This window comes from Elaeis guineensis, chromosome 13 (assembly GCF_000442705.2).
Source record: "Elaeis guineensis isolate ETL-2024a chromosome 13, EG11, whole genome shotgun sequence".
Classification (NCBI taxonomy): domain Eukaryota; kingdom Viridiplantae; phylum Streptophyta; class Magnoliopsida; order Arecales; family Arecaceae; genus Elaeis; species Elaeis guineensis.
In genome coordinates this window covers 10648000-10720088 of record NC_026005.2, presented here as the reverse complement: position 1 = coordinate 10720088, position 72089 = coordinate 10648000, and the positions used below count along the sequence as shown (strand labels likewise).

At 40.0% G+C, this 72089-nt stretch overlaps 3 protein-coding genes across 4 annotated transcripts in view; all 3 read right to left on the bottom strand.

Annotated features, from left to right (window-relative positions):
• Positions 1-24314: 24314 nt before the first annotated feature.
• LOC105056748 (glucomannan 4-beta-mannosyltransferase 1) lies at positions 24315-32867 on the bottom strand. 2 transcript variants are annotated; one of them, XM_073248160.1, is made up of 10 exons: positions 32806-32867; positions 32344-32690; positions 32148-32246; positions 30860-31112; positions 27988-28098; positions 27316-27452; positions 26902-27015; positions 26437-26636; positions 24981-25175; positions 24315-24771 (listed from the first exon to the last, which is right to left on the bottom strand). In XM_073248160.1, exons 1-10 carry the CDS (start codon positions 32810-32812, stop codon positions 24606-24608), a joined length of 1629 nt encoding a protein of 542 aa, XP_073104261.1. In that variant the 5' UTR covers positions 32813-32867; the 3' UTR covers positions 24315-24605. The 2 variants fall into 2 exon arrangements, with proteins under 2 accessions (XP_073104261.1, XP_073104262.1); XM_073248161.1 differs by having other exon boundaries at positions 24318-24771; positions 32798-32816.
• Positions 32868-61427: 28560 nt separating this feature from the next.
• LOC105056607 (glucomannan 4-beta-mannosyltransferase 1) lies at positions 61428-66598 on the bottom strand. The gene is made up of 10 exons (XM_010938863.4): positions 66526-66598; positions 66082-66425; positions 65917-66015; positions 65496-65748; positions 64863-64973; positions 64244-64380; positions 63631-63744; positions 62679-62878; positions 62077-62271; positions 61428-61966 (listed from the first exon to the last, which is right to left on the bottom strand). The coding sequence occupies exons 1-10, from the start codon at positions 66530-66532 to the stop codon at positions 61801-61803; spliced, it is 1626 nt and encodes a 541-aa protein (XP_010937165.1). The 5' UTR covers positions 66533-66598; the 3' UTR covers positions 61428-61800.
• A 4373-nt stretch (positions 66599-70971) lies between these two features.
• Positions 70972-72089, bottom strand: part of LOC105056747 (probable glucomannan 4-beta-mannosyltransferase 9) — an 11426-nt gene continuing 10308 nt past the window's right edge. Inside the window, exons 7-8 of the mRNA XM_010939055.2 lie at positions 71465-71659; positions 70972-71166 (exon numbers count right to left, since the gene is read on the bottom strand). Of these exons, the coding sequence (XP_010937357.1) occupies positions 71007-71166; positions 71465-71659 (355 nt within the window). The 3' untranslated portion in view covers positions 70972-71006. The remainder of the gene's footprint in view (positions 71167-71464; positions 71660-72089) is intronic.

Here is a 72089-nt window from a genome sequence, read left to right as displayed (position 1 = left end):
TTTTGGGAGAAAGAATTTTGCTCAATGATAAGTTTTTAGAGTGATAAAACTGAGCTTTTGAAACCAGGATAGTTATTGGAAATTGAGCTCTAAGAATATTTGATAATAATTAAGAGAAGTTTAGGCAAATGGATCTAGAATTCCTAGATTTCTCCTAATTTCACAGAATCTATCCTCACTAAGGGCCTTTGTAAAGATATCGGCTAATTGATTTTCAGTGCAAATATATTCAAGAATTATATTTTTGTTTTGAACATGTTCTCTTATAAAATGATGTCTTATTTCAATATGTTTGGATCTTGAGTGTTGTATTAGATTTTTAGATAGATTTATGGCACTTGTATTGTCACATTTTATTGGAGTTTCATTAAGTTTGATTCCAAAATCTTCGAGTTGTTGCTTAATCCACAAGATTTGAGCACAACAACTTCCGGCTGCAATGTATTCGGCCTCAGCCGTAGACAGTGCCACCGAATTTTGTTTCTTGCTAAACCATGAGATTAGGTTAACTCCAAGAAATTGGCAAGTTCCACTTGTGCTTTTTCTATCTAATTTACATCCAGCAAAATCAACATCAGAATATCCTAACAAATTAATTTGTGAGTCCTTAGAGTACCATAACCCTATAGTTTGTGTACCATTTAAGTATCTAAGGATTCTTTTAACAGCATTCAAATGAGATTCCTTAGGATTAGATTGATATCTTGCACATAAGCAAACACTAAACATGATATCAGGCCTACTTGCAGTTAGATATAATAATGAGCCAATCATACCTCTGTAGTATTTTAAGTCTACGCTTTTACCTTCATCATCCTTGTCAAGCTTACTTGAGGGACTCATTGGTGTGCCAATAGGTTTGCAGTTCTCCATTCCAAATCTTTTGAGTAGTTCCTTGGTGTACTTGCTTTGGGTGATGGAGATTCCCTCTTTTGATTGTTTGATTTGGAGTCCGAGAAAGAAAGTGAGTTCTCCCATCATGCTCATCTCGAACTCTCCCTGCATAAGCTTAGCAAAGTCTTGACAAAGGGATTCATTAGTAGACCCAAAAATTATGTCATCAACATAAATTTGTATAATTAGCATATCATTTTGGTTTCTTCTAATAAATAGGGTTGTGTCTACATTGCCTCTTGAGAAACCATTATTTAGTAGAAATTTGCTTAGCCTTTCATACCATGCTCTAGGTGCTTGTTTTTAAAGACCCATTTTGTGCCAATTATTGAATAATCTTTAGGTCTTTTCACTAAGGTCCAAACATTATTTCCTTCAAATTGACTGAGTTCTTCTTGCATAGCATTAATCCAGTTATGATCATTTTCAGCTTCTTCAAAAGTTTTAGGTTCAAGTTGAGATACAAAAGTACAATGATTAAGTACATCTCTAAGTGAAGAACGTGTTTTTACCCCATGCATAGGATCACCGATAATTAATTCCTTAGGGTGGTTGTGAACATACCTCCATTCCTTGGGTAAGTCATTTGTACCTTGAGGTTGTTCTCGAATTTCTTCACCTTTCTCATTTTGTTCATCTTCTTGATCCTTGTCTTCTGGAGTTGCTGAATCTTTCAGAGTGATCTCCTTCATACCTTCTATTAGTGGATCTGCATCATCAACACCCTCATTCTTCCTTGAAGGAAGATCGTTAGATTCATCAAAGACAACATATATGGACTCCTCAACTACTAAGGTTCTTTTGTTGAACACTCTAAATGCTTTACTAGTGGAGGAGTAACCTAGAAAGATTGCTTCATCTGATTTTGCATCAAATTTACCAAGTTTTTCTTTTCCATTATTTAATACAAAACATCGGCAACCAAAAACATGAAAATATGCAATATTTGGTTTTCTTCCTTTCCAAAGTTCATAAGGGGTTTTCTTTAAAAATTGTCTAATTAAAGCACGATTTAAAATGTAACATGCTGTGTTAATAGATTCCACCCAAAAATATCTTGGAAGGTTGCTTTCACAAAGCATGGTACGGGCCATTTCTTCTAAGGTTCTGTTTTTCCTTTCTACTACCCCATTCTGTTGGAGTGTTCTAGGAGCAGAGAAGTTGTGGCCAATTCTATTTTCATCACAAAAATTTTCAAAGTCATGATTTTCAAATTCTGTTCCATGATCACTTCTAATATTTTGAATTGAAAACCCTTTTTCATTAGTGACTTTTCGATGAAATTTTGTGAAAATTTGAAAAGTTTCATTTTTGTGAGCTAAAAAGAAAACCCAAGTAAAACGAGAGTAATCATCAATTATTACAAATCCATATCGTTTTTCTCCTAGACTAGTGGTTCTAGTTGGTCCAAATAAATCCATATGTAAGAGCTCTAAAGGTCTAGAAGTTGAAATAGTATTTTTGGATTTAAATGATACTCTAGTTTGTTTACCTAATTGGCATGCATCACAAATTCTATCCTTTTCAAAATTCAATTTTGGCAAACCGAGAACTAAATCCTTTTTGATTAATTTTGAAAGAGAATGCATGCTAATATGTGCAAGTCTACGATGCCACAGCCAACTAGTCTCATTTATTTTAGCATTTAAGGAAACTAGGTATTGCATGTCTAATTTAGTTAAATCATTCAAGTCTACCATATAAACATTGCCATGCCTATGTCCTATAAATTTAATGCCATCGTTAATAGGACTTGTCACAATGCAAACAGATGATTCAAAACTTACTTTATACCCTTTATCACAGAATTGACTAATGCTAAGTAAGTTATGCTTTAAACCTTCAACTAGTAAAACATTCTCAATGTATTTGGAGGGAGTGATACCAATGTTACCTATCCCGATGATCTTTCCTTTGCCATTATCTCCAAAGGTGACCATCCCTCCATCCTTAGCATCAAGCGTGATGAATTGTGATTCATCACCAGTCATGTGTCTCGAGCATCCGCTGTCAAGATACCATTTTCTGTTTCCTTCTTGGGATGCTAGACACACCTGCAAGCACAGATCAAGTTTCTGTCTTAGGTACCCAAGCTTTCTTGGGTCCTTTCAGGTTAGTCAGAATGGTTCCTTTTGGAACCCATATTTTCTTTGTGTTTGCATATTTGTTAATAAGACATGTGTATGATTTATGTCCTATTCTTCCACATTTAAAACAAGTAATATTTGTAGGCTTTTTGCTTGAATAATTTGCATAAATATCCTTCAGAAATTTTTATTTCTTCAGGGGTTTATAACCAAGTCCAACCTTATCATATATAGCTTTCTGATTTTCAAGGATCATATTTAGTTTGTTTGAACTTAAGGTGAACTTATCTACTATAGACTTCAGCTTGTTCATTTCATCCTTTAAGTTTTGATTTTCTTGAATCAAGATGAATTTTTCAATTGAAAGATTTTCAGCTTGTTTCACTAAGGACTGATTTTCCAATTTCAGCTCTTTGTTTTTCTTCCCTAGTTTCTTTAATTCATCAATTGAATCATAGAATGCTTCTTGCAATTCTTCAAAAGTAAATTCACTAGTGGATTCAGAAGTTACCTCATTTTCATGTGCCATCAGGCACAGATTCGCTTGTTCTGTTGAGGTTTCTTCGTCGGAGCTTGAGTCATCACTCGCACTCCAGGTCGCCATCATTGCCTTCTTTTTGAATTTCTTTGGACCTTTCTTCAATTGAGGACAATCGGATCTGAAATGTCCTGGCTTCTTGCACTCGTAGCATATAGGGGTTTGATCTTTCTCCTTTTCTATGCTTTGATCCCCTTTTGTGAATTTCTTTCTCATCCCCTGTTTCCTTTTTCTTAGAAACTTCTTGAATTTCTGGGTGATGAGAGCCATCTCCTCATCCTGATCTTCATCTTCAGAGTCATTTGTTTCATAATCAGGTGAAGTTGTGGATTTGAGGGCAATGGTTCTTTTCTTTTTGATTTCATCCTCTTGATGTTGCATCATGCTAAGTTCATGAGTCATCAAGGATCCAAGAAGCTCTTCTAGAGGTAGAGTGTTCAAGTCCTTTGCTTTTTGGATTGCAGTCACCTTGGCTTCCCAAGTTCTTGGCAGTGACCTGAGAATCTTCCTTACAAGTTCACTGTTAGTATAAGATTTGCCAAGACTCTTTAAACCATTGATTATATCAGTAAAATGAGTAAACATAGTAGTTATGGACTCATCATGCTCTATTTTGAACAATTCATATTTATGTACAAGCATGTTTATTTTAGACTCTTTTACTTGATTTGTTCCCTCATGGGTGACTTCTAACCTATTCCATATTTCTTTAGCAGATGCACAAGTAGAAATGCGATTAAATTCACTAGCATCTAGTGCACAATAAAGAACATTCATAGCTTTGGCATTTAATTGTGCCAATTTCTTGTCAACCTCATCCCATTCTTTCTCGGGTTTGGTTGACTCCTCACCATCTATAATCTTGGTGGGTGTGTGAGGACCATTCACTATGATACTCCACATATCATAGTCGAGTGCTTGTATGAAAATCTTTATCCGAGCTTTCCAATAGGTGTAATTAGACCCATTGAAAAGTGGAGGTCGGTTTGTTGATTGCCCCTCGGCTAGAGAAGTTCCAACATGGGTTGCCATAGATCTTTGGCTCTTTGATTGTTAGATCAAAGAAGGGCTAGAGCACTGGCTCTGATACCACTTGTTGCCCAGCTATGCAACCCAAGAGGGGGGGTGAATTGGGTTTCTAAAAAATTTTAAGCACAACAGATAACTTATGAAGAACAAAACAATGGCTTTAAATCAATATTAATTACCTAAAGCAGTATTGCAAGGATATAATAAAGAAATAAGATAAAGCGATAAAGCACACCACAAACACAAGGATTTATAGTGGTTCGGTGCTAACCTTGCACCTACATCCACTCTCCAAGATCCCACTTGGAAATTTCAATCCACTATCCTTTGTATTCAACTCGAATACAAAACGTCGAAAACTCCGACACTAGCTATCCCAAGCTAGAATACAAGACGTCGGAAACTCCGACACTAGCTATCCCAAGCTAGATCACTTGTTTCCCGGATACAAGTAAACCCAAAACACTCCGATTTCAGGTTCGGATCAACCTTTCCTTGTTTTGGAAATCCTCCAAAAACAAGAGCAAAAACTCACAAAGAGTAAGAATATTTAGAGCACAGATTAATACAATAACAGCTCCTTAAATGAGCAAATATAACAATAAAAGCTTTACTCAAATGAAGAACCCCTTTTTTCAGAATTTCTCAAAGTGGATGAACGCTTGAACGCTTGAGAAAAGGTTGATTGTTGATTGAAGATCTCTTGAAAGCTTTGAACGATCTCTAGATCAAGGTTGAAACAATAGGCGTGAAGAATTCTCTCCTTGAAAGATCTTGCTTTTCTCTTTCACAATCTCTCTGGTATATTGTGGATCCTCTCTCTTTTTCTTATGGATTTTTCGTTGATCTCAGGCTTTTTCTTGCAAATTTTGGATCCTCTCTTCTGTTCTTCTCTTTTTCCTCTCTTTTTCTTCACATTTGATTTCACGTTTGATCCGCTATTTAATCTGCAATTTCTTTCATCATTTAAAGCATTTTGTAGCATTAGAAGCAAGAGAAAACAATTTAGGCAGATAAAGAGCCGTTAGAGGATTTTTAGGAAGCATAAATGGTAATTAAAACGGGCAAAAAAATAGTCGTTGCTGACATTTCCCGTCGCAGGGGTCGACTCATGCTTTAGGGGTCGACTCATGAGTCGACCTCTGTTGCAAAAACCAGAGAATGCTTTTCTGGAATTTCTTGGCTCAAATTAGCAGGGGTCGACTCATGAGTCGACTCATGCCTTGTGGGTCGACTCATGAGTCGACTCACAGGTCGTGCCAAGCCAGAAAACTAGCGTGCCAAGAAGAATTTTTGCGTGCCAATCAGCTCACAGTGCCATGAGTTGACTCATGAGTCGACTCATGCACTTCAAACCTTCATAACTTCAAAAATATAAGTCCAAACACAATGAAATTTTCATCAATAGATTTCAAATCATTTGTTCTACCAAATGGTACTATCAAATCAGGATTTTAGTGAAATTACAATTTTGCCCTTGAAGAGCATAAGGACTTTTTCATTTTAAAATATTGTATCCCTTCAATCTGCTTTGTAATCATCAAAATCAATCTAGGAGCAACACATTGGCTCTAACTAAGCCCTTCGATGCTTAAGTTAGGTCAAACTTTAAAATAATAATAAAAAAGAATAATAAATGATTAGATTGATATTATCATGTTCTAATAGGTGTTTGGTCAAGCTACAGATCCTTGGCCTAGTGTAGATGTGCTTGGTATGTGGTCGATCTAGAGATAGTTGACATGGTTCGGATCGATTGGTGAAGAGTGAGATGTGGCTTAGGGTAAAGGACATCAACCCACATGGAATCAAGAGGGTAATCACCCTCTTTTTGTGGGATCCGCTCATGTAGAGTTACTTCATGGAGAAAATAAGAAGCTATGGGGATCAAACTCCTTTACCATTGCATCTATTATGAACAAGATGGGACCAAGATCACTGTTGGATCTCACAGTAGCCCAAGCATGTCGGAAGCCCCAAAGCCGACAAAGACTAATCATCAAACACTCGATGGGAGTAGTATTTTCTCTCTCTTTCTTCTATGTTTCCTCCTAGATCCTTTAGATGGGTTTATAGGCTTTTTGTAGAGATATCAGAATAGATGAACGAGAGAGAGAGAGAGAGCATTAATTAGAAAGAGAGAGAGGGAGATAAGAGGCATTAGTTAAGAGAGAGAGGGAGAGCGTTAATTGAGAAAGTGCAAGGCCATTAATTAGACAAGTGGAAAGAGATCTAGTGGGGTGCAATTAACCTGTTTCAAGATCAAAAGTTTTGAATATTATTGAAAATAATTTTGATAGTGTCCATGCCCTATTTTTTATTTTTTAATGCTTGTATTTGATGTCAGCTAGGATTTTCTCCTCCTACTCATTGGTTATGGTTTGATATATTTCTCTTTCAAGTGGCTGAAGCTTGGACTTCCACTCTTCTCGCTTTTGAGTTGGCTTGTGTATCTCAATTTTATATTGAGATATTTTTTGAGTGATCGAAGCTTGGGCTTCCACTCTCCTCACTTTCGGTGTCTGGTTCCCCTCATCAAAAAAGATGGGTCATTTGGCTTGCTATGCTTTTAGCTTGACTTATTGCTAGTACGAGGAGTGGTTTGCAAGGTCTCTGGCTGGGTTATTTCCCTCCCTTGATTAGCCGATGTTGGCATCTATTTGACTCATATATGGTACAAAGAGCATTGGGATCCCTATTTGGGTTATTCTCCTCTCTTAGTTGGTCGAGTGCTCGATTTCGTGGCTAGTTCACCCCGAATTCACTACAACTTGATAGGTCTTAGGTGAATCTTTTTGTTGCTTTATATTGAGTGCCGACCCATCATAGGTAAACACAAGGAAAGATATGAGGAAAAGCTAGAGATTCAAGCCATCCTAGCATCATTCTATTACCGCCAAAATCCAGCCCAATTAGAACAGTTCAGAGGATGCTAGTCAATCCACAGTGATGGAAGACAATCTATCTTGGAGTTATGGATGTACACAAAAAAAAAGGACAAGCTTGCCGGATTGGCTCCAATGATGACTAAGTTAGGTCGGACTTTAGAATAACAGTCAAGAGAATAATAGATAATTGGAGTAGTATTATCTTGCTTGGTTAGTGTTAGCCAATCTAGAGATGGTTAGCCTGGTTTAGATGTGCTCGATATGTGATCGATTTAGAGAGGTCGGTTTGGTTCCGATCTAATCGGTGAAGAACGAGATGTGGCCTACGGTGAAGGATATCAACCTGCATGAAACTATGTGAGAAATCGTCCTCTTCTTGCAGGACCAACTAGCGTAAAGTTGCTTCATGAAGAAAAATAAAAAGCTGCGAGGATTAAATTTCTTTATTGCTATACCTATGACGATCAAGATTGGGATCAGGATCATTATCGGATCTCGTAATAGCCCAACATGTCGAAAGCCCAAAGCCAATGTGGACCAATTATCGGACATTTAGTCTTTTCTCTATCTTTCTTCAAATTCCCCCCCCCCCCCGACCCTTTAGATTGGTTTATAGGTTTTTTACAGAGAAATCACGATGAATGAATGACGGGGGAGGGGGGGCAGATGGGGAGCATTAATTAGAGAGATGGAGAGGAGACATTAATTAACTGAGAGAGAAAGAGGGTATTAATTGGACAAGTGCCGAGAAATCTAGTGGGATGCGCTCTTGTACAAGTCACCCTATATGGCTATTATTTAGATGTAACATCTGGATGGTCATTTTGATAGATAAAGACTTTCTAAATTTGCTGGATTTCTTATAACCGTCCATAATTTAAATTTATTTGAATCTTCTTGCACGTGTCCAGATTGTTACCTTATATATTTATACAATTACGTGTTTACTTATATTAAATTATGTATAAGTGTATAATTGAAACATATGAATGCTTGAAGCCTCAATTCAATAATTATAATCCAATAAAAATGTCTCAATTTGCTATCCCGTCTTATTAAAATTCTGATTCAACCTGATTTAATTTAATTAACATGGCACATCCCAACTCAACTCAACAAACCTAGCTTGACTAGGGTAACCCAACCAACCCTAGACTGGGTTGCGTTGGGTTAGGTGAGGAATTTAAAGGTTGGGTTGAGTTGGAGGCTGTCCTTAACCCGATCACTCTTAGCTAGTTTTAGCGGCTGCACCAAATATTTTGGCCTTCTTACCATCCACTATGACAAAACTGCTTGGTGTAGATGATCCACCCATTTTGATCTATTTATAGGATAGGATTATATCGCCTCCTTTTATCAAGTGCTCCATGTATAGCTTCTTAACCTTCTTGACAATTCCCACTTGTTGTGGCCAATTCCCTATTGCGCCCATCGTCGGAGAAGAGCACATGTAAAAGACATCCATACTGATCAAAATTATGTCTGGTGGAGACCTTCCAATGCTTAAGTCGATAGGGACCCTTCGATGCATAAATCCGATCGAGAGTGGTGAACAGCAAATAAGAATTTTGAATAGCAAAGTCTTAGCCTAGAATTATCTTACCAATACTGTTCATTTACCTTCCTTTTATAGGTGATTCAGATGTAACCGTCGAGCACGTGGTTTCACTTTTTATAGTACTAAAGAGCAATTATCTCAATTATCGGGCCATAATCATAGAGTTAATGGGTTGTTTATGCCCACTAATGGTCGTAATACATAGTTGATAACCATTTATAATGGTTAGACATGTGGGTTCCGCACATTCTGATATAATGTGATCATGAAAAGATAAGCCGACTATATATCGGTAGTTGTAGAGATTCGAATGAGCATCGATCGATAACTCTGATATGTCGATGATCATCAGTCGGATATTAATTGAATTATCGTGATTGTTCGTTGATGGCTGAAAATAGCCGACTGTCGATCGGTCAACTGATTATGGTCGGCATACTGTGTTTATGAAGCTGATCTAGAGTCAAAATTGGGGGTCAGTCAAATTGTCTCAATAATTGCCCCCCACTCCCAAATCCAAGGTGGCCTGACGTGCATATTATCATGTGGTCTGTCACGTTGGATGAAAGGAGTTATCACGTCATGTGCTGCTTTGAGCTTCGATTCGACTGCTGACATTAATGATTTTTGAAATACGAGAGGTCTCCAGCTGTTTTGTTATTTCGATATCTGTGAGATCATCATTGAGATGTCATTTTGAAAAGATAATTCGACATCCAGAGAATCCAGACAATTTGAGTAGATCTTGGCCACGTGTTCAAACATCATTGGCTCTGAGCTGTTCCCACAAATAATGGTGAGGTGACGTGATCTGAGAGCAGGTACATCGAATCTTCGATCAATGGTCGATCTTAATGTCATCATATGTCAACATCTGAAGAGATTTTGATTTAACTGATTTCATTCAAATCATTGAGAGGTCCTATATATGTAAAGTCACTTTCATCTGAACTTTACTTTTGTATTTATCGCTTTTCTTTGCAAGAGAAGGTTCTGCTGCTCCTGCATTAGGTGCTTCCGAGTTTCATTTCTTGCATCATCTTTTGGCTTCAGGTCGAGTTCTCCTTTCTCTCTTCTAGGATTTTTCTTCTTTTAGGGTTTTCTTTCTTCTTTAGTCCTCCATTTTCCATGATAAGTAAGAAAGCTTCATCTTCTCGGGATAGTCGGTCAGAAAATTCGACCGATGATTCTCCTTCGAATTCAAAAATGAAAGTTTCTTCCTTATCCGGATCCAATATTGAGCGGCTCCGAGAATAGTACCATATCTTGAAGTAGTATCAACTTTCTGCTCCTAATCCGGACGGTCGGATGAACTCTCCTCCTCCGGATCAAGTCATATTTTATATCGAGGACCTTCAGATCGATCGTCGATTCTCAATTCTGAAGTTCATCCAAAATCTTCTTGATTACTATGGTCTCTATTCTGCTCAGCTGGCTCCGAACTCCATCCGACTGATCATCAGTTTTGCTTTGTTATGTTGGCTTATCCCGACTGATCCTCGTCCTTCTCTCTTTCAATCTTTTTTTATCCTTCATTTTCATCCCAAGATCAAGGGTTGGTGGTTCTTCAACTTGAAAAAAGATATTTCTTTCATCTCCGATCTTCCATCGTCCATTCATGTATGGAAGAACCAATTTTTTTTCGCTTTTTCTTCTTCCTCCTAGGGCTTTCCTTCATGCTGGAATGATCCGAGAACTGGCCCCAACGAGAATAGTCGGGTGGATGTCACTGATCGGGAAGACTTTCTCCAACTAAAGGATATGAAAGTTCCATCGTAGTGAGAGCTGATGACCGAACAGGCTCTCTATGATGCCGAACTTAGTTTGAAAACTTCCTTAGGTATAACATGGTCAGTAATTTTACTTTTTTTTGTCTGTTTTTGAGTTTTATATTGATCTTTTTGTTTTGATTGCAGCTATGCGGATAAGGATACGAGTGTTGGTTGTTGACATTTGTTTATATGCTGCCAAAAAGAAGGTAGCGATCGATGCTGGATCTTTCCAACCATCGAGAGGGAGTCGGGTTGACACTCCATTGGTACCGACAAGGAAATTTGATATTCCATCGAAAACAGTCCCTGAGCTGGTCTTAGCCGACAATGCTTCTTCTGACTGAGGCACTGTCTGCTGAAGCTAGGATGGTGAGAGATGAAGGAGCTGTGGTAGAACCATCGATGGCTCCATCAGTGGGGGTTCAGATCGGAGCAGAAGTCACGGTCGAACTCGAGCAGTCAGCGACTGCACTAGCTGTTCCTCCAACGAAATGGTCTCGGGCACAGTCAAGCACTGACTTCCTAATGGTTTCAAGCATGCAACCGCCAACTGGAGATCTGGGGAAGGTGCCTGCAATCTCTGCTGATGATGGATCATCTGCGGGCCTTCCCACCTTCTTCGACATCCAAATTTTCACTGGTGAGTCAGCTCTGGCCAATCTACTATTGGCTAGATAACTTATCGAAGCTACACTTCTCCCGACTGATAGGGAGAATAGGAAGAATTGGATGGTATCCAAGATGTTTTCTTCCTTCTACTCGGTGATACTTGAGATAATTTTCCCACATTCCTTTTTTTATATATCTGACTTGACTTATCTTCTGTTTTCAGTGGGTGCACGATATGCATGCTCTAGAGAGTGGATATCGAAAGATCGCCGACTTTTATCGATCTTGGATGGACAAGGTGGCGGCCGCCAATGCTGAGAAGACTGCTGCCGTCGAACAACTTCAGGCGGCAATTGAACGAGAGATGAAGCTTCAAGAAGAAATTTTTTATCTGACGATCGACCTTCAGTCCTCTAGAGCCGAGCTTGAGTCGCCTCATTAAAACATTACATCTCTTGAATTTTGGATCAGGAGTAAGAAGCATTCCATCCATCGGCTCCGGAGAGAAAGGGATAGATGTATTGAGAAGCTGGAAGCAGAGCGCGAAAGACATCGGACCACCCTGGAGAGGCTGGCACTGGCCAATGCTGAGTCAGCCTCCGCAAGGGCTAAAGCTGAGTCGGCAAAGGACGCTCTGAGTCTGGCTATCGAGAACTTCATAAATTTAGGAGAATTCAAAGAAGAGATTCTCGAAGGTGGATTCACCTCTTACTATGTTGGATACGAGAACGGTCGAGATGCGATCGAAAAATTATATTCGAACTTGAACTTGAGCAGCATTGTTCCTCCTGGTTCGGAAGAAGAGGCTGCTGAAGAGGGCACCGTGCCAACTGAAGAAGATACGCCGACTGCACCAGGACCTGCTCCAACTATCGATGCTATGTCAGAGTAGGGAAATGAAGAAACCGACTGATGATTGGTGTAGCATTTTTCTCTTTTTTCTTTTTATAATTGGACAAATTTTGTAATTGGACCTTGGGTCCAATTTTGTAACCTTCTCTTTAATGAATGAAAAAGAAAATTTTTTAAGTATAAACTCTTCTCGATATTTTCCTCCTTGTACTTCAGTATTGTAGAATCTTTGTCGAACAACCAATTATCCATCAGTGAATCGGATGTTCAAAAATAATTGTAGTAGTGTTCGTCTGTTAGTCGAGTGTTGATCGACATACTTTACCTTTTAGATATTTGGATAGACGGTGATAAGCCGAATATCCTTCGATTGATCGTAGTCAAGTTAGTATGTCTAGATATTTGATAGATGATGGTAAACCGAATATCTTTTGACTGACCGTAGTCAAGTCGGTGTATTTTTGATTCGATCGGAGTTGAATCGACATAATATTCTGCTTAGTTAAAACTAAGTCAGCATAAGTGGTCGTTAGACTAGAGTCAATTTTTATAACAAAAAATTAAGATATAGTCAGTATGTCGATTTTTATAGTAAAAAATCAAAATATAGTCAGTGAAAATTTGATCGATTATTTATCGACTTGGTGTCATTTTGTAGATGTAGTTAATCGAAGCTTTCAAGATTCTAAATTTTAATATTTCACTCTGAATATTATACATGTGAATAACTTTATTGATAATACATCTTCAAATTATCGATATTGTAGGTCTGAAGAATAGTTGTTTCATCAAGAGTTTCTAGTCGATATGCATCCGGTCGAAATGTCTCAGTTATTCTATAGGTCCTTCTCAATTTGGAGATATTTTTTTCTGATCCAGAGACTTTAACATCTCTACTTTCTTTAGGACCAGATCTTCTGGACAGAAGAGCTTCGGCTTAATTTTTGCATTATAATACCAGACTACTCTTTATCGATATGCTGCCATCCAAACGTGAGCTTGTTGTCAGACTTTCAGAAGTAGGTCTAGATCAGCTCTTTGATATTCTGAATTGCTCAGCTCATTATACTGTTCAACTCTTACTGATGGTAATCCGATCTCAAGTGAAATCATTACTTTCGTTCCATAGGCCAGGTTGAACGGCAATTCTCCCATCGATATATGAAGAGTTGTCCGATATGCTCATAAGACCAAATACAGTTCTTCCATCCAGAGGCCTTTAGCTTCATTCAATCTAGTCTTGAGATCATGTAGGATTATTCGGTTTATTACTTCCACCTCTCTATTGGATTGTAGATGACCGATTGATGTGAGTTTGTGCGTAATGTGAAATTTCACATAGAACTCTTTAAAGTTCTGATTATTGAATTATCGACCATTGTCAGTGATGATGGTGTGTGGTAGATCGAATCTGCATATGATCAACTTCTGAATAAAATTTTTTATCTTACTTTCAGTGATTTATGCCAAAGGTTCAGCTTCCACCCATTTGGTGAAGTAATCAATGATAACCACTGTAAATTTTTTTTGATCAGATGTCGGAGGAAAAGGATCTAGTATGTCAATTCTTCATTGTGCGAAGGGTCATGGTGTAACAATTGATATCAGCTAACTGATCGGTTGATATTGTATATTTGTATATTTCTGACATGGTTCACATCTTCAGATAAGTTCAGCTGCATCTTTCTTTATGATGGATCAATAATATCCTTGTCGCAATACTTTATAAGCTAAAATTTTATCCCCCAAGTGATTTTCATAAATCTCTTCATAAACTTCTTAGAGTACATAGTCGACATCTGTTGGTCTCAAATATTTCAGTAAGAGAAGAGAAAACTATCTTTTATAAAGTTGGCCATTCATCAAAATATATTGCGAGACCATCTATTTGAGTCGTTTGGCTTTTGAAGGATCTGCAGGTAGAGTTCCATCAATCAAGTACTAGATGATCGGGTCCATCCAGCTTGATTCATCATTGACTTGTAGCACTTCTTCGACTTTATCAATGCTTGACTGTCCAAGGCATTCGATGAATGTCTAACTCAGTGAGTTAAATGAAGTGATTGTAAGTTGAAAAAGTACATTGGCTCGAGTATTATCTATTCCTGGAATGTGAGAGATCTCAAAATATTTTAGAATTGATATAAGATCTTTCATCTTCTACAGATACTTCATCATAACGGGATTTCGAACTTCAAACTCGCCCTTAACTTGTCTGGTAATCAACTATGAGTCAGTGAAGACATTCAGATTGTCAATGTCAAGCTCTTTGATAATCTTCAAGCCAGCTAGGAGAGCTTCATATTCGACTTGGTTATTTGAAACTTTGAAATTAAATCGAATGGCATATTCGATTACAATCTCTTCAGAATTGTTAAGGATGAGACCAGCTCCACTGTCCTATACGTTGGATGCTCCATCAATATATAACATCTACACCAATGTTAAGTCGAGCTTCAGAGTTTCAACTGACTTTATTTTGTCATTGGATTCATCCTCAGGATTATTGTCAAGTATAGCACACACGATGATGAAGTCGGTCAAAATTTGTGCCTTCATCGATGGACGTGAGCGATATTGAATATCAAACTCGCTGAGTTTTATCGCCCACTTTATCATTCGACCTGAAGTATTAGGTCGGTATAAAATTACCTTTAATGGCTAATCTTTCAAGATGACAATGGGATGTGCTTGGAAGTATAGACGAAGTCGCTGTGATGATATGATCAGAGTATAGATCATCTTTTTCACCTTTGAATATCTTATTTTGATATTATGAAGCACCTTGTTGGTGTAGTAAATAGGTCGTTGAATTCAATTTTTATCCTCTTGGACGAGTATCGAACTAACCGCCTCTGTTGAAGTTGCCAAATAGAGATACAAAATTTTTTCGATCTTTGATTTTGTAAGTAGCGGCGGAGATGTCAGATATCTTTTTAGATCTTCGAAGGATTGTCGACACTTGTCTGACCATGAGAAATCTTTTACTTGTCTCAAAATCTTGAACAAGGACAAACATCTTTCTACCGTCTTGAGATAAATTGGCTGAGTGCGGCGATCCTTCCATTAAGTTATTGTATCTCTTTTTTGGAGCTTGGATGCTTCATATTGATGATAGCTTTTATTTTCTCGAGATTGGCCTCAATTTCTCATTGCGACATAAGAAATTCAAAAAAAAATTTGAAAGTTACTCCAAATACACACTTGATCAGATTCAATTTCATCTGATGTCGTCGACGTGTACCGAAGGCTTCTTTCAAATTTTGAACATGATTAGTAAGGGCTTTTCACCAGCATATCATCTATGTAAACTTTCATATCTTGTCTGATTTGTGCCTTGAATATTTTGTTAACTAGCCGTTGATAAGTAGCTCCGGTATTTTTTAAACCGAACAGCATTACTTTGTAATAGTATATGTCTTTATTGGTTATGAAGGCCGTATGCTCCTCGTCTTCAGGCGCTATCCGAATCTGATATATCCTGCAAATGCATCCATGAAGCTTAAGAGTCAGTGTCTCGAAGTTGCATCAACTAATTGATCGATTTTCGATAAAAAAAATTATCCTTCAGACAGGTTTCATTTAGATTTGTATAGTCGATGCATATTCTCTATTTTTCATTTACTTTTCTCACCATCACTACATTGGCGAGCCAATCAGGATAATTAGCTTCTCTGATGAAGCCAGCTACGAGAAGCTTGTCGACTTCTTCGTCAATAACTTTCTGCCTTTTGGGAGTAAAAGATCTTTTCTTTTATCTCACTGATCTAACTTTTGGATCAATATTTAGCCGGTGGGTTATTATCTCTAAAGGAATGCCTGGCATATCAATAGCCGATCAAGCAAAAATATCGATGTTTGCTCTTAGTAGATTTATTAGTTGTTGCCGTTTTGGATCAGATAGCTACGATCTAATTTGGAGCATCTTCTTAGGATCTTCTTCTTTTAGCGGGATGGAAACCAGTTCTTCAGCTGGTTCACTCCTTTCTTCATTTTTTTTTGATCCAATTTATCGACGGATAAAGAGTCTTCAGATTTATTATTTTGTGTGGAGATGAGAAAGTAGTGTCAAGCAAGCTGTTGATCTTCACGTATTTTTTCATCTCTATTTTTTGTTAGAAATTGGATCAGTAAATGGTATGTTGAAACTACTACTCTCAAGGCATTAAGTCCAGATCGTCCAAGTATGGCATTATAAGTCAAGAAAACTCGGACAACCGTGAATATCAAGAGAACAGTACTTTATGATGGATCTATTCCTACAGTTAATGGGAGAGTAATTTCTCCCTCCACAGCAACTGCATTCCTAGTGAAACTGACTAATGGCGTTGAGGCTCTTCTGAATCGATTAATTGATAGTCGCATTTGGGAGAAAATCGAGTAAAAAAGAACATCCATTGAGTTTTCATTATCTACTATTTTTTTTTTACATCGTAATTTGCTGTCATCGTCGAGACAACGACAGCATCATCATGGAAACTTTGTATTCTCCGGATATTGTCTTCTGAAAAAGAAATTACATTATCAAGTCGTCGTTTCTTCCCCGACTCTTCTTCGGAAGTTGCCCCCCAATCTTTTCATCATTCAGAAATCATGTTGATGACTCTTATCATTGGTTGATTGTTGATCATTTCCTCAGCTTGGGGCTGAAGCTGTTGGTTGGTGAGAGGTTGAGTCGGGCAATCTCGTCGAAATTTTTTGAGATAGCCTCATCGAATCAGAACCTTTATTTCATCCCTGAGTTGGATGCACTATTCGGTATCATGTCCGTGATCACGATAAAACCGATAGTACTTTTTCCTATCACGGCTCCTCGATGGCGCTTTCATTGGCATGGGATGTCAAAGATACTCTTCTCCTTCGATCTCCATTAAGATATGTGCATGAAAAGCAGAAAGAGTAGTATAGGAATCATACCTGCCATAGCTGTTTGGCTTCGAATTTCGTCGTTGAGGTGAATCTTGCTTATTGGTAGTCGGCCTACTTGATTCGGTCGGAGCTTCACTTTTCTTCTATTTTTTTTTCTGATATTTTTTTTCTGTTTGACGCTGGTCAAAAGCACTCTCATCTGCACGAATATACTTGTATACATGCTCCAAAAATTCTGCATAGATCCAAGGGAGAGTTTTATATAGAGAATAAGTGAATCTGGATCCTCTCAGACTCCTCTTCATGATCGATATAGCCATATCTTCATTGACGTCCCTGATCTTAAGTGTGACTGCATTGAAACGAGCCATAAAATTTTTCAATGTCTCTGTCTCGCTTTGCTTAATAGAGAAGAGACTATCTGATGTCCGTGGTACCTTTCGACTAGTGCTGAAATGGACCACAAAAGAATGCTTAAGCTACTCAAAGAAGTTGATGCTCTCCGACTGAAGCTCAGAATAGCAAGCTCGAGCAGCTTTTCGAATAATTGCCGAAAAGCCGATACATAAGAGGATGTCAGTTGCCCCTTGAATCATCATGAGAGCTTTATAGCTCTCTAAATGGTCGATTGGATCGATGGAGCCATCGTATGGCTCCATCTGCGATATCTTGAATCGAGATAGAATCAGTTCATCCAGGATGTGCTGAGAAAAAGGTTGGGCAGTATGGAAGTCATAATCACTGAAAGATTTTCGACCTTCTACCTGAAGTTGGGTAAGCTGGTGGTCGATATCTTTGAACTTACATTCGTAGTTGTCGAACTATCATTGTCAGGATAATCCGGGGGTAGAATCATTCGAAGAATTTGAGGATAGAGAAGCAGAAGGTATATGCGGTTTTTTTTTCTTCTTGATACTATATACACAGGAAGGAGAGAAAGAATGTCGCGAAGAATGGGCGGCACGATGGGAGTGCTGAGAACGCGGTTGTCCATCTCGATAAGAGTATCGAGACGATCGCCACTCTGGAGATGAGGAAGGTGAACGCCATGGAGGACAGCGGTTGTACCTAGATGACACTAAATGAGCTATCGACTCCTTCACCGACAGCCGCTGCTGCTGAGTTTGTTGCTGCTAGAAGTTTTAGACCGCCTCCGTTAATACCTTCATTTGCTGCATTAATACAGTAATTTGTACGTCTGTGGTAACCACAGGACGTGAAAAGTTGGACTCTATCAATGGAGGTGGAGGAGGAACATCTTCTCGATGGAAAGACTGTCTCATCGATTTTATTGATTGTTGAGCTCTGATTTTTGCCATGGTTGCTTGTATTGCCCCCTACTTGGTGCGCCAATCTGTTGCGCCCATCATCAGAGATAAGCACCTGTAAAAAAAATCTACACTGATCGGAATTGTATCTGGCGAGGACCCTCCGATGTTTAAGTCAGCGAAAAATAGTGAACAACAGATAAGAATTTTGAATAGCAGAGTCTCAACCCAAAATTACCTTACCAATGCTATTCATTTACCTCCCTTTTATAGGTGATTCAGATGTAACCATCGAGCACGTAGTCTCATTTTTTATGGCACTAAAGGACAATCATCTCAATTATCGGGCCATAATCATAGAGTTCATCGATTGTTTATGTCCACTAATGATCATAACACGTAGTTGATAACCGTTTATAATGATTAGACATGTGTATTCCATATATTCCGGCATTATGTGATCGTGTGAAGATAAGCCGACTATATATCGGTAGTCATGAAGATCTGATGAGTATCGGTCGGTAACTCTGATATGCCGATGGTCATCGATCGGATATTAACTGAATTATCGTGGTTATCCGTTGATGGTTGAGAATAGCCGACTGTCGGTCAGTCAACTGATTGTGAGTCGGCATACTGTGTTTATGAAGTCGATCTAGAGTCGGAATCGGTGGTCGGTTGAATTATCCCAACACCACCAAAATAAGAGAATGAAGTTAGCCATAAACTACTTCTTTTGGCATTTGAATGACTGACTCAAATAGAAGAAAAGTAGTGACTGGCACTTTATTCAGTAGAATATATGCTTGGAAAATATGAAAAGAGACTTCTGATTGAAATCAATAATTATTTATGTGTCATAGAAGCTGGATTCCCTGCTGCAAGAACTGATCAAGGTCTCTCCAGCAGTGAATAATGGTAAGGCGATTGGTTCAACTTCTGATAGTTTGGGTTGTGCCAGCAAGTATAGGTGTCTCAGCAATTACCAAGTGAAGAAGTCTGATATTTTCCATTTCTCTTATTCTTGGATAGAAATATAGTAGTAATATTTTTCTTTGATAGCCCTCTTAGCTCTGAAATGCCATTAGAAACAGTAATGCTCTCTCCCCCTTAATGGATGTAAAATGTCACTCTGTTTTTGCCTTCTCAATTTGATTGAGTTGCTTAAATTTATTGGCCTATGCTCTGGCAGCAAACAAGAAGGAACCAAACTTGGATTTCACCTGTACCTACAGACAAAAGCCTGGTCCCACAACTTGGAGTATTCTTTGCGACCTTTTTTGGTGTTTCCTAGAGCTATCCTGAAGCTTTACACGAATTATCTCCTGGCCTTCCGTTGCAGGTCGAACAAGCCGCCACATCGCATTTAATAGGCTCTGGATCCTATCACATCAAAGATGGGAGCCGGGAGAAGCTGCATCTTTGACCGAGGAGCACCTGCGATAAAAGAAATAAAAACGAGACATCTCCATCACATGCCATTTGTCATCTTTTGGAGAGTTCTGTACCCTCCTTCTTCCTTCCTCTTTTTTTTTTTTGGTGAAAAGTTCTGGACCCTCCTTTAATATGTGGTGTAGTTTGCTAGGCTTTGGTGGGTAAGATGGGCAAATGCTGGCGGAACTTCGCGGTCTTCCAGTTTTCCACCAGCATCTCAAGGAAATAGCTAGCGTTGCTGGCTTTGTGATGCACCTGCTATAGGTTTCTTTTGGGCCATGGAAGGGACCCGGTTTTTAAAAGAAGGGTTTTGACTCGGGTTGTGTCATGGTGTTTTGGCCTTTTCACGGTGTTAAACCCCGGCTCAAATTGGGCCCAGAATCAGCCCATGGTTAAAATAAAAAAAAAAAAAAAAAAAAAACAAACAGGGGAGAAGACTCCCGAAGGGAGTCTTCTTCCTCCTCTCGCCGGCTCCCAATCGGAGTCGGAAACAAGCTTCCACCGATCCTATTTAAGGAGGAGAACTCTCCTCTCTCCTCTCATCAAGAAATCCCGGGGCAAAACGGTAGAAATCGCCGGAAAATTCACCGCGAAAGACCGTCCCTGTGTCGTCCAATTTCTCACCGGAAAAGCTTCACCGGCGTCGGAGGTAAGCCTCCTCCCCTTCCTCTCTTCTCCTCCTTCCTTTCCATACTAGTGTGTATGCTCGTCGGCGACCGGAGTCGCCGGATTTCTTTGAGAAAAAACAGAGTTTTCGATTTCGTTTTTCTTTGATTGCCGGCGTCGGTGGTCACCGCCAACCACCGGTTTGGCTCTCCTAGTGTCGTCGAGTCGCTCTCCTCCTGTCGACGGCCGTCCCACGTCGGCTGTACCACCGGTTGGAATTCCAACGAGGGGACCTCACGGTCCCCTGTTTCAGCCCAAAAGAAACCACGGGAAAAGAAGAAGAAGAAGAAGGAAAAGAAAAAGAAAAAGAAAAGAGGAAGAAGAAGAAGGAAAAGAAAAAGAAAAAGAAAAGAAGAAGAAGGAAAAGAAAAGAAAAAGAAAAAGAAAAGAAAAAGAGAAAGAGAAAAAGAAAAAAGAATAATGAGAGTTCTCTCTCTTTCCTCTCTCCTCTCTCTTCCTTCTCTCTACATTTTCTCTCCCTAGATTCTCTCTCTATTTTCTCTCTCTAGATCTTTCTCTCTTTTTTGTGGATTTTATCTCTCTAGAATCTTTCTACTCTCTCTCTGACTGCATCACAGACTCTAGGATAAACTTGAAATGAAAATAAGATGATCTGAGATTGCTTTGAAATTCGTGCAGTAGATCTGATCTCAGTCCGATCCTATTCGAAATTTGTAACATTTGATTCATATTGAGTCACCCTGATAGGACCTCTGATGATCTCGATCATGATTATCTCATCTGAAGGATACAAAGATTCTCTCTCCACTTTCTCTCTCTAGAATTTTCTCTCTCTTCATGGATTTTCTCTCTCTAAAAGTCTTGTGGATCAATGGACGATCTAGATACTTAGACAAATGTCAGTTTTGGGTAATCCTAGGAGAAATTCTAGATTTGTATTATTAGGATCAATTATCGGATAATTTTCTCCATATATATGATTTTTATATCGATCAGGGTCATGAAGAGATGATTATCTGCATATGATATCGAGTGAAATATTTTGATTAGAGACATTCATAAATCAAAGAAGAACATTGATTTCTGTACTTGGATCAGTCACCGGTAAAGGTAAGAATCCCTGTATATGATCACTATTATATATATGCTATTTTACTGTTGGTTTTGCATCATTGGTTTTGCATCGTCGGATTTGAGATCGATGAATTTATTATATCTGAGATAGTGTTATTTGATTTTGAGCATGAGTATGTTATGTCAATATATATGTATCAGAGATTGATGGCATGATTATATGGATATGACATATCTGAATTGATCATAATGCAAGACAGAATTGATTTGATAAAATCAACACATAATGATTAAATGAAAAGAAAGAGATATATGGTATGGACTAGTCTTGTCATGTGAAACAGCCGGCCAGGAGCTTATGCTTGGGACAGCCCGCTAGGAGCTTATGCCTGGGACAGCCCCCACTGGCTTACAGGTGGATCTGCCGGTCAGGAGCTCATGCCTGGGACAGCTCGCCAAGAGCTTATTCCTGGGACAGCCTCTCACGGACTTTCGTACGTGGGACAGTCGGCCAGGAGCTCATCCTGGGACAGCCTTGAAAGGCTTTTTAAGCGGATTCGATCCGGATGATGACTGAGGTATAGATTTGGATAGTCCAGAACCAGAAAGAAAATGTTAAAAATCATGTGATTATGAAAAGAGAAATGAATGATGAGGCATAAAATAATTGTTGAATAAAAGCGTTTTACCTGTTAACATATGATGATGCATCTATTTTAACAAGACAAAAAAATTATGGATATTTGCATTATTCTGGACATTGAACATGAGATTTTATATTATTTATCCTTATTTTCAGATTATATTATTATATCAGTGTGATATGAAAATTCTTACTGGGCTGTAAAGCTCACACCCCTTCATCTTTCTTTTTCTTCTCAGAGTTACAGGATGCTTATGATTGGCTATGGCTTAGATTTACGGGTGAGCAGAAGGATAAATAAGAGTGTCATAGTATCTGATCAGAGAATTGAAGAAATTTAATTTGTAATTATGCAAGGTTTTACGAATTATTGTTGAAATTAATTGTTATGGATGTTAAGGTTGTAACGATTTAATTTGGCTTTGCATATTCTTTAGGGCTTGCTCTAAAGAGTGTGCGGCCATCACAAATTCGACCCGGATGTTGGGTTCGAGGTGTGACAGTTTCGACTGTTGCTTGATGAGTTCAGCTTATGGGGTGGGTTGCTGATTCCAAGTCTACAAAAATAGCAAAGTTTTTGAAGTTTTCATTGTCTTTCTATCCGTCCATTACCTTTCCTATCACTGACCTCCCGTTCTCTCCTTCCCTGCCATTATAAGCAGCTTATGAATAATAGATAAAAAAATTACAAGCAATTATACAAACAAATCTTACTACATCCAAGATTCAGCAAATTAGGCTGGAAAAGAAACTGAATTGAATTGTAATCAGAGGGTCCATATTGTGGAGACCTATGACTTTAATATGAAATTAAGCATAGTAGAATGCAGGATTGAAATGAAACATTGCACCAATAAAGTAAATCCAAATTATCACCTGTACCACTAGTGTTAGCAACCTATCCATTTCCTTCCATCATCATCTCTTTGAAACCATCCACATGGAGAAAAGTTAAAAAAAAAAAAAAAAGAGAATGAGGTTTTGAATGAGAGAGAGACCATGCAAGGGGTGGAGAAAATTACAGAAAAAATAGAAAACTTTTAGAATTTTTGTTTACAAAATAAAATATTTATATGGACCCGCAAAATCTACCCATACTACACACATCCAGATTAAAATATCGGAGATGTACCACCTAGTCTAAAATCCAAAATCCCTAACAAAGAGAGATAATTACTAGGGCAAGCCCTAATTCATATTTCATTCGAGATCATTGAATGGGATCTATTTTAGAAAGATTAGATTAACTTAATCCATAAACATCGTTTGAATGTGAGAGTTTGCCAGGATCAATCTAGATATGTAGTGTTGTAGCTGGTACTACGGTTTTGTTCAGGTATTCTTACATATACTTAATGTGATTGACTGATTGAGTGGCCGGTAATTTACTTGGTGCTTCCACTACAGTTGCTACTCCTGGAATCCTCCTACCAAATGGTTGAATCGGTTTTCTACTGAATCATTAGTGGTTTTTTCGAGAAGTTCTCAAGGTGTTTCATGAAATGTGGTTGAATAGTTGAGTAGTTGGCACTTCGCTTAGTTGCTCCCATCATGATCACCATTACTCCGATACCCTCCTAAATGTTTCAATTGGTTTTCTGCTTGATCATTGGAATGTTTCTTTCTTTTCTGATTTCCTTTGCTAGTTTGTTGTTTGATTTTGATGACTCGATAAAGATTGCTAGCAGCCATTAGCTCGGTTGATGGACAACCCTTCCCCTCTTGGTGGAGTTCCAATGCCCACCCATTGGTGAGGCCTAGGATCCAATCCTATATTATTGCTGTATTACTTCAAAAAAGATAGTTCATTCCTTTTCCAATTGGAATATATTCTTGGTCTTATTCTTTATATAACTTTTTCTTTTTTACCTTCAATGATGCATTTCTATCATTCAAGCAGGGAAGAACATTAAATTCAATTGTTGTAGACCCCATGATATCAGCAGCTACAAAACCAGACAAGTGCAGGCTTACTCTTCCATGTGCAAGATTATCCATCTGAATTCCACAACCAGATCAAATCTTTTTCCTTTCCACACTCCCAAAAAGATACTGATTTGTTAAGATATTAATCAAAATGAGCAGAAGCAGGTAGAATTCTGATCCCTACGCATACACAAAACAAACACTGAGGTACCATCCACACTATCTTCAAAAACATGTTCACATAAAATCAGCATCTGCTTTCCTTTGCTAATGATGCTTGGATTGTCCAGCTTATTGCAGTGAAAAAAATAAGGGCATATGTTTCCTGTTACTTCTTTCTCCATACTCCATAATCTTTTAATTCTTCAGGACATTCAATATGGCAAAAATCAATGACTCTACTTTTCATAAAATTTGATGGATGTTATTATAAATAACTCATTAACAAAAATGATGGATGGATGAAGACAAAAAAAGAATTGTACTGGAGAATAAAAAGACCATGTTGACTGGATTATTAAATAATCCACATGGTTTTCATTTCTGACTGGGGATAATGGTGCCCACATAACCAAAGCCCATGATAAAAAATGTGATGGATTGAGGGAAGATGTAGATAAAAAAGTAATCTTGTCGGTAGATACAGTCATAGCATGCACATATCATGAGGAATACCGCAAGCCCAAGCTCCAGGAGGTGAAATCTGACAATGATAAAACAATAAAATCTTAATCAATTTTGGAATATGCATTGGGAGTAAGCAATTTTAATGGATCTTTTTCTTCTTAGAGTTTGTGGTAAATTTAAAAATTTTGATTGATCATTTTTCATCTTAGAGTTTGCGGTCGATTTGAATAAATTAAACAAACAACAACTTTTAGGATCATAAGAAGGGAGTATCACTAGGTTTACCTGTCCCAGAACTTGAATCGAATTTTTTGCGTGACACTAATGTTTGATTTTGTCTTCAACATATCTCCTAGTTTTTCTGTAACAATCCATTCATTAGCTCTCCCTGCTTCTAATAAGCCAATGAGGACAGCTTTACATCGGTGCAGGGACATGACATTCTCAAATAAGACCCAGAAGATAATTAGATGGAAAGAGCTGCAATAAAAGAAAGCAACATTACAAGAAAAAAATACAAAAAGCAAATCACGCATTTCTTTTTACAAATAATAGTGGAACCCCACCATTCTGAGTTGTGGTCGAAACACTTCCCCAGCACAGGCTCTGAGGAAAGGAGTACCAACCAACAGACCAACTTATGCCAGCCAAGCATGAGATATATTGTATGACATGGAAGTGTTGATGGCTCTAACTATAACAGATTTTAACTTCCTCTATCAAGTTTTGAATATTGGAGCATGAGCATCCATGAGATTAACTTTACATTCTCATGTAATTGAAGGAAAAAAAACCCATTTTGTAAATAAGGGTTTTCAGCATGCATTAGTCTAAGGCTGCAATCAGGGTGAGTAGACTTGGATCTGACCTGAAACCACATTGACTTTAACATCATTCAGATCAAATTTTAAGACCCATGAAACATGGATGGTTGGTTCCCAAATTAAGACCAACTCTCAATTGAGTCGCACATAGATCTCATGAAATGAGACCTGAGCTGAGCAGGGAGATCCAACCTGACAAAATTTAGTTTGAAAGATTTGATCCAGACAAAGTGAGTGATGAGTTGGAGCTGAATCTAAATATGTGATCTGCAACTAAGACAGCTTCAAATCTTCATTCTTGAGAGGGACGATCAACTACTCAAATATTGATCGAAACTTGAACCCTTGTAAAGATATGCCATTTTAGGAAGCACAACAATGGGAATGGGTAGTCAGTATTGGTAAAAGATTTATTCCCATGTTCTGATCTTTTCATTTTATGTACCTATTCTTGGAGAAACTCTCCCCACTATAGTTGAAAATGGATGGTTATCTATAAATATAAATAAAGAAAGCTTGATTTTTGTTCATCTTCTTGCGCTAAAAATTCAGAAAGGCTTGTCAGAAATCACCGGTTGTACTGTTGGTCCAACCAAGAAAGGCATGGGAATAGAGAGGCAGAAGTGAAAGACTGGCTACCTATAAAGATTCCTCACTGCGCTGCATGCTCTAGTTATGAATCAGATATACAACCCATAATGCTTGGTTACAATTCCGAATCCACTAAACCATGTTTCTTTTCATTTTTTATTTTTTTTGTGTTGCAACTCTGGACTAGGTCAAGTTGGACTTCTACCTTCTACCCAATTCAATCCACTTGCAGTCCTAACTGAAGGCCAGGAAAAACAAGAACAATGCTTCCTCATGCTGAAAATAAAATAAGGTTGAATACTGGAAAGCAGTTTGAAGTAGCAAACCTTGGAGTTCCAACTGAGTTGAGAAGAGTAATTGTTGTTGGGACATAGATCATTCCCCACTTTGGAATTTCAACTTCAGGGAAGAATACTGATAAAGGGATCACCACACAATAAAAGGAGAAAGTGACAAAATGCGATATAATCCTCCGGGCGAGGAAAAAGTTGTAGATCACATGTAGTTTTTTCCAGATAGATACTTTCTGCATCACACAAGGAAATTAAGCAGGTCAGCTTTGGCTTCTTTCTAACAACTATAATTTTAAAATGCCAATAGTCTATGATGCATGACATGCTAGATATTATTTGACATAAAAACTTTGGGTACTTGTGATATATAATGCATGCCCACCTTGTGGATGGAGGCCACACATGATACTCACAAAGCACATCATATTTTTCATTTGATCTAACATCTGTTTACCAAGGAAAGACTAACTAACATCTGTTTACTAAGGAAAGACTAACCTTGGCCTTAACAATATCACAAAACATTTTCCGAAATAGAACTGCTGGCCCACAGGCCCAACGATGTTGCTGATAACGATAAGCCTTGAAAGTGCTTGGCAATTCACTTTTAACCTAGAAAGCCAGAAATGAACTTGTAAGAACAATAACAGTTTAATGTACATTAGTAAAGACCAATCACATTAAATATATACAAGTAGGGTACTAATGAATAAAAGAACTAGAATCATGGAAAGATTAGAAGGTGGCAGCAGATGAAAGAACTAGAACAATATAGGTTTTTTCTTTAAATTAGGGAACAGATGATGCCCTCATTATAAGAAACTATAATAATTATACACTGCTTTAACCTGCTTAAATAAATTAATGTAACAACTATCAAGTGTTTCAAACATATTGCTTTGGAAGAAATACCTTAACATTACCAACATATACAAATTTCCAGCCTCCAAGGCCTGCTCTAACTGCTAAATCCATATCTTCTACAGTAGTTCGATCCTTCCAACCTCCTGCGTCATTAATAGCTCGAATTCTCCACACTCCAGCAGTCCCTTTATCAGAACAAGGTTGGATTCAAGAGTCAATTTGAGCAATTACAAATACATAAAAGATGAATACTACTGCTTGGGAGCTTATGTAGCTCCTTTCCAATGCCAGTCATTATTTAGATTCATGTGCATTGCATTGTTCAGAAAAGTAGTTAGTTAATATTTTTCGAATACAAAGTAGGTTTATTGAACTGTTCTTCCTCCTTTTAAGAGGTTTTCTGCCAGATTGTGTATGCTGTGCCTCGCTTCTTATGAAAAATGATGGATGATGGAATGAGAAAGTGCCCTCCATAAGAAATACTCTAGCTCCATATCAAATATAGCTTCAGCAGTTTATTAGAAAAATTATTTCCAAGTCAATTTTTATCATCTAATCTTTATGATGTATCTACAATGATTTGTTTTTAATCCTCTCACTGTAATGTGCAAACAAGTGTAACTTTTCATGTTGCTTTTAAGCACATGATTTCATTGGGAAGCCAGCAAAGTAAGTACACATATTTTCAGTATTAAAACTTCAAATTGAACGAGATTCTACCATTATAACCAAAAAATGCGCATGTTGAAGACCCAGATTCCTGCTCCACCTTGAAATGGTAATCCATTGACATCTCTTGAATTCTTGTCATCAAGCACTCATTGGCGTTCACTACAATACCACAAAAAGAATACTGTCATCTCCTTCTCAACCATATGCATATTTAAGAATTTCAAATAGAAAGATCTAGCTTTATAAAGTAAGACGCTCTCCAATATTTCCCTCCTAACAAAAAAAAAATCTCTCCAATATAGTATATTTTATAGATATGTTTTAATTTGCCCGTGAAAGAGAGAGCATATAAAAACCATAGTTTATTCTAGCTGGATAATTCCACAGTACAATGGTTAGTGTTAATATTGGTCACTAGTGGAGCTAGGAGTCTAACTTTTGTTGTTTTTTGATCAGAAACCACCTGGCATTTATTCAAACATAAGATATTTACAAGAGTTGCCAAGGGGAGAGATTAAGGAGGGATCTCACTGCCTAGACAACAAGGAAAATCAGGAAAACATTAAAAAAACAGAGATGGGTTTCATCCACAAGATGACAACTAACAACCAAAAGAACCAATAACAGAGGTGGGCTTCAGATCTTGTTTGGCACTTCTGAGAAAAGCCCTCAGTCTAACTTTTGTTGTAACTTAGTAGAGATGTTGATTCAATGGCATAAGATGCATCTAACAGCTGTGACAACATGACTTACCATTTTGTTTTACTTCTTTCAATAATGTGGCACATGATTCCATTGCTAGTTGTGACTTCATCATATGTCAGCAATGTTATATAGCCAAGATTTGGTTCATCAAACAGAGGGATTCATGTAGATACCACAAATAAATCATGGAATGCAATCCTAGAGGTTTCCAAATAAACATGCATAAGAATTAAGTATTTACAAGAAATACAAATTACAGTATATATATATATATATATATAAAAGTTTCCTAGTCGTGAAACCCATGTTTGATGTTGTTTAACCCAAACATATTAATCACAGAAGCAGATCAAAAGAAAAAAAAAAAAATGTACTTGCAATTATTTTTAAAAAAACTCATATTTTCCAGTAATACTGGAACCTAAGATCATCTCCATGTGGAAGATAACATCCTAATCTTATCTCCCTAAATACAGTATAAAAGAAAAATCCAAACCCTTTTGTTGGTCGAGGGAGCCCAATTAGTGTGTGTCCTCATCGACGAGAGGAATGCGAATTTTGGAGGCCTTCGCCATCCCAGCATGTGAAAGATCAAGATTTCGCGATCCAACTGGCACTTTTTCTCTGATTTTGTTTGGATCTCAATCTTAAGAGGTCATGTGCGATCCACAAGTAGAAAACCTTTTATTTTCTCCTCTCAATGTGCAAAATTTTTGCCCTTAGTTTGGTACAAAGAAAGAATGGATGGAGGAGGTAGGATCGATAAGGAAAAGGATGGATGAATTTTTCATCCATTCTTTCATATATTTGATGATATATGGAAAGATGGATAAAAATAATTTCATCTTTTATTTGGTATAGAAGTAACGAAAGAAAGGATGAATGATATTTATATAATATTTTTATTAGATTATTTTTTAATAAAAATATTATTATTATTAATTTATAATATCTATTTATTTTAAAAAAATAAAAAATATATAAATTTATAATCATTATAATCTATAATTATATAAAAATTATATAAATATTTAATTTAATTTAATAAATAATTTTATAAATTAAATATTAATTAATTATGTATTAATTATATAAATAACTAATTAATTAATAATTTAATTTAAATAGTTAATTTATATGATACAAATAGTTAATTAAAAATAGTAAATAAAAATAGAGAAATAGAAGATAATTCTAATTATTAAATTATAATTATCAAAATTATGCATTAAAATTAAAATAATTAGTAATAAAATTTAATAGTATATAATTAATAGTATATATATATAATTAATATAAATAAAAAAGTGAAGACATATTATAATTTTGTTAAAAAATTACTGAAAAATAATTTTGTCAATACAAAATCTCATCCATTGATCATCAATGCCCATCCATTCTTTCATCTTCTTAATTTGAGAGAATACAAATTAATGGATCAGAATGGATGGACAATCCCTCCTTTTTTATCTATCATTCTTGTAATTTTTTGAATCAAATAGTAGATAGACCATCCATCCTTCCAATTTCATCCATCTACCCTCTCATAACTCCAACTAAAAACAGGGTAACAAAGTTAATAAGAGTTTACATCAGCAATTTGGATTGGATTTCAGTGGCATTGGATTGGGTTATATGAAACAGTGAATTGACATCTTATCAAGATAGACATGTATCAGCTTGGAATGTCCATAGACCTAGGGATGTATGATGCTTGAATTATTCAATAGTTTTGATGGAATTAGTGGGCACATAGCATAAACTACTTAATGCTAAATACAAAGTGATATGATGTCCATTTTTTCTTTCTTGAGGCTGTATTATTACAAGTTTTTCATGCAATGTTTACACATGAAGGGTGCTGATCTTATCTACCATTTTAATTCAGTTAAATCAAGGACAAAAAAATTTTTGCTTCTACGATATTAATTTTCTTCACAAATTAACTATCACTAAGGCAATTCTTTTCCAATTAATACAGCTTCAGGTTAAATAACTAATCTTCTTGCGAAAATTAAACTAAAAAGAAAGCAATCATACACAATTTGCACCATGAACTACCAAAATTTTGTTCAACAGAATAACATGTTGCAAACTTTATCCAAAATTGTAACAATTTGTTTAGTTGAATAAAATTTCGGCAAGGGTCTTCTCCTCCATTGTACTCAAAAAAAGAAGATAAAACAGCGCATGAACTAAGCATATGCAAACTTACCAAACTGCCATCGAGCTTGCACAAGAGCAATATCAGGATTATGCTCAAGAAATGGAACAGTTCTCATGAGAAAGTCCGGTGAAGGTTGGAAGTCAGCATCAAACATGGCAATATACTCGCAAGTCTCCACGTAGCTATACTTCATTCCTACTTTTAAAGCGCCGGCTTTGTATCCGCTCCTGTTGTCCCTTGTCTCGTATTTTATATTCTTTCCTTTTTTGAACCATTTTTCACATTCCTTTTTCACCAAGTCCTGAAATTTTAGGCAACAGTAAATTAAAATGACATTAAATGTAACAAAGGTTCATTCTGGCTTCTTTAATCAAAAGATTGGGAGGATATCTTTGTCCTCTTCTCCATCAACTCTGCTTCTGTTGAGGAGGTGGATAACATGCGGGATAGGAAAAAAAAAATCTATTCAGTGTACCAAAAGTAGAAGACTTGATACCAAAAGGGCGTGATCCATTGATTGTGGGAGTTCTGAACAGGACTGGAAAGGCTTAGATATAGCTAAACCCAGTTCACTAAAGTTGATGGTCACAATAAAGTTAGGATGCTTTATGCTCCTCCAAGGCTGGTAAGAACTGCTATGTCTCTCACAAACAAATCAACTAGGACAGACACGAATAGAGAGAGACCCAGGAGGTGGGTCACCTCATCTCGGACTAGGTCAGCTTTAAAATCCATGTTAATTGTGGCATTGTTGGTAATGTTCGTTGAAATAATTTTAGCTTATATTAGAGCACTGCATGCACCATTGATCTCAAAATGTATCTAAAATGGACAAAAAAAAAAGAAAGATACTTGTGTTGTTTACTAGATGATTGCAGGAATTTTCTACAGGAGTTATTGCAGAGGTTTTGCAATCACTCTATGTGGCCCCATCATATTTATTATGGTAAAATCTCAGAATACCCACCAATAACAACTTGCCATGTCAGCATTATATTTAAGATGGCCTATGGGCAGGGTAGAACATTATTTCTTTTTTATTCTTATTTTTTAATTTTACAATGGTGGAGGGAATGGAGTCCTCCATCATGCGGAGTGGCTTCCATTGCATGCGAAACCAGGAATCACGGACCGAAACATATGGGACAAAGCGGACACAAAGACAGATGGACAAAATTTGGTACTGCGTTCCAGCTTTATAACTAGCTGGACTCATCGAGCTGTGAGCTCTTCGTTAAAAAATGTTACAAGTAAATATTCTAGTGTATCACTTCTTAGTCTTTTAACATAGATATAGACTATAGACAGTAAGAGTTTACTTTCTTGGCCATCATACCTTGACCACTGGATCAGTTGAATCATCCAGCACTTGTATTATGATTCGATCATCCGGCCATATCAGATTGCAGGCAGCTCCTATGGACAACTTGTACACCTGCCATTAAACCATAGCTCTCTCAATAATTTTAGATCCAACTCTGTGTGTGTGAGAGAGAGAGAGAGAGAGAGAGATGATGAGCTTAATTTGGCACCTCTTTCTCATTGTACATGGGAATTTGGACGAGGACCATGGGATAGGCTAAGGTGGCAACCTCTTCATCTTGAGCAATGGGGTCACACTTGTACATCCTCTCCGGTCTCCGGCGAAACACCTTCGCGTATAGGCTAACCAAGCCCATGAAGACCTTCTCGACGAGCATCATCATCGACATGATCAAGCAGGCAATCACGGCGGCCTTCACGATCGGCACGACGGCAAATGCCCTGAATTGCCTCCATGCCACAGTAATTTGTTCCAACAAGAAGGTGGTGGTGATCGACGAGAAGAGGAGCTCGAAGACCCGGGCAATGGAAAGACTAAGGCTGTGGAAGCTCTTGGCTAAAATTGGATGAAACAGATGGTAGATCAGTGAAGAAAGAAAACTAAAGATTGTTCACTTCAAAGCACACAATGCAGTAGAGGAGAGGTTTATAGAGACGTCTTACGAGTGTACCTTCCATCACCTCGGCCTTCTCTTCTCACACCGTTGTGCACAGCTTGGCAGGGAAATCTAGCATTTTTATACCGAGGAGATGGGGGTTTCCATCATGCATGTGATAGATCTAGCCTGCACGTTCTGGCCACTCATGTGTGGTGTGTACCGACCACGTCATAAGCTACTAACGTTTAGTCAGATCAAAGTGTATTTTACGTCAAAACAAGCCACGTGGTTTCTAGATCGATCTTCTTCTTAATGTCAGTCTGGTCTCATGCATATGCCATTAGCCGGTGTTGGAAGGTAGGTTGTGTTTCCTAATTAGATATCCTAATTAGGGATGATTAAGATGGCTATGGACTGTAATATATTTTTCTAATTAGATACTCTAATAAGGGATAGTTAAGATGGCCATGAGCTGTGAGATTTTTTTGTAAAAGATAAAATTATTATATATAATGGGGACTACTCCACTCTTGTTGGGGGATATCCGCCGACCGACCGACCGACGGTCGGAAGGACCGACCGACTGACGGCCCGACCGACCGACCGACGGCCGGAAGGACCGACCAACTGACGGTCCGACTGACTTCTGCTCCAACCGACCGATTGACGGTCGGGGCGACCGACTGACGCCACTGCCGGCCATTCAACGGTCCATCGCCGACTGGGGATATGTCGGGCGTATCCATCCCGACCGACTGAACCCAGAGGTCTGATGGCCGACTCACGTGAAACTCGCCGACCGACAGAGGAACCCGACGCCACTCTACTGGCCACCGACCTAGGGTCGGCCGACTCCTCCGATCGCCGTACAGCCGCCAGACTTTGTCAGCTCTGACAGCGACATGCGGCATGGCTACCTAGGGGCATTGTCCCGTTGAGGGCATTGTCAACCCTGGTGATTTGACAGCCGCACGGCGACGTGACATTTTCACGGCGACTCTGACCGCCCACAGTGAGTTGACAGTTCCTCACTTGTCCGCGCCATTAATGACGGCGCCATACCGCGCTCCACTATATAAACCGGGGAAGGCAACAGTGCGATGGATCCGCTCCGTCTCTCCTGAAAACACAGGCTCGCTCCTCTCCCTCTCTCTCGCTCGAGCTCTCTGTCTACATTTCACTGTTGCCCAGTCACCTCTCTGACTTGACCGTCGGAGGGTCCCCGCCGGAGCCGCCTCCGGTCAGTGGACTTCTCGTTTTTGCAGGTGCACGCTTTCCGACGGTCGGACGACGAGGCGATTGGCCGCAACAGATTGGCGCACCAGGTAGGGGGCAGCATGACAAAGACAAGAGCTCAACGATCGAGAATCACTGGGTCGGCAAGGCGCTCTTCCCGTCAGGAAGAGGCCTCCCCGCCACCACCGACGGCGGAGCCCAGTTCTCCGCGCCCCGCAGTGACCACGGAGGCGCAGATTGCGGCCATCGTACGGCAGATGACCGTACTGACCGACGCAGTCAAAAGCCTCCAGCAGCAACCGGCGGCCCGACCTATGCCCTCCAGGAGCAGCCGCCGATGACCGTGCCGATCCCTGTCGCCTCCATGCGAGCGCCCCCAACAGCGCTCCCACGGAGAGGAGGAGGGACGACCATGGCGCGACGACCGACGGTCCCAGCGGCCCTCTCCCTCCCCGTTGGAACGGGCAAGGAAGGAGAAGCGGCCGCGCACGCCGTCGGCCTCCCTCTCAGAATCCTCCGGAGACTCCACTCCTTGGGTCTCTCAGCATCGACGAGCGGACGACTACGAGCGACGGTTCGAGGAAATCGACCGCCGACTCGCCCAGTTGCAGATGGACGGCCAGAAGTCTTCGAACGACGTCGACTTCCAGACCGCCCAACCTCTCTCCCGACTGGTCCTCGACGAGCCAATTTCCAGTCGGTTCAAAATGCCGAACGTGGAGCCATACGACGGCTCCACCGACCCAGTCGACCACCTCGAGAGCTATAAAGCTCTCATGACGATCCAAGGGGCAACCGACGCTCTTTTTTGCATCGGCTTCCCCGCCACACTCCGCAAGGCTGCCAGGGCTTGGTACTCCGATCTCCGATCGGGTAGTATCCATTTCTTCGGGCAGCTCGAGCACTCGTTCGTGGCCCATTTCAGCACCAGCCGAAAGCCGCCGCAAACGTCGGACAGCCTTTTCTCCCTCAAGCAGGGGGAAAACGAGACGCTCCGACACTTCGTGGCACGATTCAATGTGGCCACGCTCGAGGTTCGGGACCTCAACGAAGACATGGCTGTCTCAGCCATGAAGCGGGGCTTGAGAGCGTCCCGATTCACTTATTCTCTGGACAAGACCCTCCCCCGAACTTATGCCGAACTACTGGAGCGCGCATACAAGTATATGCGCGCGGACGAAGGAGCGTCCGACCGACGCTTGACCGAGTCCAGAGGCCCGAAGGAGAAGCGGAGGAAGGGTCGGGAGCCCGACGAACCTAGCAGGCCCCCGACCAATAGTCGGGTCTCTCCACACCGACGGATCCAAAAATCGCCCCGGCAGCAGACTCCAAGGCCGGCACGCCCCAGGTATGATTCCTACACTCCTCTCTCCGCTCCCCGTGCGCAGATCCTGATGGAGATCGAGGGAGAGGAATACCTGCGACGGCCTCCGCCTCTGAAGGCAAAAGGCCTCGACCATCGGAAGTACTGCCGGTTCCATCGAAGCCACGGCCACGACACCGAGCGGTGCATCCAGTTGAAGGATGAGATTGAAGCTCTCATCCGCCGGGGGTACCTCGGCAAATTTCGGAAGGGTCCACCGACCCGACCAGTTGCCGATCGATGCCCCCAGCTGACTGAAGAGCCGACGACCAACCAGCCGACGGCTGGAGTCATCAACATGATCTCCAAGCGGTTGGGTCTGGGGATATCTGCGGGGGGGGAGCCGACGAAAAAGCCGCGCCCGGACGACGTAATCACCTTTACGAAAGACGACGTTCGGGGCATCCAAACTCCCCACGACGATGCTGTTGTTGTGTCGGCGACAATAGCGAATTATGATGTAAAACGAATTTTGTTGATAATGGAAGTTCGACAAATGTTTTGTTTTACTCGACCTTCTCCCGCATGCGACTGTCAACTGACCGACTCAAGAAGGTCTCTATGCCCTTGATCGGCTTTGCCAGAGACGCCGTCACGACAGAAGGAGAAATTACCCTGCCCGTGACGGTCGGCACCGAACCACGGCAAAGCACGGTCTCCCTCACTTTCACGGTTGTCCGAGTTCCTTCGGCCTACAACGCCATACTTGGACGGCCCGGATTGAACGCCCTTAAGGCGATCGTCTCAACGTACCATCTCCTTGTTCGGTTTCCGACCAAAAATGGAATCGGAGAGATGCGCGGAGATCAACAGCTCGCCCGACGATGCTTCCAAATCTCCGCTCAAAGCGACGAGTCGAGGGGATCTCTGACAATCGACAAGCTGGACCAACGGGAGGAGGAAGAACGAGGTTCGCCGGCTGAGCAGCTCGAGGCGATCCCGATAGGAGAAAATCCCGACAGGAAAGTTTGGGTCGGGTCTCAATTGCCCGACACCGAACGACGCCGACTGACGGAGCTGCTGGCGGCCAATGCCGACATATTTGCTTGGTCGGCAGCAGATATGTCGGGCATCCCTCCAGAAACAATAACTCACCGACTCAACATCGATCCGACGATGAGGCCGGTGAGGCAGAAGAAAAGGTCCTTCGCCCCAGAGAGGCGGAGGGCCATCGACGAAGAAGTGGACAAGCTACTCGAAGCAGGCTTCATCCGAGAATCCACGTATCCCGATTGGCTCGCCAATGTTGTCATGGTCAAAAAAGTCAACGGAAAGTGGAGGATCTGCATCGACTACACCGACCTAAATCGAGCCTGCCCAAAGGATAGCTTCCCACTTCCGAAGATCGACCAGCTGGTGGATGCGACGTCCGAATTTCGACTGCTCAGCTTCATGGACGCCTTCGCCGGATACAACCAGATCCGGATGGCGCCCGAAGACGAGGAGCACACTGCCTTCGTGACCCCGAAGGGCCTCTACTGCTACAGGGTGATGCCCTTCGGATTGAAGAACGCCGGCGCCACCTACCAGCGACTCGTCAATAAGGTCTTCAAAGACCAAATCGGGCGCAACATGGAAGTGTATGTGGACGACATGCTGGTGAAAAGCACGCAGATCCCGGACCACGTTCAGGATCTCGAGGAGACCTTTCGCACCCTTCGACGACACCGAATGAAGCTCAACCCGACCAAGTGTGCTTTCGGGGTGACCTCAGGGAAGTTCCTCGGATTCCTCATTTCTCAGAGAGGGATCGAGGCCAACCCTGAGAAAATAAAGGCAATCCTCGACATGCGCCATCCGAACACCAAGAAGGAGGTCCAACAGCTGAACGGAAAAATCGTCGCTCTTAGCCGATTCATTTCCCGATCAGCTGAAAGGTGCCTCCCGTTCTTCAAGACCCTGCGTCAGGCGAACGGTTTCTCTTGGTCGGATGAGTGCCAGCGGGCCTTCGAAGACCTGAAAGAGTACTTGGCTTCCCCACCGTTGCTCGTAAAGCCGCAGGTCGGGGAGACCTTGTATCTCTACTTGGCCACATCTTCCGAGGCGATCAGTTCGGTGCTCGTTCGGGAAAACGAGTGCCGAACTCATCAGCCCATCTACTACACCAGCAAGGTGCTCCACGGGGCCGAAGCAAGGTACTCGGAGATGGAAAAGATGATTTTCGCCCTGACCGTCTCCGCGCAACGACTTCGACCATACTTCCAGGCCCATGCCATAGTGGTGCTCTCCAACCAGCCCCTGAGGGCAATTCTGCACCGACCGGACATGTCCGGACGACTGGCCAAGTGGACGATGAAGCTTAGCGAGTTCGACATTCAGTACCGACCGAGGCCTGCCCTGAAGGCTCAGGTCTTGGCCGACTTCATCGCCGAGTGCCCGACAACCGATCAAGGGTCGGGAGCTGAAGACCCAGGACGAGATGCGGTCTCTGAGCCAGACCCGATCTCCACCTGGGTACTCCACATCGACGGAGCCTCGAACGCTCACGGAAGCGGGGTCGGGCTCCTGCTCACGAATTCGGATGGGGTGGTCACCGAATACGCCCTCCGGTTCGACTTCAAGGCCTCCAACAATCAAGCCGAATACGAGGCACTCCTCGCTGGCTTGAGGATGGCGAAGGAGCTGGGCATCGACAGCCTCCGGGCATTCTCCGACTCTCAGCTGATCGTGGGGCAGGTCAAAGGCGAATTCGAGGCGCGAGATCCGACCATGATCAAGTACCTTCAGAAAGTGAAGGACCTCGTGACGCGCCTCGAGTATTTCAAAATTTCCCACATCCCAAGGTCGGAGAACGCCCGCGCCGACGCGCTCTCCAGATTGGCAACGTCGGCCTACGACTCTTTGGGTCGGACGTTCGTGGAGAACCTCCAGCGGTCGAGCATCGATCGGGTCGAAGGAGTGTAGCAGCTAACGTCAGAACCAAGTTGGATGGACCCGATCGTCCGGTACCTGACCGATGGGATCAGTCCTGAAGATCCCACGGAGGCCAAGCGACTCCGATGGTCGGCCTCGCAATATGTCATCATGGACGGCCGACTCTACAAAAGGTCGTTTTTCCTCCCTTTGCTCAGGTGCTTGGGGCCGACCGACGCCGACTACGCTCTCCGAGAGGTTCACGAAAGAATTTGCGGAAACCACTTGGGGGGCAAGTCCCTAGCCTTCAAGGTCCTGCGACAAGGCTACTATTGGCCGACCATGAAGAAGGATGCGGCAGAGTTGGTCCGGAGGTGCGAGCCATGCCAAAAGTATGCCAATATTCAACACCAACCGGCCAGCCAAATTGTTCCTATTGTCGCTCCGTGGCCCTTCGCCCAGTGGGGAGTCGACATTCTCGGTCCATTCCCCCCAGCGTCGGGCCAGAGGAAGTTCATCGTTGTCGCCATCGACTACTTCACGAAGTGGGTCGAGGCTGAGCCTTTGGCGCAGATCACCGAGCGGAAGATGGAAGACTTTATCCAAAAATCCATCATCTTCAGGTTCGGATTGCCGCACACCATCATCACCGACAACGAACGGCAATTCGACAACCAAGACTTCAGGAACTTCTGCGCCAGGTTCCACATCAGGCACCGACTGACTTCAGTCGGGCACCCACAGTCCAACGGCGAGGTCGAGGTGACCAACCGAACCTTGCTCCATGGACTCAAGACCCGACTGAATGAAGCCAAAGGTCTCTGGCTCCGTTCTGTGGGCTTACCGAACGACCCCCCGCGTCCCGACCGGAGAGTCGCCGTTCAGCTTGGCCTACGGGACGGAGGCTATGATCCCGCTCGAGATTGGCCTGCCATCTCCAAGGGTCGAGCGGTATCAGGAGCCGGACAACTTCGAGGGTCGGAGGGCCGATCTGGACCTCCTCCCCGAACTACGAGACGAGGCTCAAATCCGAATGGCTTCATACCGACAGAGGGTCGCCCGGTATTACAACGCCAAGGTCAGACCGAAGGTTTTCAGGCCTGGCGACCTGGTCTTGAGGAAGGCAGAAGTGTCGAAGCCCTTGGATCAGGGGAAGTTGGCTCCAAACTGGGAAGGACCCTACAAGGTTGCAGACACCTACGGGCCGAGAGCCTATCGGCTGGAGACCCTTGAGGGGAAACCCATTCCCCGAACTTGGAACGCCGACAACCTGAAGCTGTATTGCCAGTGAATTTTGTAATTCAGTAGTCGGAGTACAAATTCAGTTTGAAATCTCGGAGTCTTAACTCTTCGACTAACGACCGGCGCTCGCCAAAGCCCCAACGTATTGACGTGGACCTAGCATCCACCTAAAACTGACGCATCTACAAGAACGGGAGTTGACACTCCTTCGACAGTCGACGAGACATCGGACCCTTACCAGGACCGATGCATCTACGATGACGGGAGCTGGCGCTCCTTCTACGGTCGAACTTTTGGGCCAGACCATCGGCTAACATGCCGATCGGGCCCCGACCAAAGGTAGGCGAAAAGCCTGCGCGACTTGCGTCGCGACTTCCGACCAGGCTACGGCCGGTCGAGAGATATTCGGCTTACCACCGTCTATCGCACGATGCGACCTTAGTCGCATCCACGACTTGCTGACTGACCTACGACCGGCTGAACGACATTCGGCTTGCTACCGTATGTCGGAAGACACAGAACCCGACGCAAGAGCATGGGGACCCGACTTACTATAGTTCCCCCGACACTGCGCCGGACGACGACCGACTAAATGCATCTATGGAAGCCCGACTACCGAACCTTTACCAGGTTCGGCCGGCTCCCGACTCAACCGATGCACCCGACTGACGACTTTGACCATCGGAAGCCGACCTAAAGTCGGAACGCACTCTACTTTCGGGGCTGCACAAGTTGCTGAAGTCCTACCGACTTACGTGAGTTGGTGACTTACCTAAGTTAGCAACTCACAGACACATTTGACATTGCAAACAAAAGGAGAAAGTAAGAAAGTTTCATTCATTACTGAAAAGAAAGTTTACAAGAAAAGGCCGAAGCCCGATTACAAATACTTCAGAAAAACAAAAACAGAGATAATCGGCAGGGCCCGATCATCTGTCCTAGTCGATCTCTTCGACCGACGGAGGATCGGGGATGATCGGCGTACCGGCCATAAGCGGCGCTAGGTCGGCGGCTGAAGGAGGGGCTTCGGTCGGCGAGGTAATATCGGTCGGCACCTGCTCCAGGACGGCTTCCTCCACCACTACAACGCCTCCCGACGGCTGGTCGGCCATCTCCTCGGTTCCTTCCCCTTCGGCTCCTTCCTCCTCGACTAGCGGCGGGACGATGCGGCTGACATCCAGCTCCGGGTACAAGGCATGGATGGCTTCCCGACCGTCCTCGAACCCGACCTGGTATGAGGCGAAGCCCGACTCGAGCATCTCCTCCCGGTATTGGTCGGAGGCCCGAAAGTCCTTCACCGCCCGATCGGCCGACTCTTTCGTCGACCTTGCCTCGTCCTCTGCACAGGCGAGCACCTCCCTCGCCGACTCCGCCTCAACCTTCGCCATTTCGGCGTCGATCTGGGCGATTGATAGCTCCTCTTCGGCTTCGGCGAGCTTCTCCAGGCTGACCCGAAGTTGCTCGTGTTCCCCTTGGAGTTCGGTGGTGGCACCGTCTCGTTCGCGCCGAAGACGACGCACGGCCCGACCCTTTTGTCTGGCCTCCTTCTTGGCCGACCGAAGTTCGGACCCAAGCCGGGAGACCTCGTCAACTAACTTGGCCTCCCGATCGGCCGATTGCTGAAGTTGGTCGGCCAACATCGCCCTCTCAGCTTCGGCCGCCGCCGACCTCTCCTTGTAAGCTGCCCGGACGTCGCCGAACCTTCGGTACCCAGCCTCCAGTTCGGACATCGTGAAGATCAGCTGCCGATTGAAAAGGCTTCGTTAGAATCGCATAACAAGGAAAATTTTCTAAGGGAAAGAAGAAGTGATGCGAAGCTTACCTCAACCATGGTCGGGTAGAACCGCGACAGCATCTCGGTCACCTACCGAGATCGCAGCGACTCTACGTCGGCTGGGAGGAGGATCCCCTGACACAACCTCCTCGCAAGGTTGTGGTCGGCCAACGCCGACGCTCCTTCGGGGTAGTACGCGCTGGGAGGCGCGGATCGGCTCCCCGACCTTGTCTCGTCTGCGGGCTCCATTGGGGCTTTCCCCCGATCAGCTGCCCCGACCGACGGGACCGGTAGCGAGGGGACGCTGGAGTTCGACCCAGCGCCCCCCGTTGCGCCAACGGACGCCGCCGGACGATGTTCGGTTTCCCGAACGTCATCCGGCTCCACCCGCACCGGCGAAGCCGCCGATGTTCCCTCGGCCGCCTCCTCAGTCGGCCTCTCCTCCATGTGGACCGTCGGAGCCGCGAGGGCTATTACCGGCTCCGACTGGTCGGTCACCGATGCCTCGACGGTCGGCGCAGTTGGAGCAGGTTTCTTCGGGGGGCGCGAAGGACCGGCCCCCGATGCTGGCCTCTTCCTTGTGGCGAACCGGCGGATCTCGACGTCTGTCGGCCACATCCTTGGTGGTGTCCCTGCAATACCGACAGAAATGTTAAAGACCGGACCAAGAGCCGAATGAAAAAGAAAGACCGGGGGATCGGGCGATACCTATTCGGGGGACCAGACTCAAGCCGGCATCATAGAGAGCTTGTTCGGTAACAAGCTCCCTCTGCTTCGGAACCGACATGTCTTTCAGTCGGTGGAAGTCCTCCCGGTCGTCCGCCTCCACCCGGCTGTTGTCGTTGGCTTCGGTCCGGGGCACACCCCAGCGGGAAGGAAAGCCCCAGGGAGATGAGGAGGAAACAAAAAAGAATTGGTTCTTCCACCCATGAATGGATGATGGAAGACCGGTGATGAAGGCAAGACCCTTCCGGGGGTTGAAGAGCCACCACCCTCGGGCTTTAGGGTGGGGTCGGAGCAAAGAATGCCCGAAAGAGTGAAACGCGAGGGTTGGTCGGCAAGAGCTGACACAACAGCGCGAAGGAAATGATTAAACGGACAGAGTTCGGCGCCAGTTGCGCCAGACAAAGTCCGTAATAATCTAATAAATTTCGGACAAACTCCGGAATTGGAAGCCGAAGACCCGCGCGAAGGTCTTCAACATATAGCGCCAGATCGCCAGGCGGAGGGCTGTTGACCCGACCGCCGGCCCCTGGAGTGGAGAGCCGAAACTGCTCCGGGATGCGATATTGCTCCCGAAGCCGATCGACATTCGGCCCCGAAAGCGAGGAGGCCTCATCTTCCGGAGCCGATCGAGAGTCGTCGGTCGGGTTCCCCGACCGAGCTCCCTGAGTCAGTTTCCTGGTCATTGCACCAGAACCGAATGAAGAAGAAGAAGAAAGAGAAGAAGAGGAAGAAGAAGAAGATGGGACCACGAACCAGATGGATCCCTCCGGAAACAAGAGAGCTCTGCCCGCGGCGACTGAGAAATCGCCCGGACAGAGTTTCCCCAGCAAAATGGCAAATGTGGGTCATGGGTCCGGAAGGTCCTATATATATAGGGCCGACCGACGGCCGAGATGCTTCCGCACCGACCGAAGGCCCTCAGATGCACGACGCGTGGCGCTCGCCGGTTGGCGGAGTATTCGGCGTGCCCCGTCCCGGGACGGCCGCACCGCCCACACTAAATGCCGGAGGGGGCGCCGGCCAACAACCTCGACACGCGGCGCGCGGGGCGCGGTTCCGCATTTATGCGCCCGCGCCGATTCGCGTTCCCGATGGGACGCCCGACAGCGGCCCACATTTCCGCGATCGGCGCCGAATATCCGGCCGTCTGACGCCGTATCGTCCGGCGCCCGATCTTCTGACACCGACGCAACATCTGACGACGACAAAATGCGACGTCTGACACCTGACGCCAACGTGACTTCTGACACCGACTAGACGTCCGGATCGCTTGGCATTTATGAGGCGTCTGACATCGGATCAGCCGGCGGTACGGTCGGATCTACGCATGCGACAAATCCACTCCCAGTCGTCCGGGATTGCTGCCCGAATAAAAGCATCGGCCAGCTCACCATCCGACTCGGGAGTGGAGGGGGGCAACTGTTGGGGGATATCCGCCGACCGACCGACCGACGGCCGAAAGGACCGACCGACTGACGGCCCGACCGACCGACCGACGGCCGGAAGGACCGACCAACTGACGGCCCGACTGACTTCTGCCCCAATCGACCGATTGACGGTCGGGGCGACCGACTGACGCCACTGCCGGCCATTCAACGGTCCATCGCCGACTGGGGATATGTCGGGCGTATCCATCCCGACCGACTGAACCCAGAGGTCTGATGGCCGACTCACGTGAAACTCGCTGACCGACAGAGGAACCCGACGCCACTCTGCTGGCCACCGACCTCGGGTCGGCCGACTCCTCCGATCGCCGTACAGCCGCCAGACCTTGTCAGCTCTGACAGCGACATGCGGCACGGCTACCTAGGGGCATTGTCCCGTTGAGGGCATTGTCAACCCTGGTGATTTGACAGCCGCCCACAGTTCACGGCGACTCTGACCGCCCACAGTGAGTTGACAGTTCCTCACTTGTCCGCGCCATTAATGACGGCGCCATACCGCGCTCCACTATATAAACCGGGGAAGGCAACAGTGCGATGGATCCGCTCCGTCTCTCCTGAAAACACAGGCTCGCTCCTCTCCCTCTCTCTCGCTCGAGCTCTCTGTCTACATTTCACTGTTGCCCAGTCACCTCTCTGACTTGACCGTCGGAGGGTCCCCGTCGGAACCGCCTCCGGTCAGTGGACTTCTCGTTTTTGCAGGTGCACGCTTCCCGACGGTCGGACGACGAGGCGATTGGCCGCAACAACTCTATACAATATATGAAAAGTAAAAATTCTTCTTCTCTCTACATCTAACATGGTACCAGAGCTCCCAGGTTCTGATCCATGAATCTTTCTTTCGATTTTTAATTTTTTTTCTTCTCTCCCCATCTTTCTTATCTTTCCCCCATCTTTCTCCTACCCTGGTACCACCCCACCACCCCGTCCTCATCTTCCCGACACCACCCCACCAGCCCATCGTCCCGGCACCACAATGCCCCCATCTTCCCGACACCACCCCGGCACCCGCCCGTTCCCATCCGCCCACCTGCCCGTTCCCGGCACCAGTCCGTTCCATCCGCCCGTTCCAGGCACCACACTGGCACCCGAGCATCATCCGCCCCTTCGATCCGGCACCCGAGCATCATCCGGCACCTGTTCCCCTACGCTGCCTCCGCCGTCGCCGCCATCTCCGTGTACCTGTCTCCCCTCTGTGCACCCGTCTCACCTCCGGCACCGCAGTACACCCATCTCCTCTCCGTTCACACCACCGCCACCTCCACCTCCGTGCACGCCACCACCGCCGCCCCAAGCCCTTCCTTCCTGGCACCAACCCATTCCCCGTCGCCGCCACTCCTACAGGCATCGTGCACCCGTCTCACCTCCAGCACCGCAATACACCCGTCTCCCCTCCGTTCATGTCGTCGCCACCTCTGTGCACGACACCGCCGCCGCCCCGAGCCTTTCCTTCCCGACACCACCCCGTTCCCCATCCACGACCCATGGAACTAGTCCATGAAAGAGGGAAGGTCAACTCTTTCCTCTTGCATTGATTCTTTTTTTTCAAAAAAATAAAATAAATAAATAATAAAAAAAATAAAAACAAAAAAAAAAGCAGAGTAAAAAAAAAAAAAGATGATTATTATTCAGTGATCTTTTTTTTTTTTAGCTCTTTTGAAGATGTCAGGCGGTTTTACTAAGGAGGAGTTAGAAAAGGCAATAAGTGAGGTGGTGACTCGTGCCTCTACCTCTCGATTTGAGATGGATAATCCTTCTCTTCATATCAGTTCTACTCGATTGGACGGACCCCTCACTTATCTTTTATGGATCAAAAATGTGTGGCTGTTCATCAAAGCCCGCGGTTTGGAGGGTTTTCTTACCGGGGTTAAACCACAGCCACCAATAGGAGACACTGCTTTTGTATAGTGGGAGTCGGAGAACTTATTTGTGATGGCCTGGCTAATCAACTCCATGATGCCCTCAATTGCTCAGGGTATGTCATTCTTTGAAACCGCTCAAAAAATTTGAGAGGCTGCTGCTCGAACTTATTCCAAGTAGGGCAACACAACTCAAGCTTTTGAGCTCTAATGTAAGATGTGTGCACTCAAGCAGGACGAACTTTCTATCACCGCTTATATGGCAGAACTTCAACGTTTATGATCAGAGCTGGATTTTTATTGCCTCTTTAAGGCCAGTTGTGCCAATGATGCTGTTGAGTTCAAAAAATTTACAGATGAGGAGCGAATCTTTGATTTTCTTGTCGGCCTCAACGAAGAATTTGATCCAATTATAGTTTAAATTTTAGGTCAAAGTTTTGATCTGCCTTCTCTTAATCAAGTCTTTTCACTAATTCTAAGTGAGAAAACTCGTCGACGTGTGATGATTGCCTCCTCTACTGATACAGTCCGTTCTGTGATGGTCGTTCAGCCACAATCGCAGCCATGCAGTAATGGTGATCGAGATACTTGAATATGCTCCTATTGCAACAAATCAAAGCACATCCGTGATACATGCTAGCAGTTACATGGTCATCCTTTATCTGGCCAGGGATGTGGTAGAGGAGGTCGGCGAGGAGGTGGGCGCTCTGGAGGAACAATCGACTATGGTCAAGTAAATTTTTTTGAGATCCACGATGCTACTTCATCTGTTTTAACTCCTCTGCCTATTATGGTTTCGTCTGCTTCTACTACTATAATGACTGATGCTAGAGGTTCTTTGTCTATGGAAGAACTATAGACCCTACGTCACATTCTGAGCAAGAAAAACACTTCTTCTAGCGCTACCTCTTCATCTGCTAAGGGTTTGCTTAGTAATTCTTCTAGTCTTTCTTCTATTTTTCATTTTCATTTTACATAAACTAGTTCTTATACTTTCAATAGTAATAGTACACTTACTACCTTAGATACTTCTCAATATTGGATCCTAGACTCAAGAGCTACTAGTCACATGACATGTGATAAGTGGTATATTTTTATATTTATTAAAGATATTTTTGATAATTTATGGTGCTAACATCTTCTTAAAAATTTTAAAATTTGATTACTGTCGTAGGCGGTCAAGAATAAAAACTAACTCAAATTATATAGATAAGGTGAGTAGGGATCGTTTCCATGGAGATCTTGGGTGATTATCTTTTTCTTTTAAGAAGAAATAAAAGAGAATTGATTGTAGAAGGATTAAAAATAAATAGAATAGCAAGAATTAAATTAAAAATATAAATTAATTTATGAAAAAAATAATTCAAAAAAATAATTCAAAAATTTCGAATCCACCATGTAAATTAGATTTATTTTTTTTAATATTGTAATATTAATTCTTGTGATTAAAGTATTAGCATTGCTTATCTCTAAGGGGTATAGACTGTATCAGTAGATCACAACTCGTCCTGTTGGAGCATAAACTATCTAAATTTAATTACAAGATCTAAAATTTAATCTCACATACTACGATCTATCTCTCCGAAGCACGTACCGTATCCAGGGATCATGGCACGTCAATAAAGGGTATAGGCTGTGTAGACTGGATCAATACCTCAAAAGAAAATAAAAAGATATGAAATAAAAGTATAATTTTATTACATAAAAATTAAATATAAAAAAATAAAATAAAAATCTATTTACAGGCTTTATCGTATTCCTAAATTGAAAGAATTTAGCCACGCATCAAGCTCTTTAACTCCATAATCTCTCAATATTTGATCCCTAAAGCTCTTTAATTTTTTTCTCTATTTTTTCTTGTTTTTTTTCTGATTTTTTCTCCTCCTAAAGCTTATTCCTGAACCTCTTATTTATAGATAATTTTTTTATAATTTTTTGGTAGGAAAAAGAGTCCTAAAATCTTTAGAAATCGTATAAAAATTCTTAAAATTTTTTTTGGCCATCGGATCAGGCTTGGACCGTTCAGATTTGATAAAAAATCAACATTTTAAACCTTATCAAAGTCGAATCAAATCGTAGCCATCCGATCTGGGTTCGAAATGGTTCTGGGCTGTTGGATCGCACCAAATATCTCCTTAACATAGTCGGAAGCATCCTCAGCCATCCGATCATGTGATGGATCGCTTCTAGACCGTCGGATCATGCAAAACCTCCTCTTATAAACCGATAGCAAATGTGGACCATCGGATCTGGGTCGGGATAGATGTCACCCGCTGGATCGTGTCCAGAATCCTTCTCTCGCTGTGAGCCACATCTGTGGATCACGAAACTATTCCTATGGACCGTGCCTTGGCTCCATGGACTGAGCGGTCGGTCCACCGTGCATCAGAGGCTATTTTTAATTTTTTTTAGAGTATTTTGACTTCATTTTTGCTTCAATTTTCATCTAAAAAATTGAAAAAATATGTATTAATTTTTTTAAAATTTTATATTATTTTGATGCTTAAATTGCTCAATTAAATTAACATCTTATTTTTCATAAATATATCTAATTATATATATATATATTTTAAATTATTTATTTTTGTAAGAAAGTTAAATTTATTCATAAAATTAGATTTTTAAGAAGATGTTAGCACCATAAATTATCAAAAATATTTTTAATAAATATAAAAATATACCACTTATCGCACTTCCCAACTTGAACTTTGCTCGTCCTCGAATAAAGAAAAAATTTAGAATTAAGTATCATTTAACGTAAAATTTTGAATTTCACCAAATAATTTTCAAAAAAAATTACTGATGTCCAGTAAAGTGTGAGTGAGGTATGTCATTAGAATATTAATACTAATCAATATGGGAGTTAACCTAAGAATATTAAATATTTAATTTTTTTTTAATTATTTCTACCTTTATCTCTAAATCATTAACCTCATATGGACATGTATATTGTTACTTCCATCCTTTATTTATTATTATTATTTTTTTTTTACGTTGTATCACTATTGAGTGTCTTAACCTCTTAAGCTTTCTGTTTGACCTATGTAGTGAGTTTTCAACCAATGATTCCCAAATCAGATGGCTTTAGAGCACTAGGTATAGAATACTCCTCGAATTTACTTGTTCGAATCAAACAGGCTATGAGTTAAAACTAGCTTTACAACAAACCTTCTTTGCCCTTTATATCTTTTGACGCGAAACTCAATGCTTGTTTAGACAAAGAGGCCCAGTTACTCAGCATGAAGTATTTGAAAATTTTTTTTTAATATTAAATATATAAAAAAATGTATAGTTACCCTACACAAGTCCATAGGAAGTAAACTCTTCTTTGATGCTAGTAAAAAAATTTAGAAATGCTCAAAAAAAATTGTTTAAGTTCTAACTTAACAACTTATTAAGTTTTCTTAATACTTGATCCCTCGATATCTCACAAATTCTCTGGTCTGTACATCAATTTTCTTTTAAAAATGCTTGGTTTAACTCAATTCTTAAGTGTAATCAGGTGCTTAAATACTAAATACTAACTTACTTGAGGACTTAAGAAATTCAAAAATTTTTATTATTCTCTCTCCAACTTAATCGACATTGTCCTCAATGGAGTAAGAAAAATGAAGGGTGCATAAAAGGAGAAAGAAAAAGGAGAGATATCACCAGATCCAGAAGTTTTTTCAAAATTAGTTCTCCCTCCAACTTAACCAATATTATGCTCAAATCTCTTCAAAAGATATGAAGCAAGATTTGATTAACCTAAACATACTGCAAAAGAAAGTAAAAGTAAAAGCTGGAACTGAGTTACCTCCTAAAAAGTGCTAAATTTATTGTCTTCAGCCAGACCAAATTATTGACAGGTGCTTCCACATAGAGTGATCCTTTATTCTTAAAAAAATAAAGATCAGTTAAAATAAAATAAAAAATTTGGATTGCCTCCTAAAAAGTGCTAAGTTTAACGTCTTCAGCCAGACATTAAAAGAATGTCTATCCTATTCCTGTCCGAATCTTAACATGAGTCTGTAATTCTCTACATGATTCAAGCTCTTCCTCAAGATATTTTTTACTTGAGACCATTATATGGCTCATTCTCCTGATAACTAACAATTCTTTCTTTATAATTAGATCTAGGTATAACTTAAGTACTAATCGAGGTTTTAAGAGATCCAGATCTATACACTCGATGCGCTGAGGAAGTATTTCTGGATCTCCTATGATTGTCTCTTTCTTTTTAAGCAGAGGTTCAATCTGTGTTATGAGGGGTTCAACAATTAATTTTGGGTTTAGCTAAGTGTAATGATCACTAGGTGTGGATACCTCATTATTATCAACTTTGGATATCTCCTTCAGTTCCTCAGACCTGAATGTTCTCAACTGATTGAACTAGTCTTTAAGTTCTAGACCATTCTGAACTCTAGAGTCATGCTCTAGTTGGCTTGATAATTTATCTTCTTCTAGTTTACTAACCGCTATAGTTGATTGACCCAATTATTTAATTAATTGGTCAGTAGTTTGCATGAAATTATTGAGGATATTTTTAATGTTTGAGGTTGATTGCGCTAAGATATCTAGACTCTTTTCTAATGTGTTAACTCCTTCATCAGGATCTAAACCTGGTTGATCATTCAGTGTTTGGTTGGGCCATAGATAGGGTTGATAAAAATTATGGGCTCCTAATATTGTATCTTGTGACCATATAAAATTGGGATGACTTTCAGATCCTGGGTTATAGATTAGTGCATAAGGTTCATTTATGTAGCTTTTATTGAATGCACTCTCCTGTATGAGCTCAGTTTGGGTTGGGTTCATCAAATAAGGATACTCCTCTACAACATGATCTGGTGCATCACATCCAATGCACATGGGTGCTAGCACTTGATTAAATTGGATATATCTTTTGAATTCTAAGGCTTCAATTTTATTGATCAAAATTGCAACTCTAGTATCTTCAAACTTCCTTGAATAAATGTATGCATTTTTAATTTCAGTGAATGTATGATGCATGTTAATCATTTGAGAATCAATTATAAAATTATTAGTCGAGGATCTAATTCTAGATGGTTGGACAGAGCTAATCAAATAACATAGGTCCAGTAGAGTTCTAGGTTGTCTATTGGAATCTATTTCTTCCTCAGTAACCTTATAAGCTTGTCGATTTTAGATTGTGTCTGGCAATTTTTATTTTATCCTAGTAATTTTTTTAATTTTTTAATTTTTTTTAATATTAATATATGAGAAAAAAAGAGGAGAAGAAGAAGAGTTCTAGAGATGAGATTCCTAAGAAATCTTAAATCTAAAGATGTTAGAGAAGAGTATTTTAATTAGGGTTAAAATTTGTAGGTTAGTAATCACATTATGCAATCAATCCTAGCTAGGGATAACCCTAGATCTAGACAGCTCCTAACTACCAAGATCATTTTTGAGCACTCTAGGTAAAAAATTAGCCACTCAACTGGTTAGGTAAGTGTAAGGTTGGTGGGGGTCCCCTCGTTGCTTTTCTTAGATACCAACTGAGTTGGCTAGATAAGCGAATGAAATCAATTAAATAACCACCTTCCTTCAGGACATAGTCTCTGAACTACTTTTCTAGACACCAGTCAAACTGACTAGCTCTAATTTGATCCAACTCTTTGGATCCCTTGTCCTATTGAGCTCGAAAGTCCTCAGAGACTAACGTCTAATTGATTTTAAGTTAAGATTTAGGTCAATACAATATGCAGGATGGTGGTTTGTGATCAGATTTGATAGTTAGTCAAGAGTAAATTGATTTATTTTACTTTTTAAATTTTGTAATTAAATATCTAATTCCTTAAGTAGATTATGAGGTGTCAATATAGAGATTTTTTTTTTTAAGAAAGTAAGTTTGACTAAGGAACTAAGCAAGTTAGAAAGAAACTAAGAAAAAAAAATTTTAAAAATAATCATACCTAGATCTCCAGCAACAGTATCAAAATTTGATCGCTATCGTAGGCAGTCAAAAATAAAAACAAACTCAAACTATATAGATAGGGTGAGTAAGGACCGTTTTCACGGAGATCTAGGGGGATTATCTAAAAAGAAATAAAATAGCAAGAATTAAATTAAAAGTGTGAATTAATTTATGAAAGAAAATAATTCAGAGAAATAACTTAAAAATTTTGAATCCATCATGCAAATTAGATTTTATTTTTTTTATATTATAATATTAATTCTTGTGATTAAAGTATTAGCATAGCTTATCTCTAAGGGATACGGACTGTATCAGTAGATCACAGCTCATCTTGTTGGAGTATAAACTATCTAAATTCAATTATAAGATCTAAGGTTTAATCTCATATACTACGATCTAGCTCTCCAAAGTACGTACCATATCCAGAGATCACGATACGTCAATAAAGGGTATAAGCCATGTAGGCTGGATCAATACCTAAAAAAAAATAAAAAGATATGAAATAAAAGTATAATTTTATTGTATTAAAATTAAATATAAAAAAATAAAAATAAAAATCTATTTACAGGCTTCATCGTATTTCTGAATTGAAAGAATTTAGCCACGCATCAAGCTCTCTAACTCCATAATCTCCCAATATTTGATCCCTAAAGCTCTTTGATTTTTTTCTCTATTTTTTTTGCTTTTTCTCTGATTTTTTTTTTCTCTCAAAGCTTGTTCCTGGACCTCCTATTTATAGATAAATTTTTTATAGTTTTTTGATAGAAAAGGAGTCCTAACCCTTAGAAATCATATAAAAATTTTTAAAAATTTTTCTGACCGTTGAATCAGGCTTGGATCACCTAGATTTGATCAAAAATTAATATTTTAAACCTTATCAAAGTTTGATCAAACCATAGCCATCCAATCTAGGTTTGAAATGGTTCTGGGCTGTCGGATTGCACCAAATATCTCCTTAACACAATCAGAAGCATCCTCAGCCATTCGATCGTGTGATGAATCGCTTTTGGATCATCAAATCGTGCAAAACCTCCTCTTATAAACCGACAGCAAATGTGGACCATCAGATCTGGGTCGGGATGGATGTTAGCCGTTGGATCGTATCCAGAATCTTTCTTTCACTATGAGCCGCGCCTGTGGACCGCAAAATTATTCTCGTGGACCGCATCTAGGCTTTATGGACCAAGCGACCGATCCACCATGCACCGGAGGCTATTTTAAGGATTTTTAGGGTATTTTGGCTTTGTTTTTGCTTCAATTTTTGTCTGAAAAATTGAAAAAAATATGCATTAAATTTTTTAAAAATTTTATATTATTTTGATGCTTAAATTATTTAATTAAATTAATATATTATTTTTCATAAATATATCCAATTTTATATTTTTTTCTAAAATTATTTATTTTTATAAAAAAATCTAATTTATTCATAAAATTAGATTTTTAAAAAGATGTTAGCACCATAAATTATCAAAAATATTTTTAATAAATATAAAAATATATCACTTATCAATAAGATAATTCAAGTCTTTCGTGTCATATTCACCTTGCTCTGGTCAAGATAAAGTATGTATAGCTGATGGATCCTTCTCCACCGTGTCAGAAAAAAGATCTGTCAATTGTACATCAACCATGATATTGTCCTCAATTTTACATGTTTCTAGTTTTTTCACTAATCTCTTCTCTATAAGCTCCATTACAGCTGCTTTAAATTGCAAAGTAACATTTTTTCCTACCTATTATGTTCTTCAAGAGCTGACAACAGGAGAGATGATTGGATATGGTAGAATGCATGATGGATTTTATTATCTGACTGAAAGAGGATAGAAAGGTAATCTAAAAACTGGCTTGGTTGTATCTTCTTCTGAGAATGCTGTGCATGAACTCCAGTTACAACATTATAGGCTTGGGCATCTATCTTTCTCTATGTTAGCAAGAGTCTTTCCTAGTTTATATAATATTTATGACAAGCATAAATTAGTTTGTGATGCATATGAGTTTGCTAAATACACATGAACTATTTATCCTATTTCTGGCACTCAAAGTATTAAGATCTTTGATATTATTCACTCTGATGTATGAGGACCGTGTAGCATTATTTTTCTTTTTGGATATCGGTACTTTGTTACATTTATTGACTGTCATAGTAGAGTGACCTGGGTTTATTTACTAAAGATGAAGGATGAGGTTCTCAGGTGTTTTAAAAAGTTTCACAAGTTTGTAAATACTCAGTTTAATACCACAATCAAAACTCTAAGATCTGACAATGGCATTGAGTACATGAATAAAAAATTATGTGAGTATTTAGCTGCTTATGGGATTGCCCATCAGACTACATGTGTTGATACGTCTGCTCAGAATGGTGTAGCTGAACATAAAAATCGATACTTATTGGAAGTAGCTCGATTTTTGTCCTTCACTATGAGAGTTCCTAAGTACCTTTGGGGTGAGGCGGTTCTTACTACAACTTATCTTATTAACCAGATGTCTCTTCGAGCTTTATAATATCGCACGTCACTTGAGTGCCTACAAGAAGTATCTTCTTTTATTATACCTCCTCGGGTATTTGGGTGTGTGTGCTTTGTTCGAGATCATCGATCTATGATTGGTAAACTTGATCCTTGGACTCTCAAATGTATTTTTGTTTGGCTATTCTACTACTCAAAAAGAATATAAATACTATTACCCTTTCAAGCGTTATATATTGGTCAGTATGGATGTGACATTTCGAGAGTCTAAGGCATTCTTTAGCGGTGATCCCATGGATGTGCCCACCAATCAACCTACTATGGTATCTGACTTTCTCTTCTCTCCCGATGTTTCGTCTGATTTCAGCAATCGTGAGGGGGAGTCTGAGCAGGAGTCTGGAGAGCAGGAGCAATCAGACAGTAATTCTACAGATAGTAGTTTTAATCGACAGAAGGAGCAGCAGTCTTCTTCACTTGTTACAGAGCTTATTATAGAGCCTGGTATGTATTCTTCTATTACCCAACAGTCTCCTTCAGAGTTGGCTTTGGTATCTTCCTCCTCCAATAATAATGATGGTAACATTTTTTTAACTGATTTACATCTTTCTATTTTTCATAGAAAAGCTTCTCGTCCATATATTATTTCTTTTCGTTATCGTCATGATATTACTGATTTTGTTTCCTATGAGTCTTTTTCACCTTCATATAGATCTTTTATTGCATCTCTGACTTCTATCTCTCTTTCCTCGCACTGAAAGGATGCTATAACAGATCCAAAATGGAAGGAGGCAATGCTTGAGGAGATGAAGGCTTTGGTCAAGAACAATACATGGGAGCTTGTTTCATTACCTGCTGGAAAACAAACTGTTGGCTGCAAATGAGTTTTTATAGTGAAACAAACTTCAGAGGGGACTGTTGATTGCTACAAAACGTGATTGGTAGCAAAAGGTTATACTCAGATATATAGAATAGACTATGATAAAACTTTTACTCTAGTTGCAAAGATTAACTCTGTGAGGATCCTTATTTCTTGTGTTGCTAACTTTGGTTGGCGTCTTTTTCAATTAGATGTTAAGAATGCCTTTTTACATGGAGATCAGGAGGAGATGTACATAAAAATTCCTCCAGATTTCTCTAGTGCTGCAATTGCTGAAAAGGTGTGTCAGCTATGTCGCTCACTTTATGGCTTGAAACAATCACCTCGAACTTGATTTGATAGGTTTTGATGTGTAGTACTAGAAAAGGGTTATTAGCAAAGTAATGCTGATCATACTATATTTTTTCAACATAACAGTGGGAAGGTTGCAATTTTAATAGTGTACGTTGATGATATAATTCTGACGGGTGTAGATCTTCTAGATATTAATCGTCTAAAGACTCGTTTAGCTCAGTCATTTGAAGTCAAAGATTTTAATCTTTTGAGATACTTTCTTGGGATTGAAGTTGCTAGATCATCTCATGATATTTTTCTTTCTCAGCAAAAGTATGTGCTTGACTTATTAACAGAAATAGGTATGCTGGGTTATAGACCTACGGCTACTCTCATTAAGTAGAACCATCGTCTTATGGCAGATGGTGGTACTCCAATTCATCGGGAGAGATATCAATACCTCGTGGGATGACTGATTTATCTTTCTCATACTCATCCTGACATCACCTTTGATGTTAGTGTTGTAAGTCAGTATGTGCACGATCCTTATGAGAGACATCAGAAAGCTGTCTATCGGATTGTGTGTTATCTTAAAGGGTGTCCTAGACGTGGTCTTCTATTTTCTCGTCATGGGCACCTTAAGATCGAGGGGTATACTAATGCTGACTGGGCTGGAGCTTTGGATGATAGAAAGTTTACCTCAAGCTATTATACTTTTTTAGATGGTAATCTTGTGACATGGCACAGCAAGAAGCAGGACGTGGTTGCTCGTTTCAGTGCTGAAGCTGAATATCGGGCCTTAGCTCAAGGGGTCTATGAAGTTATATGGTTAAAACAACTCCTGACTAAGTTGCATCTTTTTCGAGCTTTTTCTATGACTCTCTTCTGTGACAATAAGATAGCCATTAATATTGCTAATAATCCTATTCAGCATGATCGGATGAAGCATATTAAGATTGATCGATATTTTATTAAAGAAAAGCTAGATCAGCATGTTATCTGCCTTTCGTTTATCAAATCCTCAGAACAGCTAGCTGATATTTATACGAAAGGGCTTAGCACTCCAGTTTTTACATTTATCTGTAACAAGATGGGACTCCATGATATCTTCGTCCCATCTTGAGGGGGAGTGTTGGAAAGTAGGTTGTGTTTCCGTAACTAGATACTCTAATTAGGGATGGTTAAGGTGGCTATGGGCTGTAATATATTTTTCTAATTAGATACTCTAATAAGAGATAGTTAAGGTGGCTATGAGCTGTGATATTTTTTGGTAAAAAATAAAATTATTGTATATAATGGAGACTACTCCACCCATACAATATATGAAAAATAAAAATTCATCTTTTTCTCTCTATATTCAACAGCCAGCATATAGACTTAGTAAAATTTTTCGGATTAACAGAATTGTTAGATGCTGAGCTATAGCAATTCTTTTATCCTTGCTACCTTAATATGTAATGTAAGTAGAAAAAAAAATTTGGTACTACTATTACTCGTTTCTGTCAAGAGATAGTCTAGAGGTAACAAGCCCGACAGCTAGGTTGTGCATAGGCATGCTATTAGTATCTAGACAATCGAAAAGGAGATAAAAGGACTGTGATGATAATAGTAGCATGGATCTAGTCCAGATGTCTTGATCTTTGAAAAGCTTTTCTATCCTAATGCTCTATGAGGATGAAAAGCAAGATGTAGCTAGGGCGGCTGAGAGGTGTTTTATCGTTATCGATAAATTAGGATCCTACTCGAAAACTAAAATTAGGGCATTTGAAAGATAAAATGCAAGCAATTAAAAGGAATTGTAAATGATAAAGTCAACAATAAATTAGCGATAAAGATATATAAAATCTGATTCTCTAAACGGTAAAAGAATTGCAATCTAATATTTATAAATAGTTCCCATTAACCATTGGATAGATATTATTACTTAACTTTTAAAATATATCTTTATGGGTTTGTTTGTCCAAGACGATCACTACACTCAATGTAGATCAATTTGACCACTACAGATCGAGCTGAATAAAGTCCAAGAGCCAAATCTACCACATGAGAAGGTTAAATGGTATGCTAAATTTCAAAGAGGCTATAATTTGAGCATGCAATGCCCAAATGAGATTATTATTATTATTATTTAAATTGAATATCTTTTTGAGATTTACAATTTTGGAATAACATCCTATGGCATTGAATAGAGCTGAAATTCTATTATTTGGGCTTCAAAATAGATTAATTAAATCAAAACTTTTTTTTTTGAGAAAGATTTTTAGAGAATATTATCTCTCAATTCGTAAAGAATTAAATAGAGTGACAGTAAGCAAGTTCGACGTAAAAGTCAATCGAGATCTATCTTTTATAGGATTTTATTATTTTTTTATGATTTTTTAAATTAATCTTTTTTTTGAAGATTTAGTCCAATTTGAATTAGAGGAGAAGCCCAACCCAAATTGTGAAAGGGAAGATTTTATTAGTATTATAAATAAGGGTCATGTACCTTAGTTTATGAAGTGTGAAGGATCAATGAACGAAAATCAACTTAAGCCTCACTTTTAAAATTTTAGTTCTTTTTTGAAAAACTCAAATTAAATGAGTTAAGAAAAATCTTTTTTCTTCCAATTAGATCATTTATTTCACATATACCATATCAACCATTATTGTTGTACATATAATTATTTTTCTTCTACTACTCTTATATTCTAAGTAGTTGTACAGATCCTCTTATGCTCTGGATAATGATATGGGTAGTAACATAATTAGTGTAATTACTGCACTTCTTCATGCTTTAAATCGTGGTTAGATCGATGTAGCTATTCCACTCCTTCCATAAATTAGTAATGGTAACTATTGGCCAACTAACATCCTAGAACTCTGTTTTACTGAGGCTTCATCTTAGATTCATAACTCTAGCCTTCCTCGAACTATACCACATTCACCTAGCACAATTTCAATCTGCAACTCCTTTCATATTTGAGCTTTTAGATCACAGTCGCCAATATGGATGTTGTTGTTATAGATTTCTGGCTCTTCATGTCGGATTGGTCGGAAAGGAGTAGTGATCGATGGTAATGGCAGTCGAACCTGCAAAATAAGTTTGTAGTCGGGGTTGATTTCGATGGAAAGTCTCCAATACTTAAGTTAAAAATTTGAAGAACAAATAGGAAGGAGCGCATGAGAGAGGAAAAAGTTGCATACCTTGAGGGTTTTCAAGCTATCTTTATTTATAGATTAAAGTAAAAGCCATAAGAGAAAAGAGTTAGAGGCCACTCCGACTCCTTTGTATGTACCGTTTCGAGATTTTCGATTTGATTTTCCAAGATTAGGACAATTGTAGTTGCCTTATCCAGCCTGTGGCTAGCTATTCCCAAAGGTTGCATGATTTGAAGGGAATATGCAGGAGTTTCATATCAACCTTTTTGAATATAGCAGTCAAAACAAGAACCAGAGATAACGTGATCGGTAGCTTGCGACACGTACTGTTGGAGATAGGGGTCAATAGCAAATACACGGGTCGGCAACCGAGGGGGGATCAGCATCTGAAGTTTGGATCGGTGTCCAATAGATGGAAGATGCTGACAATAAGAGTTGATAGCAGATGCATAGGTCCATGATCAATGTATAGATCAGTAGCTGACCCTTAAGTCGATTGACCAACGTTTGTTAGTATCTTCGATTTAGGCAGCCGAGATTTTTTTCGCATAATAGATGCAGTGTTGAACAGGCCTTTAAACATAATTATTAAGATCTATATATCCCCTTTTTATTATGAGAATAAATATAGATATCATAGAAATAAAACAAAAAAAGATCCAGCTATCTTCAGTCAAATGAGGACTACCTCGTTGTAAACAACAAGGGAAGAGGATAAACAAAAAATTTGGAGGGGTAAACATTAAGTTCTCAAAATAAACATAAATATACCGGGAGTAAGCACCACATAAATACTAATGCAGGCACGATAAACACCAACCTCTGGACAATAAATACTTGGTCCATAGAAATAAATAAAAATGTTACATGAATAAATAGAAAATATGCTGGCTTGATGGGATGAAAAATGAGTGGGCATAAAAGATGACAGGAGAGAGGGGGCATGAAAAATGAGTACCATACCCAAGAGAAAGGGAAAAAAGTATGAGTGCGGTTTGAAACGTCCAGCCGCATGTGTTCATACAATGCATGCTTCCACTCTCACATTTAGCTCAAGCGCACTCATAATTTATTAGCATGGCCTACAATCACTACTCTTCTACGGCTGCATTTCATAGCCCAAGGTTTCTAATGTTTTCATAGCAGTCAAAGGTGCCAAACACCCTGGAGAGCATGACTTTGTGCCAGGGTCCCTCCCTTACGATACACGTCTTGAGGATGTTTATACAATCTGTAAATATATAATCAAGCATGCTTTTGGCCCCCTTGTTCTGTAAAAAAAAAAAAAAAAAAAACCGAAAACCGATCATTTTAATAATTCACCAATTCCTCGTGTCGAAGTAATGTCAAAATATTTGCAAGAAGAATCACATCGCATTAGCAAACCACCTCTTTTTTACTCATTCAATCACTCAAATTGTTTAAATCTCTGTCATTGGCATGATGCAAGAGGGGAATCACGCTGCAGAGTCTACAGCTGTGAAATCCAATTATTTTTTGGTCCATTGTTGACCATATGCATGCAATCAGAGATCTGAATGAATCCAAACTTGCAAATAATAGAGCTATTTTCACGAGCATTGTACTCTTGAGAGCTTGGTACACTATTGTTCCTTGGCTTCTATCAAATAAGTAAACCATCCATGTGTTCGTTGGCTGTTGAAGGAAAAACATCCATGTGCGACAAAGAGTAAACAATTTGCGCCGGTGTTATGATTTATTTATATGTCTCCATTCTCATTTGGCCCATCATGGGGGTATGAGGTCTATGCCTAATCAATCTGGCAAACCGTTTGAATCAATGTGCTCTCTTTGGTTTGATGTTTTTGATGCATACCCATGTGCGCTAAGGTGCGAAAGTAGTTATCATCAATAAAAAAACTAAGGCTGCAACCTGGAGATTAGGCTTACTCAAACACTACCTGCCAACTTGCAATTTTGGGGACGATGGGGTGGTATATATACATCCAACTTGGATTCTGTTTAGCTTGAAAAATATGACACGACTGATTTAAATCTGGAGGCATCAGGTGGAATTCTCAGGTACACGTCACCCAATCTGAACACAGTCCAATCTAAACTCAAAGTTAACCCATATTTCTAAAATGAAGTATCCAGGCCAACCCAACCAGATTGATCAGATGACCAATCCAAGATGCGCTTGGAGTAGAACTATCAGAGATAGGTCTCGTCTAGCTTGGATTTAGTGTGAACTTAGATCAGACTTGGTCATCTTTTTCTCCAGAGAAAGATGAGACTTGGTCAATTAGATAAGTATTTTCTAAGCCGGTTTTGGCAAGCACCGGGACTCGTTTGCCAGCCATGTGATCAACATGGAGATTTAGTAAGATATAGGATGGACTGGTTGTACATGATGAAAAACGTGGAGAATTGGTAAGTTGCTCCCTTTCATTCATTTAAGCAAGAGTAACTACACTCTCGGTTCCTCCTCACCAAGCTACCTAACTTGGCTTATGCTTCAATATCCCATATTTCACATATAGGTCATGGGCCAGATCCATCCTAATACTATTTATTAGCAACTCAGATTCTCACCTAAAACAAAAAAATATCTAGAAATGCTATTTTGGCTCTATATAAGCATCCTACATCTACCTAATATATAGCCGATATGGGATTAAACACACATTCATACAATGATCGTAGCATCACTTGGTAGGGATGAAGGTTTACAATTGCAGACCATGACTCAAGTAGTTTGTATTATAATAACAAAGATTAAATCAAGAATGATTAAAAATACAGGATAGAATCAAACTTGTATTGTTAAAGTGGTGACCACATCTAGGAGGAATAAGAATAAGAATCTCTTGAGAGAATCCAGTGTCAGTCCCTTTTCATCAAAACAAGAAAACAGGGGTTGCATGTTCGTCTCCGTTAAAATCCCCCAAACCTGCATCGCACAGAAAAGAAACAATTGGTGGCCTACCAAGGTCATTTTTATTGAGTCCTCTGGGTCAATCCCTCCCCCACCTGTCCCTCTGTTTTGTCTTTCCCTTTTTTTTTCTAAGGGCAACGGAGGAAGAAGTGAAACTTCCTCCAGCTTTATTAAAATGAAAGAAATAGTACAAATGTTGTCAGGAAAAGATCTGACCCCTGACTCTCTCAGTGCAGTTAACATTTCTCTGGATCCTGCTGGCACTCATAGATTGCATTTGTAATTTGGTAAGCAGGCGGTGACTTGGTCTCATCTGATTACTGTTCATAGGTAGACCTTTGTTTTTTGTTTTTTGTTTTTTTTTTTTTGGAAGAGAATTTATAAGTAGTCAAAAGAATTAAATTAAGGAGAGGATACTCAATATCATTGTTATCCCAGGAGGCCAGTAATGGCATGAACTACTAAATCCACTAAACATAATTTAGCATATGGTAATTTTTTAGATTTATCTTTCTCTTAGACATCACTGGAACTGCATCACCTTAATTCATAACAATAAATGCACCAAATATATCCATTCAAATTTGCTTCTTTTGCTAGTTTTTATTATATCGAGGAAAAAACAAGTAATATTTAAGCAATTGCATTCCATCAAGATTGTTCAACACTTCTGCAGCAGTGAAGAAAACACAAGCCATCTCCCCTTGCAATAACCAAAAAAGAAAAAGAAAAAGGAAAATCAAAATCTTTCTTTCCCTATTTCAGCAGACAGCCTACCCAAGGTGTCATCCTTTTTCTCCAATATGGTTATTTTGTCCCAATTTTCAGATAATATTTCATCACATACATAAGTTGATGATTCTCTTCAGCATAAAATTGAGCCATTCCTTTTATTGAAACCGGTGTAACAAACGCAATGGATGGCTGAAGGCACAAATGAATTGCATGGAAATGGAAAAGGAGCACTGTGGATATTTGTCACAGGAGCTAAGACTGTCATCTAGTTGTCACTGGGGATGATGGTGCCAATGTAACCGACGCCCATGATAACAAATGCCATGGCTTGTGGAAAAAGGATCACAAAGTAGTAATCTTTTCGGAAATAGTAGTCATAGCATGCACATATCATGAGATACACCGCAAGCCCGAGCTCCAGGAAATGCAATCTGGTGAACAAAGACCATAATGTTCAATCAGCAATGAGCAATCCATTTGAGTTCTTCAAGTTAGATTAATTTAAATTCCTGCCTACGAGGAATGATGTCAATAGCTTTACCTCTCCCAGAACTTGGATCGATACTTCTTTGCAACTTTAATGTTTGATTTTGTCTTCAACAAATCTCCTAATTTCTCAGTAACAACCCATTCATTAGCTCTCCCTGCCTCTAATAAACCGATGATGACTGCCTTGCATCGATGCAAGGACATGACATTCTCAAATAAGATCCAGAAAATAATTAGGTGAAAAGAGCTGCAATATCAGAAAAAACAAGTGTAAATAGATTTATTGTGTGAAAAGGAAAGTGCCCATATTCATGCACTGTCCATAATTTTCAAATATACTGAAATTTTGCAAAGTTTTTTGACCATGTAAGCATGAGCATTTCTGATATTAATTTACATAAAAGAGAGAGAGATAGAGAGAGAGAGAGAGAGAGTATTTGTGATGTTAATATACTAGACATGTAAATCCAATGGTGCATGTAGTACAAATCTAACATGTCAGGGAAATTTCCTCTTGTTTGTGGTGAAAAACAGAAACATTTTTAGCACATAGTATAACTGCTAAGAGATATGATAACAAGAATCTCTCTTCTTTGTTGACATATGCAAGAACATCTAGACTGTAGAAGTAAAAAAGAGTTCTATGGTTCAAACCTTGGAGTTCCAACTGCATTGAGGATGGTAATTGTTGATGGAATATAGACCATCCCCCATCTGGGAATTTTAACTTCGGGGAAGAAAACTGATAGCGGGATCACCACACAATAAAAGAAGAAGGTGACGAAGTTTGATAGGACCCTTCGTGCTAAGAAAAAGCTGTAGATCACGTAGAATTTCTTCCATATCGATACTTTCTGCACACAGGAGAAAATGAAACACCATTAGATCAGACTCCGTCTAGAAAGTCACAATCTTTACATGGTAAGATGCATGACATCCTACATATTTTTTAAATTATTGAAGAATGGGCACTGCTAACTTCATTTTCTTTTGCAAAATTTTGAGCTAAATTCTGGTTGCCTTAGAGCCGGTAGTGGTAACAAACCAGAGTTGTGTTTTAAAACTGGTGCAATCATGCCGTAATTTGAACAAAATATGTCAAAATATGTTGTTGTAAATTAGATGCGAAGGTTTGTATCGGTATGTATATAGTCCCATATCAACCATACACTGGATAGATCCTGAATATTTGTACAAGATCAAAAAATCCAGCTGACACTATCTAACTGTCATTTTAAATGAGATTCTAAATTATTACAAATAATATCGGAGTAAATCCGGCCCATATCCTATATGGAGTATGGAACATTGTAGCACTGGTCTATTTGAGTTGACTACAGGTTGATTATGATATTTATGATTAGATTTATGGTAATGTGATTAGATTTGAATAGATTTTGATTTTTAGCCAAATCAGAACATCCTGATTTATCAATTATGCACTTAATAGATCTTTGATAGTTGTACAAAGCTTTTTTGAATGAGATTCTAAGTTGTTATAATTGATTGATGTTATGCTACTATGGCACTTATCATCTATAAGCATATGTGTATGTGATTGCACCTATGTTTTGGATTTATCAGAGAAAAAAAGGAACCACCTTACCTTCGCTTTCACGATATCGCACAGCATTTTACGGAAAAGATTCGCAGGTCCGCATGACCAGCGGTGTTGCTGGAAGCGGTAAGCTTTGAAGGTACTTGGCAGTTCACTTTTGACCTAACAAGCCATAATTGGGCCCATGAGAGGTATTAGTTATACGTCCAAAAGGAAATCGGATAATCATGTTTAAAAAAAAAAAAAGCCGAGAAAAAATGCACAATTTTATGAAGTTGAAACTTTTACATAAAATATAATATATTCCTTCTTGCTTCAAAAGTAAATAACATGCATGCCTTCATCTCTCTGTGATCAATTATTAAACATTTATCATGGTTAGAAAAGGAAACAAAAGGTAATTAGAACATAGTAATGTCCTTTTAATTTGATAACAATAAAACTTTGAACAAGTAACATAGGAAAAAGGAGGTTTGATATGTTGTGGTCCTTGGATACGGTTGGCATCTGTGCCTCGAGTGCCATTTACAATTATAAGAATTAATCATTAAGATGTTATTGAACAAATATTGTTTGTGGTGATCCCATATTATGATGGTGACCATTATATACGCTGCATGATTTCTAGATTCTAAAACAAAAGTTCTACTGAAAGTAGTACCTTGATGCTGCCAACGTAAATCATTTTCCAGCCTCCCAGGCCTGCTCTTACTGCTAAGTCCATATCTTCTACGGTAGTTCGATCCTTCCAACCTCCAGCTTCATTTATTGCTTGGATTCTCCATACTCCAGCAGTCCCTTTAAATGAACAGATTTGGAGAATATGTGAGTATTATTGATGCATCCCGTCCCTCAATTATCATATAAGATATTATTCAAACTAGGTAGGGGATTGCTTGAAGTATTATTTATGCATTGAATAAAGAATTCTTCTTTATTAATGAAGAATCTATTTATCAGCTTGGACAATTCATCAGAAGCTTCTTGCATGCTGCCTGATGACAGAATACAAGCATATACGCATGAATTGTTAACTGATTCTGTTTACTTTTAAACAACTAATTATCATGAAAATTTGCAATTCATTGTTCAAGCATATACTCCTTTTGTATATGTGTAGATATTAGAAGGTTTTTTATCCTTTTTTCCCTTCCTTTTTCCTGTTATGTAATACGTGATTCTTCATATAACCTGAGAGATATGGTTGCTTGATAAGAATCCTAAAATCTAATTAACATGGTCTCTAATATTAACATAATTTGAAGGAAATATATATATACCATTATAGCCGAAGAATGCACATGATGTAGAACCTGATTCCTGCTCCACCTTGAAGTGGTAATCCATTGACATCTCTTGCATTCTTGTCATCAAGCATTCATTTGCGTTCACTGCAAAACCGATCAGAAAGAAATCTATCAACTACTCTACAATCAAAATTTCTGAAAAATGTACTTAAAAGATAAACTTTAAATTTTTTCTGAGAGGATAAATATTGAATTTAGACATAGTAAAAAAATGACTATTTCTTCCCCAAAGGGAGTTAGCATATGTTATACATTGTCTTCAATAGGGTTAAGGCCACATATAACGGCTGAAAATTAATATTGATGACTCAATAGGAGGTTAGAAAGGTAATATTTGACTACAATAATTACAGTGACAAATGGAAGGGAGAATTCTGTAGGAGTATTAATGATGACTCCTAAATGAAAGTGGAAACTATCATGATGTATCGTGTAAAATTGTAATGGTCCAAACATTGTACCATAAGTACCGCATCAACATGCATGAAGATACTAAAGTTTCTACTCAATTGATATAGGAAGCAACAAGCAATTCTATGCTATGAGCACAAAAGCGACTGTTTAGCACGAGAAGATTCACACTTAGGTATAATTATGCAAACTTACCGAACTTCCAACGAGCTTGTACAAGAGCAATGCTAGGATTATGCACAAGAAAAGGGACAGTTCTCGTGAGAAAATCAGGTGCAGGTTGGAAATCAGCATCAAACATGGCAATATATTCGCAAGTCTCCACATAACTGTGCTTCATTCCTTCTTTCAGCGCACCAGCTTTGTATCCCTTCCTATTATCCCTCGTCTCATATTTTATGTTGTTTCCCATGCCGAACCATTTCTCACATTCCTTTTTCACCAAATCCTGAAACTCAAATGACAGAATCATTAGTTCATAAATTACAATGGATAAAGAACACTTCTGCAGGATTCGAATTAAAGAGGGATTAGCTGGCTATCAGTTTCCATGAGGACATGAACCATGCCTTCATGAATTCACCAATATTTTCCATTGCTGCAAATCATATCATACCTTGATGATTAAATCAGTTGAGTCATCCAGTATTTGTATTATAATGCGATCTTTAGGCCACGATAGATTGCATGCAGCTCCTATGGACAGCTGGTACACCTGCCATGTATTACACCAATATTAGAGAGAGAGAGAGAGAGAGAGAGAGATGGTGAGCTTGGCTACCTCTTTCTCATTGTACATGGGAATTTGGACAAGGACCATAGGATAGGCTAGGGTGCCAAGCTCCTCATCCTCAGCTATGGGGTCACACTTGTATATCCTCTCAGGTCTCCGGTGGAACAGCTTTGCATAGAGGCTGATAAGGCCCATTGAGACTTTCTCGACGAGCACCATGACCGACATGATCAAGCACGCAACAACAGCAGCCTTCATCACTGGGATGACCACCATGGCCCTGACCTGCCTCCATATCAACCCAATTTTGTTCAGGAGGTCGGCGACCGGCGATGAGAGGATTATCTCGCAGGCCCGAGCAATTGAAAGCATGAAAGGATGAAAGTTATTGGCTACATTTCAATAGAAGAGATGTCAGGATTAGTATTGAGAAATACTTAAGCTGGCATGTCAAAATGTACTCGAAGAGGTGGAGAGGACTCCAGAGCGTACCTTCCATCACCTTGGCCTTCTCCTCCGAACACCAATGTACCAGGTGTTGCTGGAGAAGAGAGGCTACGGAACGAGTTCCTTACGACTGTTTTGGGCCTTTTATATCGAGTTGATGGGCTTTTTGAACATATGTTGGATCTAGCCAGGCTCGAGACCACGTTACGGCTCCAGCTGATGCTATCATCATTTCATTATTGTGGCAATTATTACTCCTTTGCATCTAGGGTTTAAGCCCTAGAAATCAGAACTAAGATCTATGTATAATTTGTGGGAAAGATGCCGGTTACTAACTTGCATGTCAAAAGTTAGTAAGTCCGCTATTAATTCTTTTTCTTAGGCTGTTAGCCAACTGCACAAAGTTAATAAAATGGTAGGGATTTCACTGCTCTTTATTATTATTATTTTTTAAAAAGTCCGCACATAAGTCGTTGCAAATATGGATTATTGTATATTTAGCTTCCAAAAATTAGTATTTGCATATGTACATCTCCATTATCATATTTTTGCATCGATACTCTCCCATTAGATTCTCGACGAACCTTGTTAACAAATAACGTCCATTTTAAATATAAAATACTTTGTTATCCTTTTGAATTAATATCTTAGAAAAAAAATTATTCTTTTCAAAATAAATTGAATATTAATTTTTTTTCAAAGGTAATAACTTAAAAAAAGTAATAGGTCAAATGATACTCGAATGGTTATTTGTTAAGACAAAAAAATTAATTAATGCAAAAACAGGAGAAGATTCATTAAGATCATTTGACAAGAGTATCATTTGACATGGCTCTTGTTTACAGCAACCTCATATAGATTTGGGAAGAGACTTTCAAGAGAGAGATCGCCTAGCCATGATTCCTTCCAGAATAAGATTTCAGACCCTTCTTTGATAGAGCAGTCGATGCCAAGCCAGAGAAGATCCAAAAGTTTGGTGATATTTTTCCAGATTGGTGATGCTCTAGTCATTTTCTTTCCTGATCAATGAGGCAAGACTACTTGCCTGGTCCACCGCACGGCATGTTATCTCCAGTCATCAACCTCCAGCCCCACCAACTAATAAGCTTTGTTCAAATCTGATAAATTTAGTACTGTAATTACGTTAAGCATGTTGATATTTAAGAATTTAGTAGGACACCAATCCTACTTTGCTATTCTTTTGCGTTGTGAAACATCCATGTTAAACAGCAAACAGCAAAACCTTGCGAAAAGGCAAATAGGCCATTGTTTGGCCTATCTACAGGGACCACTATCTACATGGATGTGCATGCTTATGACGAAGGTCATGCTTGCCACGATCAGCTAATGGTCCCTGTAGGACCAATTTGAACAGCTTTGGCATCTGGGAGACATGGGCATATGGTGCTGATGAGAGGGCACTGTGACATTATTTTTATGTTTAGTTGGACATGGTTTAGACATAAAGCTTTGACATTGCTTTTCTTACATACATAACTAAGAACAAAGATCTTTCAAAAGAATCCCAAGCCAGTCTCATGGGAGAGATCTGAACATAGGTACTAATGGACAAGGTTTCAGATCATGGGAATACTGTTTAGTCTGTTTGTTTCTGATGTTGGGACTATAATGATTCACAGCATGGCACATGCTCTCGCATATCTGAACAATTGGCAATTTCTTATTGCACCTTTTTGGCCTTGGATCTCTTCCGAGTCTATTTGAAAGCATTAGCTGGGGACTAGGGTCACACCAAGGCCATTGATTTGCTCACTCGTGTCAATTAGCTGCTGCTCCTGTCTCCATTGATGTGATCATTTTCTCCACATTGCTGGACCTCGCTAGCAGCCGTATGTTCCCAGTGGTCATTGATTTAAGGTGACAGAACTTTGGAGCAATCACTCAGTTTAATTGGATTAGAAATCATACTCTAATGATGCTAGCAATAAGTTTTGATGGCGTATAGTAATGGTACACCATTTTTTTTTTTTTTTTTTTGAAGGGAAGGGAGGCTGTAAAAAGGAATAGCCACCCGTCATTTATTATTAACTGGAGCTATTTACAGGGGATGAAGGTTTACAGGGAGATAAAAAGCTACATGAAAGGGCCTGTGAACAACCCAAAAACAGAGACCATCAGTACTTCAGATTCCAGGTTACAGAAATCAGAGCAAATGAGGTACGAGCAGTGATGTTGTTAGGGTCCTTGCATTCCTTGCAGCTTAAAAATAGAGCTGTGATGATAATAGGTAATAAGATCACCTGGTAATAGGATTGCAAAGGAAATAAGGCAGCATCAAAAGCCAAGGATAAGAGATGAACACGTTGTAGCTGGGAAGAATTTGTTCTCTCCCTCCTTTTTTTACGGCTGCAAGGGAGGAAAGGGGCCTAGATGTCACTAGGGATGTTTCTGATGTTTGTCCACACTCGTCCGAATTCTAGAAGAATAGAGTGACTACAGAGAACCAACCAGTCATTGAAGGTCCATATTGCTTCAGAAGCAACAGAAGATGGGATACACTTGTCAAAAGAGTAATGTAGTAGTACATTTAATGAAGTGCACTTGCGGCCCAAGATTGATTGAGAAAGGTGGTAACAAATAGTGCCAGGGCACTTTACCTTTAGAGCACTGCTTGCTAAGAGTGTATTAATAAAGGAAAAAGCAAGAATAAAGTAAGTGCGGCATTAGATAAGATGGTCATTTAGAAGGAAAATTGGTTCCTCTTGGAACAGCAAGAAAATGCTAAACTCTCTAGCCTTTTGTAATCTTATCCTTTTTAAAAGATCTAGCTGATCTCAAATAAAAGCTTGATCCTATTGTCTCGAAGAGTAAGATAACGACCTATTCAACCAACCATTCTTTCTCAAAAATCTAAGCTGTAATTTCTTGTAAACAACAGACAAATGACCATGAAAAATTGTTGCTAGTGCCGGGTAAAGGGGCCATATAAACAAATGGTTAATTTCAGATTCTGATTTTCCCAGGCTTATTTGTTGCTCGGTTTCCTTTATCATTAATTCTTGATGTTTACATTAAAAAGAAAAAAAAAAATCTTGCCGTTCAATATTTGTTCTTCTATTATAAAATTGACATAAATAAGAAATATTTCAAAATCTATCTTTCAAACCTAGAAGGAGTCGTTCTGCACCAAGCTTCTTTTCTTTTTTGTTTTTTAATTTTATGGGTGGTCCAACTTAGGTGGGTTGGGTTGTTAAGCCTAACAAGATTATGCTCAATCACCCTGTTAACCTCCCAGACCAGAAACAGAATGTCCACAGTTTTCAAACCAAAAAGCTTTCTGGTGTGGGACAAACTTTGGTACAGGCTCAAATTGGTCCAGACATAGATTCCATATGACCTGTTTGTACTCGAAATGGATCTTGTTAGGAATTTTAGGCTGACCTGATTTGATCAGACAAAAATTAATTCAACATTTCCATTAAAAAAAAAAAAATTCAACAGATCCTTACATCCAACCAGGCTGAGGCCCACTAATGGTTGGATCTTGGGACCCAACCCAACTGCATATATGTAGAGGATCTGGGGGCCCAACGGACTAACAAGGCTAGTTGATGATATGGATGCAAATTATGTTTATTTATGTGATTAAGTTTTTCAAGCAATACTTCTGACTTCTGTTGCCTATGAGCCCCATCCTGAATGTTAATAGCTGCTCATATAATTGTTATGCTTTTCTTATTTAAATGAAACATGTAAGAGAGCTGAATGACTGGGTCTACAAAGCAAAGGAAGCAAAGCATAATTACTGTGTATAACTTTTATTTTTCAGTTATGGGCAATATGAGTTCTCAAAGCAGCTAAAGAGCCAGAGGGCAAAATGTATTGTTTGGATTTTTACTAACCCTTGCAGATCCACAATCTATTGTACTCACAACGAAAGCATACTTTTTATCTATTTATTTATTTATTTCGCTTGGCAATGTGAAGAAATGAAAAGTATTTGCATTTGCAACCATCAGACAGGTGCATGCAGCCAAGCAAAATAGAAGTGCATATGTTTCACTGGTCTTAGCATGTATTTTGTCCTCATCAAGTCAAATAAATAACTAATCATCTCAAGTTAGTATGCCACCAATATGCATTATTTAAGTTTTAAAGCATGATTACTTTAACCAAATGAACAAAATAGTCTTGTCTCCTTCTTTTTTGATGCAACTTAGATAGTCTTGCCAAGTCAAAATAGTCTTGTCTCCTTGTCAGTTAAGGTGTGCCAAGTCAAAATAGTCTTGTCTCCTTGTCAGTTAAGGTGTGCGAAGACATTATTTTCCTCATGGTTAAGATTCAGCAGAGGTTCAAATAGTAGTAGTATTACAAGTTCATTTTTTCCCTCCCATTTCATCCAAAAAAAAAGTTTTTTTTTTTTTTTTTTTTTTTTTTTTTACATGAGGAAAAATGTACGAGAAATTGGTTGCTGAGAAGAAAAGAAAAATGATAATCGGTACAAATGTTTTATTTAAGAAGATAGTTCGGATAAATCTTTTGATAAACATCATATTAATTGTTTTCTAGCTGGGCGCAAAGGTCCCAACATAACCAATAGCCACAATGAAGAATGTCATGGCTTGGGGAAAGATGTAAAAGTAGTAGTAGTTCTTCCCATAGGCGAAGTCGCACCATGCACATATGAAAAGGTACACAGCCATGCCAAGCTCTGGGAGAAGAATCCTGATGAAAAGCAATTGCTACATATAACTCATCTTCAATCATATAAAGAGCCAAAAATTTAACCTCCCATAGAAAAATTTAATAAATCAATTCATAATTTATATAAACCTGCAATATTTAAATTGAATCATTTTCCAGACATTGGTTAAAACCATTTACTCACATAGATATCCACTCAACAAAGTAAAGAACTAACTAGAACAACATGAAGATAATTAAATAAATGGTTTTCTATTAACTACTACATATAATTAATAAATCCTAATGCCAATGCAAATAAAGTAGGTGCCCAAACTACCTTTTGGATATTGTAGATCCAGGTTTTTTGCTAGATCCTTCGCCTTTATTTGCCTTTGCAGCATTTCCTAGTTTCTCAGTGACAACCCATTCATTTACTACCCCTACACCCAATAGACCCGTCAAAACTGCTTTTGTCCGATGCATAGACATAACATTCTCAAATAAGACCCAGAAAAGCAATAGATGGAACGAGCTGCAAACAAAAGAGATAAATTTGTGAAGAAGAAAGCAAAAGATTCAATAATAAAAAATTTTCTTTAGGATCAGTTTGATTAGAGTATGTCAAATTATAGGATAATTTAATAATTTTTTAAAATTATTTATCTGAAAAAAATGATTGCAGAGAAAAATAAATTTTATTATATTTGTTTGGTAGAAAAATTATTTCAAAAAGTGATAAAAAAAGATTACTATTTTTGATTGGAGGTAATTTTATATAGGAATATGACGAAATTTATAAATATACCTTTTAACATAAAATAATCTTTAGATAAAAAAGTAAATAACATCCTGTATTTTAGCTTGATTTACAAATAACCTCTGCATCTCCAATTGACGTAATATCGACCTTATATTTTTCAATTTGTTGTAATATTCTCCATTGACCGCTAAATTTGGACAAA

What these genes read in the sequence shown, in the direction of transcription:
- LOC105056748 (XM_073248160.1), bottom strand. An exon ending in TATATGTTGGTAATGTTAAG is followed by an intron (nt 27,016 to 27,315) that starts GTATTTCTTCCA and finishes CTGGCTTTCTAG; the next exon opens with GTTAAAAGTGAATTGCCAAG. An exon ending in GTGATATTGTTAAGGCCAAG is followed by an intron (nt 26,637 to 26,901) that starts GTTAGTCTTTCC and finishes TGTGTGATGCAG; the next exon opens with AAAGTATCTATCTGGAAAAA.
- LOC105056607 (XM_010938863.4), bottom strand. An exon ending in GCGATATCGTGAAAGCGAAG is followed by an intron (nt 62,879 to 63,630) that starts GTAAGGTGGTTC and finishes TCCTGTGTGCAG; the next exon opens with AAAGTATCGATATGGAAGAA. An exon ending in CGATCCAAGTTCTGGGAGAG is followed by an intron (nt 61,967 to 62,076) that starts GTAAAGCTATTG and finishes TTTGTTCACCAG; the next exon opens with ATTGCATTTCCTGGAGCTCG.